We start from the raw sequence: 70,091 nt of genomic DNA on the forward strand, positions 1-70,091 counted from the left end.
GTTACGTTGCTCTTTTCAATTTGTCTAGCCAACTAGATTTGTTCCAAATGATCCTCAAGTGATATCAAACATGCATATAGCTTATCTTAGTGCCAAGTATGAAGAAGCCAAAATTAATTTTTAGAATGTAATTTTGACATGTTTGAATGTTTTTAAATAAGGTTGGTTATATGTAGTTAGAGTTGATTTAAAAAAGAATTTAAAGTTTTTGTCTAGACAATTGATTTTTAGTTTTTTTTTTTGGTTAAAATTGATTTTTAGTTTAATAGAGTATTCTTTGTAACATACATGCAGGATTGGGTTGGAAACCAGCGTATTTGTAGAACTGATGTCGCAGTATTATTGGCATTTTCAAAGTACAGCTTTTTTTTTTTTTTTAAAGATTCAAAGTACAACTTGTGATTTGGAGTTTTCCGCATATGTTAGTATAAACTTGCTTCTTAAAACTGTACTCTCTCCGTTTCAGATTAACGGAACAATTTATCATTTCACACATATTAAGAAAAGAAAAATGTAAAATGCGGCGATAATATTCTTTACGATATGATGTGGCACCTATTAATTGGGCCATTTAACACCAATATCCCATGTTTTCCGCCAAGGTCAAATTGTCAATTTCGGGATTACACGCTCGTGATGATTTCAAGATAAAATCTGTCGCTTTAAATAGCAGTTCTCTTAAGAAAAATGTATAAATGAAGGAGAGAGAAAAATGGTGTTAAGTGTTATTGTCAAGTATTGATGCATTCTCCACTATCATAAATGCAAAGTGAAATATATTGAATTTAGAGTGATGAAAGTAGTATTAATTATAATTATAAAAGAAAAAATAATTAATATTAGTGAAAAGTAAAATGACTCAGTTATTTTAGGACATTTGTTTTACAAATGACTCAGTTATTATGAGACGGAGAGAGTAGTAAACAAAAACAATCAAGAAGAACATAGTCCAAATCAAAAGAAACATGTGTTAGAGCCTCTCCAATGGGGGATCTTTACTTAACAGGGATCATTCCCCGTTAAGGACCCTCCATTGGAAGAAGAAAAAATGAGTCCCTGTTAAGGAACGGACAACTATATAAGGATCTTCTCTCTCTCCTAAGTAATTAACGGGTCCCACGTTTAAAAAAAGGTAATAAAATATGTACTACTTGGTCCCACTTGCATAAAGGAGTAATAAAATGTGTACTACTTGATCCCACTTGTAAAAATAAGTAATATGTAAATTATTTTTGTTTAATGATGTACAGATAGTGGGACATATTTAAATATTTTTCATTGGAGTCCTTATTAGTGTATTGTCATTGGAGTCATTGAGTCCTTAATATGTACTTTTATTAAAATATTATAAATAAGTGATGTGTCACGTGGGGCCCATTTAAAAAGTCCTTGGTATGAAACTACCATTGTAGATGCTCTTAGGGATCAACAATTTTACTGCGTATAAAGAAAAGGGACCCACAATATTTTTTCTTTTTTCATCAGATAGTTTCTTAAACAAATAGGGTGACAAAAAATTTGAATCCCGGCCACAGTATATAATGTAATCTATCAACTTGATTTATATGTACAAATTTTCAATGCTTTTATCTTGAATTTTTTGCGTTTAAAAAAATCATATTGGATTCATTCCATTAAAAAGCTATAATTTCTCTTGTAAATACATTTTTTTTTCGACAAAAATAAAATGATATTCATTCATTCAAATTGAGAGATTACATCATTCAACACCGCTAAAAACGTAAAGGATGAATATGTGAACAAACTCACAGCATCTAAGCTAATAGCATATAACGACATAATGCCTACAAAAATATATGATGAAATTAAAGTGACCGGAATATCCATTGCCTCCGGATCTGCAACATTGACGCTCAAATCTTTGATTGAACAATCGATCTTTCAATATGAATCAAATGAACACCGCACGAAGACGGGAAATCAAACAACGACGAACAACAAATCACCACACTTAGATGATGAAATTACAAAAAAAAACCTAGATCTATGTGAAAATCACTTATTTAGATTGAAATAAAGAGAAAAAGATGAAGAGGGGTGTTTTCAGGTCAAGAATTGACCCAAAACCACCCTTCAATGAAGAAATTGTAAGAGAAAACCTAGAGAGAGAAAACTAGGACCGCCTTGTTGGAGAGGGAGAGATTCTATCAAGAGTTTCTTTTTAAAATATCATTTAAAACATGCCTTGTAAACTTTTTATAATGTTCGAAACATGCATGCAAAATATCATTTAAAAATTTAAAGAAAATTAAAAAAAATCAAATTTAGCTGAAATTTAACTTGGTTGCTAGAAAATTTTACAGGGAGACTATACTCGACCTTGGTTTTGTGTGAGACACGTTTAATAAATTCAAAATCCAACCATAATTTATTGATTTTTTAATACAAAACACATTTTTATTAATCCTTATAAATATGTTTAACCTTACCAACAATGAATTGGTGTAAGTTGTAAGAGATATGGAGCCTTTAAGCACATGGTTAATGATCAGAGATTCGATTTCTGACTTATCGAAAAAATTCGATGGAGAAGACATGTACCACCTTATGTACCCAAAAGTTTATGGAATACGTACCAATGTCATGGAAGAAAAAAAAAATTATATAATATAATTGACTTTAATTTTTTAAATATTAAAAAATCATACATAATTGGAAGGAGCAACCTAGTTATAGAAAACAAAACGTGGGTAGAGCATATGATGCCAACGAAAGTATATGAGTTTGCCAGTTTCATATGTTTGGCTGGATCTTAGCAGAAGCCAAAGTCGGTTTCCTAAAATTAAGGTTTGTTTCAGAATCTCAAGCTGACACACTTCATCACTCTATCATTCTCACACATATATACCACCCATCTTTTCACTCTTTCTTCATATCCATCAAATTCTCTTGTTTTCTTTTTTGTTTTGTTTTTTCAATAGATCAACAATTTCTCACTTCTCAATTTCCTCTAAAGAATAATGGGCCACTCACGTTTTTTGGTGCTTCTTCTTGTTTCATCCATCCTTTTTCTCTCCTTTGGTTATGGTAAGTATAATGTCTTTCATGATTTTAATTTGCAATTGTGTATGCAGTTGTGATTACTCTGCGAACCTTTATATTGTAAAAAAAAATGTTATTGATACAATTGAAATTCTAAAATCCTTCGTGTTGTCGTCATGATTGTAATCGCAGACCGCAATTTAAAATCATGAGTAGCTCACTTCATATCTTTATTTTAATTGTATATATTTTGTTTTATATTATTCTATCCTTTGTAGTAATTTGTTGTTTATGATTGGTGGGATAATACTATGTGTTGTTTATGATCCATCTAAGATGAATTTTTTCTAGATCCCCTTGAGTACATTTTGTACTCTTATTATTATGAAATTTGTTTAACAAAGAAGAAAAAAAAAATTGGTTTGATGTTTGATTTTGTTGCTTAATTTTAAGGATTTGGGAGAGTAGCAATGATGGAGACAATTGAAGATAAAGATGTTTCTATTAAAGGACTCGTGGTAAGTTAATTAGTTATTTCACTTTTCACCCACAAAGTGCTTTTTTTTAGTTTTCATTTTCTAGTTTTGTTTTTTTAGACTTTCATTTATTAGTTGTTCCTATGAAGTGCGGACACAGATACCAACGCTGCTGATAATTTGAAAAAAATCATATAGTTTAGTGTAATTATATGTGTCAGTGTCATGTCGGTTCCAGACACGACACAGAGACACACCTAATCCGAGAAATGTCATGCTTTAAGTTTGAATATTTTGCCTTTGCTTATAATCAGATGGTCAAGATTTTTTTCCCATAGTTTAGTTTGTTTTGGGTTTGATGCTGAAAATTAACTAAACATTTCTGTATTTTTTTTAGGAGCATGATAGGAAAATGAGGGAAGTGTATGAAATTATGGATTATTCACTGCCAGAGCCAAATACCAATCCAAAGAGTGGTTATACTTTAACCCCTCCTACACCAACTGTAACTTCTCCACCACCAAGGGCTTAAATGTAACAACAAAATAAAATTAGAATTCAAAATAAGTGTGGTACTTATTAGGAAGTCTAGTGAGTAACAACAAATTAATGATCATATTTCTATGATACTTTGACAACATGTCTTAGCCTAAAGTTTTAAGATTTTAGGTGTTTGGGATATTGGATAATTTAGTTTGGTGCCTAGTCACATTCAGGTTGACTCCAAGATCCATAGAATTAGGATCATATTAATTTATTGCTGCTAGTTTATTTATTTCAGTTTGTCTTATGCTTTCAAAAATGTAATGATAAATCAATAACAATAAATGTGTTGTTTGTTCTTTTTGCCCATCCAATACTTTACATCATCGGCGTATGCACAGATACTGATATCGGATACGAAATGATGTAATTACTATACATAATTCAAAGATGATTATAAATGAAAGTGATCAGATGTAATCACAAATTGTTTGTGTTAGTGTTTGATACTGACATATGTCGAATACCAAACATATCTTTATTTGAAATATTATGTAACATAAATTTGTGGCTTCAATTTACAAAATTAAATTTTAATTTTTGTAATATTTAAATGCATAGTCGTACATCCAAACACAGCCCTGTTTTCAGTACAGGGTACTAATTAATACTAGGCAACACATAATATTTGAAGTAATTTTTTTTGTCAAGTAGTCTAGTGGATAGAGATCACATAATTAAATGTGGAGAAGTGGGGTGTCTTGGGTTCGAACCCCAACCCCTACATATTACATGCAATATCCCTATCAACTGAGCTAAGTTCACGGAGATATTTGAAGTAATTAAATTGATCTATAAATAGGCCAACTGATCTATAGGAAAAATTAAATTAGAATTAAAATGATCATCAATCAAATATCTGGTTTATATTAAAATCGACCATGTTTAGTTGTGTCTAACCAGGAAGGTTCTGAATGCAGCTTCCTTAATCCTTAATGTGATTATACAATATTAACTATTAAGGGCACATGCATGCATCTCTTTCTTCCACGAATTATCTGAATAATACTATAGATTTACATAAATTAATAGTTGACTTACAAGATAGATTGCCTCTATCTATGCATGATTTAGTCTACAAAAGTGTTGACAAGATTGTCTCACGTGCAATATGGGGTATAGAATTTTTTTATGTGAAACATAATTTGTACTAAGTGTTTATGGTTGAGTTTGGGTTGACTTTAACGTGAAAAAAAATTTGTTTTTTTTCTTGTGTATATATTTATTTGGTACTTCCTCCATCCCGGATTAACTGAGTCATTTGCTCAAATCGTACATATTAAGACAAATGTATAAATGAACGAGAGAGAAAAATAGTTTTAAGTGCTCTTGTTAAGTATTGGTCTATTCTCCACTATCATAAATTCAAAGTGGAATATATTGAATTGGAATTGATGAAAGTAGTATTAATTAGAGTTATAAAAGGAAAAAAGTAATTAATGATGTATTGAAAAGTGAAATGACTCACTTATTTTGGGACACTTTTTTATTGAAAATGACTCAGTTATTATGGGACGGAGGGAGTACAACGTTTGTGAAACGGAGTTAGATAGAAATTACGATAAAAAAAACCACGTTGGCGAAGAAACAAATATTGAGAGCTTCTAAAAATCACGATAAAAACGAATCGAAAAGCTTGCAAATGCGTTTTTGTGTGTTGTGAAAACCAAACACACTCGTAGTTATATTGTGGGAAAAAAATTCAATAGATGGAAATCTCGTATGATTATGAATGGAAAAATTTCTTCGATAATTTGAGCATGGTTGATTACCAAAATATTAGATGTCGAATTCTGCTCTTTACCTAACATGTTTTGCTCATTCCCAACTGAAATTCTAAAAATACCTCTGCGTGAGTTAACTCACGCAGATATTTACATTAGCATGAGTTAACTCACGCAGGGGCATTATAGTCATTTCAGTTGGGAATAAACATTTTTTGTAGGGTAAAGAGCAGAATTCTTAGATGTCTCTAAGATTGGGCCAAAAGCTATATAGGTAACAATGGAACTTGATCTTAAATTGATTAAGAAAATTGCTCTTCACCCATAAAAAATTGCTCTCTCATACAAACTGATAAAAATACCTCTGACTTAACTTACACATGTGTTAAATCTAACGTGACTTATGTCATGTTGCAACCAGCGTGAGTTAACTCTTGCTAATTATAGGTCAACGTGACTTAATTCACGTTGAATTTAACATATGCGCGAATTAAGTCATGTTGGGCATGTGTTGCAGAACAACAGAAATGATATTCTTTTCTAATTTCCTTCATTCATTCATACTTCCATACATCCATTCCATCATTTTCATCCATGCTTTCATCATTCAATCATTCATCCATTAATAATTAACATACGCATGATAAAATCAAAAATTACGCAAAATTAAACCGATAAACTAATCAAAATGTCATAAAAATGCGCAAAGGCACGAGTATAAATATATCACATCAAAATCCCCCGAAATATCACAAAAACATCTAAAAATGTACAAATGTCCTAAAAACGCTAGAACAAGACCATACTCCTCCTGTGGACTATGACTCCTAGTCCCCCTCCGCAGAACCGATACTTCCTACAAAATACTAGACTCGGACCGGATGCCCTCCATTATATCGGCAATGAGAGGATTTGAAAACGCATAAGGAATCTCCATAGCACTATCCACTCTGCGTCTGATGTTGTCGATGATCTAGAGTGGGTCAGGAAGCTGTCTGACCCACTGCTGCTCAACAATAACCTCCTCGTAAGGAGGGACATGAGCTGTGTACTCAACAACGAGTTCGGGGGCGCTTATAATAGGATGAGATACACGGTAGAACCATTTGATGTAAATCCAGATATAAATCAAAGGAGTTTTTTTTTTTCATTAGCAGTTGGATTAAAAATTAGGGATAGTTTTTATATAAATAAATACTTTCAAAAAATATATATAAATGTATTCTTTTTTATTTTTTATACAAAATAAATATATTTTCTTATCCTCTATAAACTTATCTATTTACATAAACTTATATGATCAATAAGTAATAAAAAAAATTCCAGAAGTAAACTAAATGAGATTTTTTTTTATTGGATTGAAAATGCGACAAACTAAGGATAGTATTTATGTAAATATATTCTTTTTTATCTTTTATATAAAATAAATGTATTTAAAAAATTTAAGTAGTAGTTAAATTGAAAGGAAAGCTAATATTGGAACCTTAAATAAACAAAAATTCCAATAAATGTCCTCCTTTCCATATAACTAACAATAAAATATTCATTCATGAACTCACGTGCTTCTTTGTTTATAGCAAGCAAGTGAGGTCAAATAAGTTAATCCAAACATAACCTAAGTATATCTGTTTTTGTTTTTTTTTTTATTGGTCTAGCAAAGAAGTTACTTCTATTTTGAGTTCTAGTAAGGTTGGTTGTTAATATTCATCACAGATCTAAAAATATAATTTACACATCATAAGAAATAAACTTCGATCATAGTTGCATGAACTAGGACACCATTAAAATTAAATAAGAGGATTTAGAACTTAACTCTTGAAGCCATTGATTGTCGACGTGTATACATGTATGCTCTTTGATGATCTTGAATTCCAATTATGCTTTTTAACAACAACACAAATTCAACAACATAATACAACACTATAATACAACAATAATAATTGCAACATCATAATTAAACACAAACAAGATCATGAGTGAACCAAACTAATTTCTTCACTAGATTCATACATGTAAATAATATTTTATTTGGTAAAAAAAAATTTGGAGAAGAAGAAATTATTACTCCCTCCGTTCCATAATAACTTAACCATTTATAAAAAAAATATTCTTCTACGAATCTTGATCCATTTCACTTTTCAATACAACATTAATTACTTTTTTTCAATTATAATTCTAATTAATACTACTTTCACCACTCTCAATTCAATATATTCTACTTTACATTTATGATAAAGAAGAATGCACCAATACTTGACAAAGACACGCAAAACTATTTTTCTCTCTCTTTCATTTATACATTTTTCTTAATATGTGTGAAATGGAAAAGAGTGATATTTGTACAACCAATTTTGTACAATGTGACAACCACTTTTTCTCTCTTCTTATTGGACAAAATCAATAGAGAGAGAAAGAAAAAAAAAGAGAATAAAATCACATGTGAGTCAGAGAGAGAGAGAGTTATTTCAAAAGTTATCAAAAAATAATTGTACAAATATCATTTCTCTTAATACTATGATCATTTTATAATTGTCTCTGGGTATTTGAACCTTCGAAGTTATAAAGCCAAGTTTTTGTCTTTAGGCTGACTTCCAATAAATATATTATACATGTGAAAATACCAACAAAAGAAAAATTATATTATACTAAGGACAAATGTGCTACAAATGTTTTGAGAAAATTATACTCCCTCTGTTTTAAATTGTATGGTGTTTTGGACATTTCATACGTATTAAGAAATGCAATTAATATTGTGTGGAAAAGAGATATTATGAGTTGTTTTACAAAATTATCCTTAATAAATAATATAGGAAAGATAAATAAAAGAATTGAAAGAAGAGAGTAATAAATAATTAAGATTATAATAGAAAAAGTAACATTAATGTTGCATTGGTATTGTAAAGCGACATATAATTTGGGACACATTTTTTTCCCTAAAGCGACATACAATTTAAGATGGAGAGACCAGAGTGTACTATATTAAGTTGTAAGTGGAAAATTTCGTGTGACCATTAATTTTCATAGGAAAACGCCTTGACATATATAAAAAATATGTTGAAGACAAAATCAAAGCAGAAACAGACAAGAAAAAAGCAGGCCAACATACATGACCTTGACCATAGCACAACTAAACAGACATTTCATTTTTTTTTGGGTTAAATATGTTTTTGGTCTTTATAAATATGTCAATTTTTCATTTTAGTTCCTTTAAAATTTTCCTTCAATATTTAGTCCCTATAAAATTTTCAATCACTACTTTTGGTCCTTATTTTTAATTTAATTTTTGTATTTTTTAATGAAATTATACAGAAATGTGTAAAATATTCTAAAAAAATTTACTTTAAAAAATTAGAATTTTTTTAACAAAACACAAATAAAATATGAATTTTTAACCGTAAAAAATACAAAAATTCATATTAAATTCATGTTTTGTTAAAAAAAATTTGAATTTTTTTTGGAGTGATTCTTATAATATTTTGAATTTTTCTGAAAAATTTTATTAAATAATATGAATTCTACATATGAGTTTACTTTAAAAGAGGGACCAAAAGTGAAGATTAAAAATTTTATAGGGACTAAAAATCGAAGGAAAATTTTAGAGGGATTAAAATGAAAAGTTGATATATTTATAGGGACCAAAAATATATTTAACCCTTTTTTTTTTAAGGAGAAACAGACACTTCATATATGCTGGGAGTTTAGAAAACAAGAAATTTTCTTTGATAGTGTCAAGAAATAACCATAGTACTTTTAATACTCCATCCGTCTCTAAATTATAGTCGTTTATGGTTTGTGCATGATTATTAAGGAAATGATTAATTATGTTGATTTCAATGATAAAATTAATATTATTTACTAAAATACCCTCATTAATTATAGTTAGTGTACTCCCTCCGTTTCAAAATATAAGCAAAATTCACTTTTTAGGTTCATTCATTTAGTGATGTATGTGATTCATAATATAGACCACATACATCATTAAATAAATGAACCTAAAAAGTGAATTTTGCTTATATTTTGAAAAGGATGGAGTAGTTAAGTTGAATTAAATTCATTAAATAAGGTATAATAATGGAAAGAAAAAAATTAAATGTTACATTGTTATTGTAAAGTGAAAATTATTTTGAAAAAAAGATAAAATGTTAAAAGACAATTATTGTGATACTGAAGGAATGTGCCACCTTTTTCATTCCACCGTCTCTAAAGAAACGAACTTATCATGCACCTTCCTATACAATTCAAAATTGTGCTTTTTTTTTAATTATATAACTCTTCATCAACCCTTTCAAATCACAATAAAAAACTTATATCTTCATACACTAAAATAAGATCCTAACAAGGGTCATAGAATTCTACATATTCATCTATTTTTTTAAAGAGAAAACATCACAATATCATGATAACAACTCATATTCAAGTTCAACTTTGTTTGGTTTAATAGACTTTTTCATATATTCTACATTATTCATTAGAATCCATAAGTTCTTCTCGAATTTTCAGTTTTTCCTTCTTTGCTATCTTCGTTTTGGTGCCTTAGACGTAATGGGAGAGATGCAAATATCAGAAACCGACGCGAATAGATATTAAGAGGGATGAAGTGAAAACTGTAATGGTGAAAATGGGAAACTTTTGTAGCTCAGAAAGTGATGAACTTGAAGAAAAATATGGTTCAAAGGAGCTTCTTGAATTGTTTGATGAGAATGAACCATGTTTAGAGGAAGTGAAGATGACTTTTGAATTTTTATGGTTTTAATGAGAACAAAGATGGTTATTGATGCAATGGAGTTGCAAAGAGTTATGTGTATTTTGGGATTTAAGGAAGGTTTAGAAGTTGAAAATTATCAAGAATTTCGATGAAAATCATGATGAAAGAATTGACTTAATCGAATTTGTAATGATTATGGAAAACATATTGTGCTTATATTTTAGGAAAAGGTTGAACATCAACAAGAAATTCCTTGAAAAGGAAACAAGTTTTTTTTATGAGTTAAGAACTAAGATGATACAAATGATCATTTTACAACCGTTTCATGAGAATTAATTTAATCTCCGTACTGTGATTAAAAACTACACTCTTACCACCGAGGTAGCATTTCAAGTGTGTTTCCCTCAACACTCTGAGCGGAGGATAAAATGTTGTCACCTCGCTATCGCAACCGGTAACTTCCATAGGGAAGAAGAAATGCAAAAATAAATGAAAGAAACAACTTGGTTACGTTATCACCATGAATATTCTTCTCTTTCCATATGCTTCAATGAAAAAAAAAAATACTTAACCTGCTTAGAAGAGTTGCAGATAGGAGACATGTTCTTGAGTAGAGTCAAATGACAGAAGGATGGAAGTAGAAGAAAGGTGTTGCAAAGTAGTTATGGAGAAAATCAAAATGAAGAGTTTCACAAACAATGCATAACCAATGCACTCAATAATTTGTATAGAAAAAAAAAAGTTCACTCCAAAATTTATTATATTTTAGTCTTTCATGACTTATAAATAAAATAAATAGGTTGATGATTTTTTTTAGGGATAAATAGGCTGGTGATGTTATATTTTTTAAGCATGACATTTATTTCCCATTAATTTTTAAAACTTTTTGATATAAATTGGATCAACAATCGCGCGGTTCAACCAGTAAGCTAGTTTGATGGGTCCCTCAACTGAGTCGATCGTTGATTTAACATTGTTGTTGTTCGGACAAATGAAACTAGGGTTGGATAAGTAAAGAAGAAAGTAAATTGCAAAACTAGATTTTTGACCTGTGCTCCGTTCAAGTTTATTGTAAAGGGATTGACATACGAATAATAAAATGCAATATATAATAGGCAACGGTGAAAAAATAACACGTGATAATCCATAGTAGACAAAATAAAACACTTCATAAAATATATGAAATCTGAAAATATTATAAAAGAAAATTCGGTAATCCTATCAATAATTCGGGTATATATAACCAAGTTTACATGGAAATTAGGGTAGCCGAAAAAAAAGTATAAAATAGAAGGCATCAAACGTGATCATTGATATGCTCATAGTTTCTAGAACAAACGTGCAACATCAAATAAGTGTAGAAAATATTTTCTTCAAAAAAAAAAAAAGGCAGGAGGATAGAAATGAAATTGGTGCGATGCATTTTTTTAGATGAAATTTGTTAGGTTAAATAATTGCAAACCTAATAAAACAAATGAACTGAAAAAAAATTAGGTTAAATTGATACAAATGTAACAAAATTAATAAACAAGGATAAAGATTTCAGATTCTTGAAATTTCATGGCACATGGCGCGCTAGATTAGGCCAATTGATAAGGGGGACCTACAATCTAGTTTATATCAGACATAGGCTATATTTTTTAAAACAAAAAAGTCTATAAAATTTTTAGAAGTGTATTTAGTTAAAATAATTAGACTACACGCCATTAAAAAAAAAAATTAGAGTATGTTTGGATAGAATTTTTTTTATTTTTTTTTTAAATTCCATTGTTTGAATGATTAATTTGGAGAATTTTTAAAATGATGAAAATTTGTGAGTATTTATACTCAAAATTGACAAATTAGCCCCTCAATCTAGCTATGTGCCGTGAATGCCATATACTCCTTTGGTCTTATTTGTAAGAGAAATTTGGATCAACAAAAGTATATGTATCTAGTTAAAAAATTGAACCATATACATCAATTTTTGTTGACCAAACTATCTTTTATAAATAGGGAGGTGGTATAATACAAAAAGTGTAGATAACCACCGACTATGGGGAAAATACAAGATTAATGCAAATTCAAACAAATACAACTATAATCTCCCAAATTGATTATGGCTTATAATTCTACCAAATTTTGCTATCTTTGCTAGCTGAGAGTGAAGCAGATGCCAACTTAAAGACACCTCGCGCTACAGAAACAAAGACTACATACAAGCATGAAAGCTTAAAAAATTGTCAATACTAGGAAGTTTCAGTACTAAGATTTATTTATTTTCATATATACAAATCATAAACTAAAATTTCTTATTCAAAATTTGTTGAAAGATGCAAAGGGTGAGACTTACAATGCAAGAATACAAAAGTACCGTTCACATGCATGGACTTGTAAAACTATTCTAAGTCTTCACAAATTCTTTCTTACCTTTTCAAATAAGTAACTCATTGGGAACTCGTAGTTGTGTGCAGGATTAGTTGCGGTGTGATTTGTTCAGTTTGGAGTATAAAAAACATTATAAAAATGTATGCAGTTCGGTTTAGTATGGTTGATAGTTGACTTTTAAAAAGTCATTTAAACCAAACCAAATCAAAATCAATGCAACATGGATTGGTTTGATTTGTGCGGTTTTTTTCTAGTCAATAATTTTTTTTTTCAATATTAAAATCATGTTAAAAAGGTAAAATACTATATTTTCAACAATATTTTATATTTCATCAAATATTACAATTTCATTATCAACCAATAACATAGACCAAATTAAAAAAAATGAACAAAAAGTAATCTTATTCCGTACCACTTAAATACTTTTTTGAAATAAAAAGCAAAGAAGAAATTTAACAAGAGAAAAATTATATTTGTGGTTTCGATTTGAGTTGATTCGGTTTGTGGTTTTTCTATTAGATTGGTTCGGTTTTGTACATCCTTAATTGTGTGTGCTGATTTAAGATGACGACCGTCACTTCTATCTGTAAAAATTAAATAAACACACCAACTTCATATAAAATTTGAATAGTAATTTTAAAGTTATCTATATATAATTGTATATAATAGGATTTCCTCCAATCTTAAATAAAAAAATCATAAAAAATTGATATATTTGTTTAGAAATTTCAACCAAACACATCAACTTTATTTGATTTTTTTGTTTTATAGTTGAGACCTAAGTGGTATAAGAGAGGTAGTAGAGTAAGTGGAAATATGACGTTGACCTCAAATTTCAGACACAACTTCTAGGAAACAACTGAAAAATATCTGTCCAATTTTCAAATACCACAAATCCTACCCAAAAAATCACAAATATAATAACATATTGAAGACAGAATCAAAGCATAAACAAACAAGAAAAAGCAGGCCAACATTACATGACCATGACCATAGAACAACTAAATAGACACCATTTATGTTGGAATTAAGAAAACAAGAAATTTCCTTTGATATTGTCAAGAAATAACCAACCATACCTTTATTAATATAACCATCATTTTCTTTGCACCGTCCCTAAAAAAATGAACTTGTCATGCACCTTCCTATACAATTCAAAATTCTCCTATTTTTTGTATTATATAACAAGCCCTTCATTCATCTACACTTTCAAATCACAATAACATATTTTCCATCTTCTTAGACTAAAATAACACCTTAACAAAATTTGAACCTTGCATAAAGGGTCATAGAATTCTACATATTCAACTATTTTTTTTGAGTTTTGAGTATATCTGCAAACATGGTTTTTCGCCAACTTGTTTATCTTATTGCAGAGGAAAACACATTACAGAATGATGAAAGCAACTCAACTTTGTTTGGTTTGATAGATTTTTTCATGTATTCAATGTTCTTCATTAGAATACATAAGTTCTTCTCGAGTTTCTGGTTTTTCCTTTTCTGCCAACTTCGTTCCGGTGACTTAGAAGTAAAGGGAAAAAAGCAGTTATCAGAAACTGAATTGAACGTTAGTAGAGACTCGAATGTAAGCGGAGAAAGTGGAGAGATTAAGAGGAATGAAGTTGAAACGGTGATGGCGAATATGGGACTTTTTTGCAGCTCAGAAAGTGATGAACTTGAAGAAAAATATAGTTCGAAGGAGTTTTCTGAATTGTTTGATGAGAATGAGCCAAGTTTGGAGGAAGTGAAGATGGCTTTTGATGTTTTTGATGAGAACAAAGATGGTTTTATTGATGCAATGGAGTTGAAAAGAGTTATGTGTATTTTGGGATTTAAGGAAGGTTCGGAAGTTGAGAATTGTCAGAAGATGATTAAGAATTTTGATGCAAATCAAGATGGAAGAATTGATTTCATTGAATTTGTAAAAATTATGGAAAATAGATTGTGTTGATTAGTTTTTTTCCTTTGTTTAAAGGATTTATATAATGTGAGTTATTTTGACATTTTCTTTTATTTCTTTCAGCTCTTTTCTTCTAGCACATGACCCCAATAAACTGTTTTTTTGAAAATGACCCTAATAAACTTCATAATCAAAACAAAGAAGAGTAAGGTAATGTTTTCATGAGTTGCCCTCCATAATCAAATATAGAATTGCTCGGCGAAGAGCCTACTTGTCATTCGCTAGTGGTTCTTAGCCTTTCGTTTGTCTATTTTTTGCGTGTGTACCTAGATAAGTCCTCGTCGCATTTGTGTCATCGTTATACTTAACGAAGGAGTCACAATAATTGCATTTAGCATTTTTCTCATAAACATGAATGAGAGTGGAAGTGGCTCCACAAAGAAAACTGATCTGTACGCCTATTTGCATTGGAGGTGGAATCTACCTTAAAATGAATTCTACCTTCATTATTGATTATTAACAGCACCAACATATTTTGAATATGCCAAATTTATGCTTCCAAAAAGTTATATTGTTCTAAATTAAGCAATGAAAAATGAGTAAATTTTGTAGAAACGAAGATATAATGCGTTCGTACTGAAGAACTATGAGACATCCAAGTATGATGCTAATTGATTGTATCAAACAAATTTCTATCAAACCCTAGTCAGGTTCAGATCAAGCATGCTATAACAGGTACAAATCAACACAACAGTTACCAGTTCAAATGATAAACTCGTGATAAATGTGTTACATTATGAAACAAAAAGAGACGGAATGAACAACAAAATCAAATCCATCTGAATTTTATTAAACTTTTGGTGCATATTAAAAGCAAAACACAAATAATAGAAATATGAGACATGACACTCTTGCTATGCATCATTTTATTTTATTTTTGATATTCAAACAACTTCATTAAATAACAGAAGCATTACAAGAACATCATCCAATGGAAGGGGATATCCCAACCAAGACTTGCTCTCTACTTGCATAGCATAACCTACAAGTCTATGGGCTAAAACATTCAAATTTCTGCTAATAAAGTTAACAGATACCTTACTAAAAGCATTCATAAAAGCTTTACAATCTGCAACAATGTGTTCAATACTAGCAATGGAGTTAGTGCCCTAATGCATTCCACTACAACCAACGCATTTGACTGCACAATAATTTCTTTAATTCTTTGATCCTTCGCAAGATGCATACCCATATAATAATTTTGTTTAGAAGTCTAGTTCACCAACATATGCTCCATATAAAACAGGGGAACATAAGGCTAAAAAGAACAACACACCACATCTTTCTTAAAGAGAGCACGAATCATTGTTTCATAAGTTACAGAATTAGGGTTTGCAACCTTTGTCTTCATTTTTGACAGCAAAGCCAATGATCATAACATTATATGTCACAATGTTTACATTGTAGCCTTTAATCTAAAGATCCTTAAAAATCTTTTGTGCATCCTTATGTCTTCCATCTCTGCAAAGTCCATCAACAAGTACACTGTACATGTACACATTTGCCTGTATACCGTGATCTTTAATTTTCTTTAGCAATGCAGTTGGCTTACCAATTTGATGGCTTTTGCAGAAAGCATTTATGAAAGAATTGTAAGTGATTACATCGGCTTGTATCCTCTATCATACATCTGTCAACAAGCTTCCATGCATAAGTTAGTATCCTAGATTTACACAAACCATTAACAAAAGAGTTGTAATTTACTGTGTCAGGAATCATACTTTTGAAATGCATTTCCTCAAAGAGATAAACAACTTCATCCAACATTTTAATCATACATAATCTGCTAATCATGATAGTATAGCTACGAATATTAGAATGAACTGAACATTTTCAATGTCATAAGTTTTTTTTTGGAAGGGATTTTCATTTTCATAAATTATGAAGTCTTTATGTGATAAAGAAATAAGTTGATGAAAAAAGACCGATAAAGCCAAACACAAAGTTTTGTTTTGTTCGAATTCGAACTAGAATAATCATTGATCAGACTTTACTGATCCCATTCTAATACATTTTAGCTTGAAATATCAGTCATACATTTACCGAACATATTTCAAAACTGCAGTTGGTACAATTGCGCTCCCGAGTCATGGACATAAATCCCTTTCTGATTGTTTTTGAAATATCAATACATGCTTTATTACACCATTCCAAAGGACAAAAGCTAACTACCAATAGAATTCATGCATAAGATCTCCCAAATATCATGAAGAATTATGTTATATGTACAAAATAAAAGAAAAAACAATTTGTTTCAAGAAATGAAGAGGAACATGAGTTCTGACCTGTCAACCATTTCAGAGAAGATTTCCTTTTCAGTCCAACGTTAAAAGATACAAGCATTCTGTTAGGAACCCAGAGAATTGAATTCAAATGAAGAACTATGTTGTTGAAAGAATAAAAAATAGAGAGAATAGGAAAGAAAACTCCCCTCCAAGGATTTTCTACTTCTACTATAACAGAGTCACTACTCTATTCACAAAAGTTAACAATCCTCAATGATAATCTCTATCCTTGCATTCTCCTATTTATACCAATATTCCTCTAACTAACTGACTAACTTACCTCTCTAATCACTCTTAACTACTTTAATTCCCCTTTATTCTATATCCTAACATGTTATATATGTAATTTAGTTTTAGGTCAAATGAAAATGGAATTGATTTGAATAATCTCAGATCACAAGCAAGAACCTTAAAATTTAAACTGGTGTAATCCATGCTGAATGTACATTCTCAGACTATGCTTGATATTCTTAAGCTGCAGTTCATGCTAATAGGTGTAGAGCCTGTGATATTCACTTCAAACAATCATGATCATATTAAACTTGTGAAAATGCTACCAGTGGTCGGTACAAGTACAGGTCCCATCACGAAAATGATGAAATCGACTAGCATCTCTAACAATTATCAACCTGTTTGTGACCTTTGATATTAGTTTTACAGCTGTGTGACAATCTTCACATATCCGAAGGTTTTTAATTACGCGGATGGGTGCCGGAGAAGGTATTTTCATGAGGCCATATGCTATGGCCAGCTTCTCGCTGTGGTAATTAAGATAGCTTTCCTTCTGTTCATCTTCCACATCATGCAGCACGGCTTCAATATTCGGCACATACCCCAGTTGCTTAATCATTTCCAGCAATAGCTGAACCTTGTTGTAAATTTGAATACACTCTGGATGATTGCTTCCATCTGAAGAAAAGACGTGGACGGCATTTCTTATCTCAATCCAACTCACTCCAGGTTCCTTCTTAACGTTTCTTTCCCTCATCATTTTCCTAATCATTGTAACACTGTCCCAGCTACGTGCCTTTGCATACATATTTGATAGCAATGTATATGTCCCCATGTCACGAGGATCCATCTGTAAAATAGTTTCTGCAATTTTTGTCCCCAAGTTATAATTTCGATGAATATTGCAGGCGTTAAGCAATACTCGCCACGCAACAACATCCCATTTCACTTGTGTTGTCCTCATGAAGTTCTCAGCCTCTTCAAGCATACCAGCTCTGCACAAAACCGCAACCACACAGGTGTAGTGCTCCAATCCTGGCTCAACCTTAAAATGTTTCATTAGCTGATTCAAATAGTAAAACCCTTCGTTTACAAGAGCCAAATGAGCACAAGCAGATAGAACGCCGACAAAGGTTACATGGTTTGGACATTCTCCAGCAGACAGCATGTCTTGAAAGAGTAGTAAAGCTTGTTTACCAAGTCCATGTTGGGAATACCCACATATCATAGCATTCCAAGTGATAATATCCCGATTTCTCATATCAAAGAACACATCATATGAAGAATCAATGCAGCCACACTTGGAATACATATTTATCAAAGCATTCCCGACAATAACACGATTCTTAATACCTAACTTCTCAACTCGAGCATGCAATAGATCGCCATGTCTGAGTGCCGCCATACCTGCAAAAGCATTAAGCAAAACCGCAAAAGTGAACTCGTTGGACATAGTACCTTCTCGATCCATACACGAAAGCAGATTCAAAGTCTCCTCAAATTCTCCATTCTGCAAGTAAGCAGTCATGAGAGATGTCCATACCACCACATTCCGATTTTGCAAACCGTCAAAAACTTTCCTCGCACTCAAAACATCGCCACACTTCCCAAACATATCTACCAACATACTACCAACAAATACATCAAACGTCAAACCGCCTTTCAACAACTGCGCATGAACTTGCAAACCCAATCCCAAATCTCTAATCTGACCACAAAGTCCCATAACACTAACATACGTAACACTGTCCCAAACAACCCCTTCATCCACCATCCTCCCCAAAACTTCCACGGCCTCTCCCAAACGCCCGGATTCCACAAGCGCATTCAACACAGAGTTATAACAAAAAGCATCATTATCATTATCAATATTACCATGCTCACTTTCTAAAACTTGCAATGCTAAATCAACATGAAAACACTTCGAATACATATGAACAAGAGAACTTTTCACAAAATGATGAAAAACCAATCCAAATTTAAACAAAAACCCATGACACTGCATTCCTTCAAAAACTCTCCCACTATGAGCACAAGCAGAAAGAACAGTAGTAAACACATACTCATTCGGTTGATACAACGACGAAACCATATTCTTAAACAATTTAACAACTTCCAAATGTTCACCACTATGCAAATAACCACCCATTAAAACATTATAAGAAACAACGCTTCTAAGAGACATTTCATCGAACAGGTAACGCGCGAGACGGAGTTTTGAACATTTGACATAGAGATTGATGAGGGAGTTAAGTTGAATAATGTTGAATTCACGGTATGAATGATGGGTTGAAGATTGGTTGCGAATGAGTAACTGGGTATGTATGGATTTGCCAAAGTTGAGATTTTTAGTATTTGCAGAGAGTTTTAAGAGGTGTAAAAGTTCTTCAAGTGATGGGAGATATCTTGAATAGAAAGCTACCATAGTGTTAGTTTTAGGTAATTTCTGGTGAAAACAATTGAACTAGGTTATATTTGAAGGAGGGAAGGTAACTTTGAGGGAGGTGTAGAAAGCAAATTACATAAAAATCTTACTTTTTTTTTCCTCTTTTTTTCTTTCAGAATTTTCCATCGCCATTTACTTTGAAGAAGAAAAGAGGCAGTGTATAATAATGAGTGTGTTGGGGAAAGCAAGAGAAGGAGGAATTATTCCATTGATGAAAGTATTGAGGTTAAAAGGAATGTCTATTTTGGATCAATTGCATTTAGAAGAACGATTGCTTCGAACAAGTTCTGATAATTGGTGTCTTATTAATGGTGGTACCACTTCTCCTTCCATTGTTATGGGTTTGTCTGGGTATGTACTTCTTTTTCTACTGATATACACACTTATAACTTGTAAGAATGTTTATAAGTTGTTTTCAGCTTATGAGAATAGTGTATAGCTTACATATAAGCACTTATATGATACGTACATATGCTATAAGGGCTTAACTAAGTTGTTTATCCATTCATGTTTGTAAGTCTTTTGAAATGTTGTTTGTTCATATGCTTTAGAATCACAATGTAGTTTTGCTTTTAGGCTTTGTTTGGATTAACAACTTAATTAAGCACTTGTGGTATAAAAATTTATTATATAAGTGCTTACAAAGAAATAGCTTTAAAATCATAATGTGGTATTTTACTAATATCCTCTTACCACTTGTTTCTCTTTCAATTCATTTGGCATGATTCCATGAAATAGTCCTCTTATAGTTTTGGAAACTAGTTTTAAATGGAGTCTAAGAATCTGGTGTGTACATGTGAAAACTAAAAATAATGAATTGTTTACTTCTGTCCTATTGTCTAATATTTTTTCCTGATTTTCTACCATATTGTTGTTTATTAAACTTAAAAATGGGTGCATAAATCATTAATCAGAACTGAGTTCATGAAATCGTGTTTCATTTTTTATGAATGCCCAAGTGTCTGACTTGCTTAGAAGTTAGAGCCTATAAAACACTACCACACACCCCGGACACAACACCGACATTGGTGTCTTATAATTTGAAAAATGAAAGTGATTGAGTGTAACAACGTGTGTAAGTGTCGTACGGGTGTTATATATTGACACATGTTGGGCACTCATACACACACGCCTTCAACTTGAAGTGTCTATGCTACATTGTAACGGGATTGTCTTGGTACTTCTTTATACCTTTTGGATTGTTGTTGTTCTTCTTTAGAATCACAATCCAGTTTTGTTTTTATTAATATCCACTTTCCACTTGTTGCTCTTCAAATTTGTATGGCCTTATTCCATGAAATCTATGAAGTACTGACATAGACACCAAACACAACACTAACATGTCGGCACAAGTAATAATTTGAAAAATAGAATAGTTGAACGCAACCACATGCGTCGGTGTCAGACAGTGACACATGTCAGACACCAGACAAAACTTCAATCTGGAATGTCGATGCTACATAGCATGAAATAGTTCTCTTAATTATACTTTGGAAACAAGTCTTACATTGAATCTAACAATCTGGTGCCCGTGTGAACACTGAAATCAATGAGGTGTTTACTTCTGTCCTATGGTATAATCTTTTTCCTATTTTTCGTACCATATTGATGTTTATTGAACTTAAAAACAGGTGCTTAAATCACAAATGAGAACTGAGTTCTTGGATGTTTTATTTCGCGGAATGCCGCCCAAGTGTTTGACTTTGCATAGTACCTATAAAACACTTTCACAGACACCCTACATAGCACCTTTTGAAAATGGACGTGATTGAATGTAAGCACATGAGTAGGTGTCATACGAGTGTCGGACCCACTTTTTAACTTGAAGTGTTTGGGCTACATAGCTTAGAACACATTTGTGAGTGTTTTTTTTTTAACTCTTTAGGAACATTTTTAATTTTTTTATATTAATAAGTTCTGTTCTTTGAACTTTAAGTCTTAATTTTCTGGGCCATTTTCCTTAAATCACTTTTGGGTGGAAGGTAAGTCAATGGAGAATGTGAATGTATGATATCATGTTTTCATATGTAAAAATAAGTTCAATATCATGCATTCTTACCTCTTCATGTAAATGGTCTTCAAAAATCTTCTGAGAATGCTGCATTCCCTAATAATTTTATCTAGCAAATGAATGTTATTAAATTCTAGAGACCACTTGTTGATTTGCTTTATTTGTGTGTTGCCTCCTTTATTCCCACCCTCTAAACATGCGAAGCAGAAATTAATGTCAATGTGGAATATTTTACATAGGAAACTTTCAGAACTTGTTGAAACAAAGTCTGTGTTGCGAGATCATATACCTATCATCAGAAGGTTTACTGGGGGAGGAACTGTTATTGTTGACAACGGCACTATATTTGTTACACTGATATGCAATAAAGACGCTGTTCCAAATGTTCAACCCTTTCCCCGTCCCATTATGTCGTGGAGTGGTCAATTGTACAGTAAAGTTTTTGAAGGGCTTGCCGATTTCCATCTCCGTGAAAATGGTATATTGATTGAGTCTCGTATCAAGATCTTTTTTACTATGTTTCTGGGACCATTCATTTTTTGTGTTAAATGAGCACAAAATTTGTAGTGCAGAGTTGTGTTTAATTCAATGGTTCATTTAAAGTCTGTTTTAAAAACTCAATCTGCTTCATGAATTTTATAATGAATTTCTGATCCAATTCTTCGTCTTTTTTTTCTGTGTTCTAAGATTATGCGTTTGGTGATCGAAAGTTTGGTGGAAACGCTCAATCTATAACCAAGAACCGGTGGGTACACCACACGTCTTTTCTATGGGATTATGAAGCCAAGAACATGTCTTATCTCAAGTTACCAACAAAGGCTCCTAAGTATCGATTAGTAAGTTTATATTTCAATATCTCTTTTCTCTACATAGGAGTTATTAAATCGCTAATATACTTTATACAATTTAGAAGTGGGTTATTATATTATCTTCACATATCAAACTCAAATAGTTTAAAGATTACTTGTTTCATTTGTTTATCGATCAATGCTTACATTTGATTGCTATGGTGCAGACAAGAGATCACATGGATTTTATATGTCGAATGAAGGAGTATATGCCAAGATCAGAATTTATAGAGAGAACTATAAAGGCGGTCGGAGACGAGTTTTCTGTGAGTCCCGTTAGCTTGGAGTCTTTAAACAGTGATTCTGTTTCTGAATATGTTCATACTACGAAGCTACTAACAGAGCAGGAAATTCGGGAAGCTTCTATTGTTTAATCTTGAAAATATAGTTACAAAAGGACCGACAATAAATTACGAGTAGCATGCGAGATAAAATTCGTTGATGAGGGAAGGATGCTGCTGCTGAGGATCTTGATTTCCCAAGTTGAGTGCTGATGAAATTTTAACGCTATGTATTGAAATTGTTGTCTAATCAATTTTTTCTGACCAAATTTTGTTGCTTTTTTTCTTTTGGTAAAATATTTCAAATGTTTTTGGCAATAGATATTGTCCTTATTTCATTCTGAGTTTTCAACTACTATATTGTTCTTATTTAGATAACAATTTTTCTGTATAATTTATTTGGTGTAATATCATCATAATCTGTTGCTCTTCAACCAAGAAAGCCCTAATGATCATTTCCCTAACAGCACCTCCAGACAAAATTCCACCATACGCACAGTTCACTGTGCTGCGGTTTCTAGGTAACCTTGATCTCTTGTACTATGCGTGTCTCAAGTTTGGAATTCCTTGAATTCAGTTGCCAGTAACAGGGCACATAGGTTCACTAGCTCTCTTCTTAGTAGTATGATAAACAAGCCTACCACCAGGGGTTTTGACAACCCTGTGTTGGTTGAATTTGGTTGTGTAGGTGTGACGATTGCAATAGGTGAAACGATGCACCATCTTCGATCAAGATTTTGTTGCCTCTGCCTCGCCGCTTAACTTGCTAGGGTTTTCAAGTCCTTACCTATTTGGCTGAGGAATCAATCCCTAAATAGTACGTATCAAAATTATTTATCGAGGAATGTCAACTCCTTAAATGAATTTCAACTATCTCAGACGGATTAGCCTACACAGTTGAGCTCAAAAATTTACCAAAAAAATATTGGACCCTGCATTAAGCCCTAGTCAATTGAGCCACTTGAAGTCCAAGCATTACTGTTTTTTCTCTGTGATAACAACTTTAGCTATACACTTTTTAAAAGCATTTCTATTAGAGAAAAGATGCATGAAAAATATCTAATCTCATTTTTCACTTGGTTAATTAAAAGAACTCGGTTGAGTGGAAGTAACTTGTATTATAAGGAAAAGAATTTAGAGAACAAGAGGTACAATTAGACATAGGTATAAGGATACCCTAATAAAATTCCAAATAAAATTGAATAATGTTAGGTTCAAGAGAAAACAAATAAAATGAATCACTAAGAGTGTGTCCCCTACACTTTTAGGTTTGCAAGTGAAGTTAGGCACCTCTTTTTTATCACACAATTAAAGCATGACCTTTTACATTCATTAACCAATAATTAAAGTACAAGGTTACATTCAACAATCTCTTTAACATTAATCTTTCTCAACATGGCAAGTTTCTCATTTGCTGAGGCATAGCATAAATAAAGCCAGCACATCATCTACAAATGCTTGCCATATAATAAAATCAAAATCAAAATATATATAATAAAAAGGGCTAAACCATTTGCCTCAAAAAAAAAAGGGCTAAACCATCTTCTAAGTAGCCCAACACTAATAAATCCATTTACACTACTCAATTTAAACTTAGTGCTTTTAATTTTTTAAATGAAAACTTGAGAATCAAGATACTATTATTAGCTATTACTAAACATTGTTGAAAAATATTTAATTAAAAGCAACATTTTAAAAACCGAATCGGAAACAAACCAGCAAAACTTCCAAGTCGTGGTTCAACAACTTTAAACCGTTCGAAACAGGACGAAACCATAGTTTAACGATTAAAATAATCAAATCTTCGACAATGTTAGTTTGCGGTTCAACCGGTTAAACCGTTCGATTCGGTTTTAAAAACATTGATTAAAATGTTGCTTAATAGTTGAACTGCCTTCCAGTGTAGGTCTGACCAAAGGACCAACCAGCAGGAGCAGCATTGAATGAAACCACACTGTGACCATTACTTGTGGTGACAACAAAGGAAAGACTTTGTCCATTAAGGTAAGAGTTACTTTGCCAATTTTGCCCCCAATTCCTTGACATGGCTTGCCATCTAGATCTTGAACCTTTGATGGCCACAGAATGTACATCACCAGCACCTCCAACATTAGTGACAAGGACTAAATTGAAGTAAGAATGACCATTGATGGTGAATCTAATTCCTCCTCTTCTCTTGCATCTCACCCTTCAAAATCCAAGAACAAAAAGAAAATTATCAACTTTAAGACTACAATGTGTGTTTAGTTTTTAGGCTAAAAAATATTCGAATTTATTGTGTATGTTGGTCAAAATTGATTTTGCCTTCAAATTTCGTTTTTTACTATAAGTGCTATATAGTAAGTAACTTTTACGTTAGGTTGAAAAATTTACACGAAACTTTTGTTTTTTTTTTTTTGAGAGAATACAAAACTGATTTCTGAACAAAAGACGTCCAAACGTCAATTATTTCAAGTCAAACTAAATTTTAATTGAATTAAGTTTGCATAATTTGGTGACAGGAAGCCAAAATTGACTTTATCTTCAAATCTCATGAAAAGTAACTTTTTAGTTAGCTAGGTTGAAAATTTTACACTTAAATTTTACCAGAAACTTGTTTTCGGTAAAAGATATCCAAACATCAATCATTTTACGTCAAACTAAAGTTTAACCAATTTTATTTAACAAAATCTTGTTTTCCAAATACAAAAATAATAGAGCAGAGAAAGAAAAAATGAAAATGTGAAGTTACCTTCTGTAAGCTACAGGTACAATCCCTGCTCTATATTGAGCAATGTGTTGAAAAATAGGTTGAGAAAGATCAAAATGGTGATTGGGAGGGTCACACCAACCACCAGGTGGACAGAAATTGGTGGCAGTAACTATAATGGATCCAGGATTACACCATTGTGGATCATTCACACATTTAATTTCATAACATGCACCACAACTCAATCCATTGTTGAATAGTGCAGTGCTCAATGCTGCTGTATTTGTTCCATAACCTTGGCTATAAAGGTTTCCATATCCACAAGCCCCACCTATAAAAAAAATGTTATTAAGCTTGTGAAAAACCTTAGAACAAAATTATGACTAACATAAAGTTTAGTTACATTTATGTATGCATTTCAACAATATTTTTGAGGTGTTAACGTAGTTGAGATGAGATTTGGATTTTTTGGGGTCATAAATTTCATGAGGTCATACGGCCAGCACATCAGTAGTCGTTGGATCGAAATAAGACAGTGAAGATTTCAAGCTTGGTATTTTTAAAATTTTAAATAAAATCAAACATTGTTTGCTTTCTGAACAGTCTGATCTCGATCCAACAATGACCAATGTGTTGTCTGCATGAACTTGTGACCGAGGTTATTCCAAGTTCGTTAAGATGTTTGTTAACATAGTTGAGATGTCAATGTGTACGTACCCATTGTCCCAGAAGCATCACTTCCACCATAGAAAGTAGCATGAGCATTAATCCAACTAGCATGACCACCACGGCCATTTACATGAGAAACCATGTAGAAAATAGCAAGAAGAAGACCAAGAAGAGACATTTTTCCTACATAAATGAAGCATAGAGAAGTTAATACAAGTGAAAGAAGAAAGAAAGGAAAGAGTAAAAGAGAAGAAAGTTAGTTAGAAGAAGATGAACCTTGAAAAGAGTTGTTTGTGGAAATGGAAAGGGAATTGGAAAGGAATAAATAGAGATCAGTTATGATCTAGTCTGACATACAAACTGACACACTTGAGCTGTTGGGACCATTCCAATGCTGAAAAATGTTTGGACTCTTGGAGTAAGTTTTGTTAAAAGATCCTTTCAAGTTAAAAAGTTTTTACTGCGAAATCTTCTCAACCATTCATTTATTTCTCCATCATTCGTCAAAGTCTTTATGAAAATATTTAAGAGTTTGAGTTTTCACTAGACATCCTTCGGTGAAAATCCCATCGAAGAGGATTTGTTCTCGTAATTTTTAGATTTGGATTACTTGCGGTTGCGAGTAAAATAATATTTACACGGTCACGCAATCTGGGTTGTTAAATCTTAATTAGACGATTTAAATACTACTAATTTTACAATATAGATCCAAAACACGCGGTTAAAATATAGGTCATGTAGACATCTTAGTCGTCCAATCTTAATCATACGATTTATACATGTGACTACACTTAATCGATAGCCAATTTCTTTTAATGAAATTGAAATCATTGTGATACAATTCAAAGACAACACAAAGACAAAAGGTAGTATAGTAGAAACCATTGAATACATAACTAAGATTGCATAAAGAATTATCTCTAATTTAATATTCTCTTGGATTAAAATATGTACTTAAGTAAATGCATGGTAGAATATTGTTGATAAAAAATGTCAACCTCATGGTATTGATTTAAATACAACTATTTATTGAATAACAACAAAGGTAACGTTCTTGTGAGTGGCATTTATACATTGGATGCGTTAAAAGCCATTTGTCAAGTATAAATTGCAATGTGACAAAGTCATTTAAATAGTATCTTTCACTTTGTTTAACCTACTATCCTTAGTGTACCTATCCTTATTCTGAAATATATATCTATCCTTCAATTTCAACATTTTATTTATATTCAATAATTTTTTTTATGAGAGATTCAATAATTTCATAAATTCAGTACTAGTAGTAGGGCCATATTCCTCCGTACTAGTACTGTTTGTATCTATTTCTAGATCCCTTCATAGAGAGCAAGTTGGTTATTGATGGTTCATATCATATGGTACAATCAATTTCATAAACAATAAATTATTTATTTTAGTAAATTGCATGATGGATGTAATTAGATGATTGGACTCAAATGGTTTAACTTACAATTTGTTTGAGAGAAGTAAGGTTTGAACCATAACTGAAACAATGTTGAAACCTTAGTCAGATGTTACTTATTTTATGGTTGGACTTTGGATTATTAAAATCGTTTCTATTAAAAGTCAATGTTGAAACCATAACTATCTACGATTTAGAATCGTGTAGCCAACAAAAACACAATAGACTATTTTGGTCGTGGATAAAAGTTATCTGTAAGGCTTTTTCCCATCACTTCGTGGATAATCTATCACTAATTCAGTTTACCCACGACTTGAATAAGTTACAAACGGTTTCTATTATGGGGGTAATGACAAAATTTCTTGTAGTAGCATTTAGAAATAGAATCAATTTATTTTTAATCTTGTCATATATATGTGTGCGCGCTTGTGCACGTGTGTCTTGAATTATGCCCAACCAGGTAACTAAAGTACTCATTGTTTTAGGTTCACCGACGAAAATTTTATTTGATATTGGCATTTTTTTTTTGTAAAACTTTTATATTAATCGAACATTTAACGATGTGTTTTTTTTTTTATTGTAAGATCTTGATTGCAATAATTTAATAAATGATTTACATCACGAAAAGTTTATACATAAACTTCAAATAAAAATGTCAAATAAAATATATGTTATTTGCTTTAAAAAAAGTTCACCCCTATTTTTGTTTAGGCTTAAAATTTGTTGCATGTTTGTATTCACATCTATTAAAGTATATGCTTAAGTATAAGACACCTATCTAGTCTTTAATAGAAGTGCACACATATTACCTCATTCATGTAATCACAGGTATTTAAACTAACTTTCGATGTGGATTCAGTGGACCACCTTATAATCAATCAATAGTTAGACAGTTAATAATTTCAAAAGCCACTCAAATTTCTAACAGTTGTCGATAACGATCCTCAAAAGTAGAATGTGATTTTTTTTTAAGTATTTTAGTAGCTAGAAATTCTCCTCTTCGGAAGAATAAGTGGGGTATCTAGAGTTCGAACTTCAACCCATGAACATATTATGCATTGTCCTTACTAACTGAGTTCAGCTCACGTGGATGGTTAAATGCACTCTTCAACCTTAGTTCAATGCAATTTTAGTGGCAATTAAGAGTAGCAAGTAATAATGGTTAAAAATTGAAAGGCTAGTGTGTTTGTTAAGTATAACTCAAGATAGATTATCCTAATTTCCCTTTTTATAGGTTAAATCTCTTTTTATCAATGTAAATATGCTAATTTTTTGTTTTAGTTCCTAAAATTCCTTGACTTTTAATCCATAATTTTTTGTTCACGCTTTTGATCTATGCTCTTAAGTCAGGTAATGTGTATTTTTTGAAGAAAAAAAATTAATGAGTTTTTACATGAATATGTTTAGAATAAATAAACATGAATTAAGTATGAATTTTTAAACGTCAAAAACATACAAATTCATATTTAACTTATGTTTTATTAAAAACTTCTAAAAAATTTAAGAGAGATTCTATAATACCATGATTGCACAAAAATATTCAAAATTTCGAATTATACGCATAAATTAACTCAAAAGTAGAGACCAAAAGCAAAAAGTTATAGAAAATTTTTGTATGATTAAAAGTTAAAAGATATTTTTAGGGGGACTAAAATGAAACATTTGAACATTTATAGGACAAATATATATTTAATGCTTAAATATATTGAATGAGTTTAATTTTCATGCGGTGTTAGTGTAAAAAGTTTTACTACAACAGATCACAACCAAAGATATTTATAGAAAAAAAATACATATTTAACCCTTAAATATATTGAATGAGTTTAATTCTCATGCGGTGTTAGCGTAAAAAGTTTTACTACACCACATCTCAGCCAAAGATATATATGCAACTTTAGAAGTGATTATGATAAGAATTTAATTAGTATACATTGTCAATGTATAGTTTTTTTGTGTAAATCGGATATCCTCTATGTCCAACTTGCAAGGATTAATTCATCGAATTTTGTAGGACCTAAATGAGCGACAAACTCTCTCCAAGAGTTTTAACATTGTTGCATGTCTAAGGATGGATTCAAACCCAGAACCTTGGTTAAGTTAGAAGAAACACTTTTAAACATGAACCCTAGTATAAAAATGAAGACAAGATTTTGGAAGTAAATTATCATATAGAGAAAATTTATTTCTCTTTCACATGTCTTCTATCTGGGTATACTTTTTTTACATTTATATTTAATGATTTATTGTCACATTAATTAGTGAATATAAAAACATATAAGTTGTCATATTTATTCATAAAGATGTCAACACATTATTAAATATATGTGTAAAATAATTTTACATTTCGATATATACTAATTAATTCTAAATTAAATCTATATTGAATTATCAAGTAGAAAAATGATATTCTGCAAAGACATACTATATGTTTGGCTGGCATGCATGCAAGGGTACTTAACCATTAAATACAAACATGTGAAACCTATTCATATCTGCAGACACAAGTACCTACTTTTAATTTAAGCTCACAACACATCACAGAAAAACTAAGCCAACAAACAAATAAAAGGTGTTGTAACTATAGGGAGCTAAGTCATGCTCATGTCATGTATAGGAAATATCCTAGAAGTTTCAAATTGGAAAATAGATTTGATGTTGTAATTGTGTGACACTCTCCATCTCAAATTAATGGTTGTTATTGTTTATAGATATTTTATCGAATGTGTAATCTAAATTGTCAGATCCCAAATCAATAGTCGAAATTAATTATATCGTTTAACTGTATGATACTTGTATCACAAGCAAATCGAATCCTTAAAATATATGATTAAATAATATTATGAGTTCGGCTTTGTTCCATTTACTTTACTTCATTTATTGTTCATTTATGATAAACATAAAATATTTAGCAAATCCAGTTAAACTATCACATATATTTATATATATTTCTTATAAATGTACAATAAATAAAACAATGTTTAACTCATTGCAATGGTTAACTAACTTCAACCTAGTTTGTATGTAGAATAAATAAACTAAGGAAAAATTGAAATTGAACTTGACCATTTAGATTTGTTGATTTCGTCGGCAGAGTTTTCTCAGATCTCTCAAATATGAAGTGGGGTCTAGCTCATGCTCATACACAATCTAGCTACTTTAATTTTTCACATGGGTAGACAAGACACCATCACTATATAGGACCTTTTGGCTTTTATACTTTACTTGTTTATTTATTTATTTAGTAATAAAAGTTAGTCAAAATATTAATAAACATATTAAGAAAGTTACCATATAAAAAAAAAAAAATGTAGATATAGTAGGCCTAGCTACTTGTTTATTTATTTATTTAGAATTATATACATTGTGCTATATTCAAAGTAGTTTTTGGTTGATGACCTCATTATTTTATGAATCAAGTCAAGGCCGTTAATTAAGGAGTTAGAATAAGTGTGACAGTTTCATAATTGTGTTTAAAGAACACAGTTTGTTAGCACTACATGTCATTGAAATTTAGACCAGAGTCACACTCGAAGTTGACCTTAGTGATCGGTCGGAGTAGGCCGTTGACAACAGCGAATCGTTTGTCTCAGATGAGTTGGTGGAAGTACATGTAAGTATTTCAATGCTCAAGTTAGTACATGAACGAGAAAAGTAAGAGGTGGATGAATACAGCATACCTTTATTAGAAACGTAGATCCTTTATATAAATGTACGACAGACCAAAGAATTAGACCTCTGTTTAAGATATTTTAGTTTTGGATTTGGGTCCAATTCAGAACAATAACGATCTTTTTATGAAAATGCGAAATGAACCCTAGAATTAAGCTTCATCTAAGATAGTTCAATTTGAGACTTGTCTCAATTCGAACGACGACGACTCAATAAATCCCTTTGATTGCACTATTGTGTCAAATATGCTATGGTCATATATCTATAAAAGCGTCAAATTAACTATTAGTTTAGTTAAGTGTTCTTTTTAAATTAGCGATGAATTTGACAAAATTATGATAATACCGTAACTTAAAGTTCTAAATTGTTAGAATCACGATGATACACCATTACCATGTCAATCCACACGCTAATCTAAGCATGATGCAAAGTGCTACCAAATTATCATCAGGAATTGAATGAAAATCAAGTATATATCCAATAGAGAAACAACATATTGCATGCCAGAGATAGAGGGATAAAGAAAAGCACAGCATTGAAGTTGGGTGGGGGCTCAGTGTCAATTTATATGTCTTTAAGGTGACAGGTTGTATATATGAAGATTTCTTGTATGTGTGAAAGGACATATGGTAATGATGTGGAAATTTGAAAATCTGATTTAACAACTTAGTGTAAACTTTAAAATGCAACTTAGTAACTTATAGTAAACTTTGTATAGATACATATAGTTAAATATTTTTGGTCCTTATAAATATGTTAACTTTTTGTTTTTTGTTCCTTTAAAAAATTTCTTCAATTTTTAGTCCTTCAAAAAATTTTCATCTTCACTTTTAGTCTCTCCTTTAAAGTAAACTCAAATGTAGAATTCATATTTTTTAATAAAATTTTGCAAAAAAAGTTCATAATATTATAATAATCTCTCAAAAAAACTATAATTTTTTATCAAAACATGAATTTAATATGAATTTTTATATTTTTTAAAGTTAAAAATTCATATTTAATTTTTGTTTTGTTAAAAAATTCTAATTTTTTTTGGGAATTTTTTTTTACAATATTTTGAACATTTCTGCACAATTTCATTAAAAAAATACAAAAATTATTTTAAAAATAAAGACCAAAAGTAATGATTGAAAATTTTATATGAACTAAAAGGTGAAGAAATTTTTTAAAAAATTAAAATAAAAAACTAGTATATTTATAGAAACCAAAAACATATTTAACCCTAAATACTATATTTATTTTCACTCTTGTTATTGTTACATATGTGGTCCCAGAAATAGAAAGATTCAATTCAGCTACAGCAAAAGTATCCAATAGTTGAATCTTGTAAAGTTCTGTTTGTCTTTCATTGTTATCATGGCTTCATCACTTTTGGGTAAGTATAATCTAATCGTTCATATTTCTTAGAGCACCAACAATTGAGCTCCTCCAATTTACATGCTTAAATGTGTTCAAGAATGATGTAATTTCACAATACTTATAGAAATTGTGATGACATTATTTATAATTTTTTAATATAAGTATTTAGAAGAACTCAAATTTTTTTCAAGCCAATTACCTTCAAAAATATTTACTATATAAGTCCTATCAATAATTGTGTACCATTACATTTAAATAACACTAATTTATTTTGATAGTTTATTAAGTGGGACATGTGAAAAACCAAAAAAAGATATCCACAATTACAGATTTAAGTCATTTGATCTTAAATCAATAATCGATATTGTTTGACGTGAATTTAATCTATAATATAAACCGTCTTATCTAAAATTAACATTTGTGGTTTAGGTGGTGGTGTTCTGATTGTGTTGGTTTGAGATCTTGAAATGTGCTTAAGGTTTCAGGTTCAATTCTCCGGTGTCAATTTCAATGAACTATTTTTGCTTCTTAAAAACAAATTAACGTCTACAATGTGTAAATGCGTGAACTTACTAGTGCATGTGATCCGAACTGACTCCTTAATTAACATTCAAATATTTTATACCACAATGCCAAATAGGGAAACACTCCGCTATGGTTGCTCTTAAAGCATGTACATTGAAAGTAAACAGACAACTACTAATGGATTAAAACACATAACATGTTAATTTAGGTCACCTAAAAGGCTGAATCTTCTCTCTCATTTTTTTTTCTCTTTTCTTATTCAGCTTTTTGGTCCATAATGTTCCAATTTAACAAGGTGGAGACTAATATTGGGGATTTCCTATTTAGGTCACCTAAGGTTATTCTTTTATCACATGCATGAAATATTCTATGATGATGTGAGCAATTCTAGTTGATATGTGTAACTGAATCTGTCGGCTAGTTTAGTTTAGTTTCTTTCTAAGAAAACCAAAAAAATAAGAAAACTAAATCTATTAGAGTACAAAAATATTCAAACTCATTTGTAAGATAGAAAAATGGGTTTGTCTAACATATGCAATATTAGATTTAAGAAATTTGCACATGATAGATAAACCCTTAAATATATTAGAGCATCTTCTATGACAAATTTGCAAGTGAATTTGGACTTAATTTTATAACCAATATTAAATGGTTTCCACAATGTCATTTCGCACTTATGCCACTCAAGCATATTTTTCTTCAATGATAAAATAATTAAGCAACTTTTATAAAATTCAAACTTTTAAAGTTTTTTTTATTTGTCCTTCATATCAAACCATTATTTACCACAAAAAACTTATATACCAAACCATTACTTGCCACAAGAGTCTAATGCAAGTAGTTTGTGCACAGTATGTGTGAGAGAGGTAAACTTTGAGATAATGAGTTTGATTTAAACAATTAATTATATGAAAGAATTAAGAATTAAACAATTAATCGAAAAATTCAAAAAAAAATTGACTCCAAAGTTCAAAAATTAATCCATTTATACAGACATTTTTGGCCAAGTCACATTTGCTTGTTTATAACATATTTGGCAACGTGAACGTGATTAGGTTATAGTAAATTTAAGACGAAATGATTAATATATGAATGGATCTCACTAATTTGTAGCATTTGTTTTCAAACATGATTTTTGAGCTTACAATATATTATTAATTTTTATATTATTTTTACCCTGACTATTTAAATTAAATTCCTCTTTCATCTCTTCCTAAATAAAACAAAAGAAACATAATATCTAGAGAATAATTATTTGATTAAAAAAAAATCGATTTCATGAGATAAAGAAAGAAATAAACCTAAGTCCTAATAAAGAACACGCCGATAGGATGAACTACTAAGGTTGAGGAAAGACATGGAGGCGGCTCATGAACCATGATCAAGGTATCCGTAAAATTAGCTCCAAATTTTGCTAGAATACAAGTATTACCCACCCAAAAGCGTGGTTGAGGGTAAAATTATAATCATTCTTTATGAAATCTCTAATAGTCTCCAACATATATTAGTGTAATGATGAAATCGATGTATATCCATAGTTGCTAAGTGCACCACATGAAGCGGATCAAAATAGCAACGACGCTCTGAAATCCAACTTACCAACACAACCATTGATTTAATGTTGTTTCATATTTATTTGATGTTATTTTCAATCATTAATTTCACCAAACACTTTGATAACTTTATAAGCTAATTTTTACTGAACTAGAAATATGTTGATATTATGCTATAGTTATATATTTTTGGATCTAACATAATAACATATTGTTACCATTACTGTTTTTTTCAGCGGTGTCAACGCTTAAGACTACAAAGTACACATACCTATGTGAAAAGAACGTGAGGAAACAGCAAAAGTAATTAAGTGTTTTGCTTTGTTGCTTGCACTTAGGATTAGCCCTAAACCACTGTTTAAAGACAATGACAGTACATCATCATGATCATACTTGAATATGTGACCCATAAAAAAGAACATGGGTTTGTGTTTGTGGATAACAACCTAACATATAGTTTCTTCAATATAAGTGCGCACATGCATTTGTGTTTGAGTGTGGCAAAGTCAAAAAGGTTGTGTGATTTAAAGTTTAATTCTTTACTTGCAACTTTCACTTCCACATCTTGTTTCGTACTCTAAAAGTGTTACATTTCTTGAAAATTATGGACTAAAATCGGTGTTTTATTTCTTGAAATTATAAAGATTGGTTAATTAGTCCCTCAAATTTGTAAAATAGCAGCATAATCACTTAACTTGACCAATATCAATCAATTTAGTCATTTTTTTCAAATTTAACAACTATGATTTAAAAAATTTATTTTTTGAAGGAAGATTTTATGCTTGAATTGATTCAGTAAGAGATTATTTAAATCAATATGTAAGTTTTTTTTTTATTTTGATGTGTGTTTATAAAAGAATTATTTTGGTAGAATGAATAAATTGATTAACTTTCTTTATTTAAAGGACTAATTTGTTTTTTTTTTTACTCAAAATTAGAACTAAGGGTGCGTTCCGAACCAAGGTTGAATCTAGTGGAAGGAGATGGGTCTAACGGAAGGAGTTTGACTCCAATATTATAAATCAAAGTTTAAATCTTGATCGAGAGAGACGCTGACATTTAGCATCGGAACGCCTCAAATAGAATTGTTTCCAGTGAAGGAAGCCTGCCTATAGGAACTAAAAAAAACTAAGGGGCATATATTCAACCACATTCATTCATTATCCTACACGCAAATATACACATGCATATGTCATAGTGATAATACTTACTTAAAACTTCAAATTAATCAATGAATGCAGCTTGAAAAATGCATCAACTGAATAGCTTAAAGGGGTTCTATTATTGTTGTTGATATTCTAAGATACTTGAAAGATGATATGTTTACTCACCCAAAAAAATAAAAAAATAATAGCATGTGTTAATTGCGTATTAGTGCATGTTCAGTTTCAGCCAACTTTAGGTTATCTTTCACATCATTACCTTCATTAGCATATCATAACATGTCTAGAATAAAGCAGAGGTAAGTGCTAATAAACAGTACTAAAAGAAGTGTCATTCAATTGTATCCACAAATAAGGCTCTCTTTTGATTTTATTTTATTCTATTTTACTTTTCCAGAAAATAAGTTGCTAGGTTTAGTCCTTCATCTAATTTAATCAATGTGACCCTCTAAATATCATCTTTCTCTCTTTCATGTGTCCCCAAGTGAAGGGACGTGCATATGTGACCCTCTAATATCAACATTATTTCTCAAATTTTATTGCCTAAGCTGGATTTAATACAGGATCCTGCAGACAACATCCATATGGTTGAAATTTCACACCGTCGTCGCAATTAGTCTAAGTAGCTGGCTAGAGATCAAGCAAAACGGTTCACACTGTGACCTTTAACGAATCAGATAGTCAAATTCTTAGTTGTTCAATCTTGAACAATAGAGATCATTTTCAAACCATGACTTTAACAAATCAGAAAGTCAAAATCTTAGCTGTTTGATCATAATCAACAATAAAGATCATTGGCTGTCTTGACTGCCAGAAATCCGTTCATACAATACAAGTTATAACGTATGATCTGATGACAACATAAAATTGAAAGAGTATTGTCCAAAATTTCATATGATAACCATGTAGCTGCTGTGGTATTTGATTCTTTTAATTTTGGTAGATTTGGATAAACAAATAGCCTCGAGAAAAAAAAAAATGTTTAACATCGTTAAAATGCAACATTTTCAAAATGAAAAAAGAAATAGTAAAGGAACATAATGAAGAAGAGAGAAAGAGATTATAGTTTATGCAATTCCAAAGCTTGCAAATTAAATTTCATTATTAAAATTACTAATAAATATTGATGATGTACTTTCCAACTGAACAACAACTTAAGTCATATTATCACTCTTCCATCATTAAAGCCGGTCTCCTTTGATTGAGTTGACACTTAAAAGTAAAACTATAAGTTCCTAACCATAATAATGTTGGCCTGAAGGTGAAGCACCACCAGGTCTCACATTTGGCGGCGCCCCAGGCCGAACCATTCCTTGAGCACCAAGGTTTTGTTGCATGTGTGGCGAGGAACCAGGACCAGAAGTTGAACCACCACTAGGCTGTAAGTTTACATTGTGAGGAGCCCCAGGATGGCTGCTTTGAGCAAGAGGTGAAGAAGCGGTAGGCATAGCTGCGGACCCATAGGAGGGCATTGTAGGAAACGCACCAGTTTGACCAGGATAAGCACCAGGAACAGGTACATAGCCCGGTCTAACTGCATGCTGAGTTAGATCCCATGATGGCACTTGTCCTCCAGGAACTTGAGTCTGATAGGCAGGGGAACCTCCAGGAACTTGAGTCTGATAGGCAGGGGAATTAGTAGGGTACATAGGTGCAGCCTGAGGATTTTGCCATACCGGTGCAGGAACTAGTGGTACTGTATAGTCTCTACTTTTGTCACTGAAAGCCTGAAACCGAACCATTACACTCAAATTAGACTCAGATTCATTTGATTGTCAAAAACAAATTACCATAAAAGGTAAATCAAGTGTCAAGAAGCATACATTTAAGTATCAAATCTGTTTCCGATCAAGAAAGTGTCCACATTGCTTCTAAGGATATCTCTTAATTTTTTTTATGTTAACTCAAAAACACATTTTTATACCTTTACATTGAGATCAGTATGACGAGAGTATGATAGATGAAGCTTACAATAGCCACCATCATATATGCAATGCCCCTCTAATGCTTCTCTAGCAGCTGCTGCCGTGGTAACATCTGCAAAACAACAAACACCAATTGATCTCAAAATCACAGAGGTGCCATAATTACTTCTATCCATTTAGACAAAACAATGCACATTCTAACATGAAGCGGAAGGAAAGCATTTGGTCAATGAAATAATAAACAAAAGCAAGAATGAAATATGGAAAAGAACTGATATGATACGGTCAAAACAACTGAAACAGCCCATGGTTTATCAATAATTAAATCCAAACACTGGTGCACAAACACTATAATCCTCAGCATTAAGTACACCAAACCGAAAGACAAGAAAACTAATGAAAGAGAGTTGCCATATTACATTAGAAATCATATATAAAACTGGAATATAGTTCACACAAGCTCAAGAAACAACAGACGAATAGGATTGATACCTGGGTACTGAATTAGTGCCTGAGTTTGACCATTCTTTTCAAACATAGCAATTTTCTGGACAGTACCAAATGCAGAGAACACCTGTAAAGATACACCATCATTGTAGAGTATAATTCAAACATAGGTTCAGAAGTTTTATGGAAATATATAAATTCTCACCGTGTTGATGACGTCAACAGTAACAGCATACTGCATATTCTCAATGGAAGCCAAAAGCACATTGCTCTCCGTTTCTATCCTCTTCCCATCAGGACCTATAGCAGGCTGAAGAGTACATATTGTGAGCACATAGTAACATATAGAAAATGCTAAAAATTATTGAAGAATAAAACAATAAAACACCTGTGCTGCCCCCTCAATAGCACTATGATTGACAGGAAGCATAGGATTTGTATAGTCCCTGAAAAGTCATGGAAAAAATAATTATTATTAAATGTTGACAGAATAACGTCCATAAGAGAAAAATAGAAATATAGGTGTGCACATTTAAAAAAAATAATGTAATCCCTGAGGCAAAGCTTCAAAATAAATTGATTACATTAAACATATTTAGCAAAGTGGACTGTTGGCCGTTTGGCACACCAATTAAAGTTATCATGTGACTACAAAGATGAGGATTCAAGTTATGGAATAAGACTCTTGCAAATGCAAGATAAGACTGTCTATAATAGATCCAAAATGGGTCCGACCCTTCCCCTGTACCCTACCATGGTGGGAAATTATAGCACTACATTCCTCTTTCCCATTAAACAGATATGAAGATCTTGCTAGAGGATAAAGTCATTGAACCAAAATGGTTGAGAAGCAATATAAACGATAAATCATAAGACAGACATATTTGATTTATGTAATTTTAAAAATATAATGATAGAAGAGAAGCTAGTTCACAATACAAGCTTATTAATACGATTTATGGTTCACAGACAAATTCTTTGAGTTCACCACAACCACAACAAATTTTTGTAACGCAATGTTATCCAAGAAGCAAGTAAAATAAAGAAAATTCTACAATGACATTCTAGAAAACAAGTCTTCAAGGGTGGAAGTCCATACAAAAGAAAGAAAAAACTAATCAGATAAGATATTTTTCATATAAAAACGATGTACATATTCTAGGTCACAAGACTGCAAGTTTGGAACCTCTATATAAAAGAAGAAAAAATCAAATTAAGATACCTGTCATATAAAAGATTGTTTAAAAAAGTAATACTTGATCATCGCCAGGACAGATGGAAAGACTATTTTTTCAACAGAAAAAACTGAATAAAAAAACTATTAACTCTTTCTACAACAATGATTTGATTTATAGCAAGACGGATATAGGTAGTTGTGTAATGACAATATCAGAGTTGCTTCCAAAGACAAAGATGGAAGCCATATTACATCGACAACGACTACAGATAATTAGTATTGAATCCCAATATTATTTTTTTTAAAATAACTTTAAAGTGTTTAAAGCTAATTCAATGCATTTCAACAACATATGAAAAATAACAAAGTTGATTGAAAACGTGTCAAACAACTGGAAAATGATCAAGGAATTTACCAAGCTTCAGTAACCCCTAGACGATAAAAAAGTAATACCTGATCATCGCCAGGACAGATGGAAAGACTATTTTTTCATCAGAAAAAACTGAATAAAAAAACTATTAACTCTTTCTACAACAATGATTTGATTTATAGCAAGACAGATATAGGTAGTTGTGTAATGACAATATCAGAGTTGCTTCCAAAGACAAAGATGGAAGCCATATTACATCGACAACGACTACAGATAATTAGTATTGAATCCCAATAATTTTTTTTTAAAATGACTTTAAAGTGTTTAAAGCTAATTCAATGCCTTGATGAAAAAAAAAAAGCTAATTCAATGCATGTCAACAACATATGAAAAATAACAAAGTTGATTGAAAACGTGTCAAACAACTAAAAAATGATCAAGGAATTTACCAAGCTTCAGTAACCCCTAGATGATAAAAGCACATATATCAATTAGCAGATAAAAGAACCCCAAGAAAAATTACATACAAAAGCTTTCACAATTTTCTTAAGTTTCTGAGAAAATGAACCATAAAGATTCAAGAAGCATTATAAAGAATAATCAATGATAGTTGTCTTGCCTGCTTCCACCATTACCTGCTGCGATTTGATTGAAATTTGATATTCAGATCTCTGTGTGCTGAGTATGAAATACGCAAGTTACAAGAACCAACATGCTCTGGAAGCAGGTATCTGGATGCAAAGTACAAGTTAATCAGCTACAATTATGACTATCAAGCTATGAAAAGAATAAAAGACAGGGTAAGATAAGTAAACGGGAAATACAAAAATAATTTTGCCTTGGTATGCTTCTTCCATCCAGGGCATCCCTAGCTGAAGCAGCAGTCTCAGCATCAGTGAACTGAATCAGAGCCTGACATGGCATAAAACATATTTAATTAATATACACAGTGAGTAAGGGACATTGGAAGAAGTGCAACTGACAACAATTCACTAACCTGGAAACCTGCGGTCTTTTCGAATGTAGCAATTTTGTGAACAAAGCCAAAAGCAGAAAACACCTGAACAGAAAATTAAAAGACTAGTTCATACACCGCATTGCTTCTCCCTAAATAAAAGATCAGAAGATAATACGACGGCACATGATCGGGAACCATCACAAGTGTAAAGTTCATAAGGTAATGTCAAGAAGGAAAAGGTAGTTCCAAACAGATGAGATTTAAGTGCAGAATGACACCTGTAGTCATATGTGAAAGGAGTGCGAGGCACATGATAATAATTCCAAACTGTCTCCAACAAAAGTATCTAAATATGAGAGAACACCATCTGTGATTCAATGGATTTCAGTAAAAAGTTGCACATGGTTTAATCAGGTTTCTCTAAATAGAAGGGTAAAAAATAAATGTTCACATGATTAAATGAAAATAAACTGGCATTCATATGAAGAAAGAGTACTAAAGGAAGGTTCCTGGCCAGTTACTCGAGAAAAAGATGTAACATGAATGAAAGATCTTTGCATGAGACTTCAAGCTTCCCATGAAAACATCAACAACAACCACCAAGCCTTTTCTCACTAAGTGAGGTCAGCTAAATAGATCAAATTACGCCATAATGTTCTATCATAAACCATGTTTCGATCCAACTCATTAATTTCCAAAGGTTTCCTAATAGTTTATCTAGTATTAAGCAGAATGATAGAAACAGTACTGCACAACTTCAAGGGTTTGCAAACCATCGCAAACCCAAAAGCCCCAGCCCCCAAATCTCTGTAAATGGCAAGATAACTTCCCTCCTTTGCACCTTGGAGTGTGCTCCTCCTCAAGGTCTCAGGTTCAATTCTCTCTGGTGGCAATTTAGGTGGGCTACTTAGCTTCTTCAAAAAAAAAAAAAACTTCCCTCTCCTGCCTTCTTATGTGCAAGACAGTCTAACCCCCTCCAACTAACTCAGTCTAATTATTTCCAACTACGTAACCACTGATTGGGTGGGATTACCAACCAACCAATACTCCCCACAAAAAAGTAACCAGATTTCATAACCATTGATGTCCCAACCCAACTCTCATGTTTAACACAGTTGAGTCTAGATGTCCTGTGGTGAATAGTGGATTCACTAGATTGCACGAAACCCATCCCCTCCACAACTGTTGATGGCAATTTTGTACCGTTTTTGTATCCTTGTTTAACAAATTTCTAGTTCATTTCCTTCAGATTCTATGGCTTCTTTAATATTGCTATCTGATTTCATGGGGTTTTCTTGAAAGCTTGGAGTTAGAACATTATAAAAAATGTATTTTCCATTACAATATATTTCTAATGATATGCCACTCTGTCCCAAGTATTAATTTTTACAAATTGTTGTACCCCGCAAAAAAGTTTAATTTGGCCCCCCTATCCTTGCAACCTAATACAAGGTTAAAAAGTTTAATTTGTTATTTTGGCCCCACTCCAATGGAAACTGCTATTAATACACAAAAAGAGTTTGAAACAGCAATTAATTTTGTAGGTATGTTGCTATTAACACACAAAAATAGTCCGAACACAAGATGAGTCCGAAATAAACCTCAGAAATAAAAGGAGGACAAAGCCAAGTAGCACACTCCAACTCAGATCCCACATAAACAACACCAGGCAAACCAAAACCAAAGAGAAAATATCCAACCTAAGAAACCTCCCTGTAACTAAAAAGCCTGCCATCACAGTAGAAAAGGCTACACCAGAAAAATCTTGCCAAGCTAACAACACAAGCTAAGGCAACAAAAAAAAAAACAAGGAAAACAAATGATACAAAGAGAGGCCAAAGTTACCACTCTAAGGGTCATGAGTTCAAAAGAAAAGAACACAGTAGCACCCAAACCAATCCTATTTGAATTTTGGACAAAGAGCCCAAAACATTTTAAAGCACGCTTTGAAACAAACTGTGTTTTTGAATTATCTATCTCAGTCCGCAATACTGATACGTTCAATCATAACTAAAAAAAATGCTTAGATAATCCAAAAGAAGAGGTATTTCTGGGAGCCACTTATGTGTATAATCATACCCTAGTTTCACTGTCAAATTCTTAGATTAGGAGTTTTCATTGCATTCCATTTAAGATCTACCTCTATAATGTTGGGATCATGACATTTTTGTTTTCAAATATTCACTTCACGTATAAGTCCTAATGGTTCAAACATGTAGATCTTAAAAATAAGCATATCAAAAACATTATAGTAGTACAAAGTGTTTCTACCTAAACAAGCCCCAGGATCTTACAAAATTACAAACACAAGAAAACCAAATCAGCTATGTGGCACTTACCAGGTGGATAACATCAATGCTCACATCCCCAGCTTCAACGCCTTCAATAGTTACCAGCAAGACATTTCCAGGAATATCTCCAGGGCTTTTGTTGTTGACAATTTCGTGTCTATTGGAATATTGTATGTAAACAGTTTTACCACGAACCTGAGCAGGCTCTGAAGATGAAGCGTAATATGAAACCATTGAAATTGCTTGATTTTGATCCACCTGATAAAGCATGTATACTTGAGTTCAGATGGCTGACTTGGAAAATCAGAAAAACAAGGTCTTGTATGATCAAATATAAGAAAAATACATTCTTAGACACTTGGCAGTTTTTAACTTATACTACTAATCAAGCTAATCAAGAGAAATAAAATAAGCTAAACTTGCAAACAGCAGCAGAGACAAATGTTTATGATTTAAACATCTTAAATTATATGGAGGGTTCAATATTCGCAACATATAAAATAGTCAATCTAAACATAGGTAGGCTCCTTCACAAAGCTGTCTCAAAATGAACAGCCAGAGTAGAACATGAAGTAAACTCTAGCAAGTGTTGATAGGACTTAGGGTTTCGGGCTGGCTGGACGTGCTATGGGTTCTGAGATTTAGAGGCTAAAAAGTCAAAATTTAGTGCACTACCTAACCAAGTCGAAACCTGAAACCCTAATAGCAGTTTTAAGGCCACCACTGATGACATGAAAGGCTGCAATCTCTATGCTAAAACTATGTGATGAGAATGGAAGAGTGCAAAAACAGAATTCAACTTATATGGGGTGCTATTATTGAGAAGATTCATATTCATCACAAAATCATGGTGACTTGAGGGTTCCCTCACCTCCCTCCAAAACTATGTTTTGATGTTCATTATATACATGTATCTAATTGTTAAGTGACACATTCGTTAAGATTACAGGCCTTCTTTTCTTAAGACCAAAACTAGTAAATAGGAGAAAATGGATATGAAAACAAATTCAATATCCATGGAATCCCTAATTTAGAAGCTCAAAGTCAAAGATTAGAACCAAATCATATTAATAACAACCAACATTCCAATAGCCTAAAGGAGAGTGACGCAAACTATATCACACCGACAATTCATATTGAAGGCGCGCCTGGTATCAATTTTAGCCAAAGTTTTATCATGACAAAGATGAACCTAGGAGCTGGATATATTATTACAAAAGCACAAATATAATATAAACTGAAGCTTCTTTTCTTAAGAGCAAAACCAGTGAATATGAGAATACAACAACAACAACCAAGCCTTATCCCACTAAGTGGGGTCGGCTACATGGATCAAATTACACCATAGTGTTCTATCATAAACCATATTTGGGTCCAACTCATTGACCACTAAATCATTTCTAATGGTTTCTCTTATAGTTTTCCTAGGTCTTCTTCTACCTCTTTTGACCTGACTCTCCTCCATCTGATCTACTCTTCGTACAACGGCATCTACGGATCTTCTCTCTACATGCCCAAACCATCTAAGCCTATTTTCTACCAACTTTTCTACTATAGGTGCTACCCCCACTCTCTCCCTAACAGTGCCAAAACCAGTGAATATGAGAATATTGATATAAAATCAAATTCAATATCTCATGAAAGATGAAACCCCTAATTTGGATGCCTTAATTCAAAGAGTAGAACCCAACAACAAACAACATTCCAGTACACTTCAAATTGAAGGCATGTCCCATGGCTGAGACATATGCCTCTGCCAGACATGGATACAACACCTACACATTCAATCACTTCACTCTATCAAATTATTGAATAAACCATCAATATAGTCCTTAAACTATCACTCTCCCTTCAATTTATCCCCTAAACTATAAAAATATAATAAATAGTCCCTAAACTAGATGAATTCTGTCAACTTAATCACTACCGTATAAGAAAATCCATCAATTTAATCTCTAAACATCTGAAAAGCAGAGACTCAATTGACAGATTTTAAATAATTAAGGACTACATATTATATTTACATAATTTTGGGACTAAATTGTTGACAGAATAATAGTTTAAGGATTAAATTGACGATTTATTCTCAAATTATTATCAGTGTCTACCTGTCAGAGTGTCTGTGTCGTGTGTGTACTTAGTTCCATAGGATGCAAATTATATATAAAATAAAAAAATAAATAAAAAATAAATAAAAAATTCTCTAATTTAGGATTAGATCAAAAAAATAAATGGGTAATGAGTAAGAAACCCTAATAATTTATACATAAGTTGAAAATAAGCTGATTATCCAAACAGGCGTACTAAGATAATATCATTATGAACAAATTAATAATTAAAAAACCCTAATAAAATTTCAAACCAAAAAAAGCGAAAGGAAAAGGAGGTGAATTACGAATTCAACGAAGGCTTGATTACGATTAGCGCCAACATTACATTTGGTGTTAACGATTCTACCGAAAGGACTACAAAGCTCAACGAGTTCCTCTTCAGAACATTCCCATGGAAGATTGCGAAGGTGAAGAACTTTGGATGGAGTTTGTGTGTATCGGAATTGATGATTGTTGCTTGATGACGTTGACATCTTTCTCTCTCAGATCTTCTTCTTTGATGGAATCTCGTGATATCAGCGAAAGGAAAGGGTAGAGTTGAGCTGAGATTGTATTGTTCAAGATTGTAAAGAGGCGTTTTTTTTGTTGTTGTCTAGTAGTGCAACTTCCTATTTATTTGTATTTGGGTGACCATAATTTTTTTAGTTGCGTAACCACATTTTTCAGCTTCTAAATAGTGGTCTATGGTCACACAAACCATATACTTCCTCCGTCCCAAATTGTATATCGCTTTAGGAAGAAAAAAAATTGTCTCAAATTATATGTCGCTTTAAAATATCAATGCAACATTGATGTTACTTTTCCTATTATAACCTTAATTATTTATTACTCTCTCTTCTTTCAATTCTTTCATTTATCTTTCCCGTATTATTTATTAAGGACAAATTTGTAAAACGACTTATAATATCTCTTTTCCATACAATATTAATTGCATTTCTTAATATATGTGAAATGCCCAAAATGTCATACAATTTGGGACGGAGGGAGTATTTAGTTAACTAAAAAATTTCATAGTGGTACAAAGAGGTGGACACATCAAAGGTGTCTACCAAACAAATCAGAACAAAATTAATTGTTCTAACTTATAAAAAATAAAAAATAAAAATTAATTGTTCTAACTTCATAATTTGGTTGTCGGTCTTTGTTCTCATCTACTACCTCCATCGCTCATTATAGAGTCCTTTTAAAAAAAATAACTAGAATCAAGAAAATTGATAATGATAATAAATTTATTTGTAATTGCTATTGTTTTTACAATTTTACACTTTAAGAGAGAGATATTTAATGTTGATTGAAGAAAAGGAAAAAAATAAATAGAGGTCATTGATAAAAACATTATTTAATGTACTTCGAAATATCAAAGGGGTCTTATAAAATAAGACAAAAATAATCTCAAAAGGGTCTTATATTATGGGATGGATGTAGTAATTCTCTAAATTTTAGGATGAAGTCTTATATGTAGACCATATCTAATATCGGGTCTCAAAATTTATAGACTTGGTACTTTTAGTATCTTGATTGGAAGAGAAAAAAATTTGGGGTCATATAAGGTCTTAAATAAACACCTCAATCTTAAGTGGGATTCACGCATTTTTAATATTAAAAAATTGAAATATAATGATATAAAGTTAGGTGGATTTTAGGGTGAGAGAGCTATTAAGTCCTTCACCGGTGGACCACTATTAAGAGACGTCAGATTAATCAAATTATACACATCTTATTGTACATTATCTACAATGAATCACAAATATAATTTTTGTCTCATTGGTAAAACCATGGCTCTAAGGTGAGGTTATTTCCACAACTGTTGTCTGGGTTAGAAACACAATCCATGGCTTTGCAGGCAATAGATTAAAAGGAAATTCAGTCACGTATCAACTTAAAAACTTCAATTCTTTTGTCTAATTTTTTTTTATTATGTTGGTTGAAATCATCATCTTCAACCTCCATTACAATTTAGGAGCAGCAACACTGAAAAAGCGAATCTACAATAAAAGTTGAGTTGAGTACCATTTTCAAAAGTTCATAGGTTTTATTAAGAATATAATGTTTGGGTGCAATTAGAGATGGTGACCTTTTAATAAACATGAGTTATTTGAATTCTACACACCGAAAGAAACACATTGAAGAAGAAATTAACCAATTTAATTTATTTTACAAGTGAAGTTAAGAAGAATAAAAGGGTATAAGTTTCCTGTCAAATAAAAGAAAAGGTATGACATATGACTAAGATCTTTATGTGATATTTGAGGGAGAACGATGTATTTAATTTCTTTAAGATAATTCATAAATTCAAAAGACATGTATTATTGAAAAATGAACGGCATCGCTATATCAAGCGTGAGCTCACAAAATCCACTATAAGAAGGGTCTGTATGATGAAAAGAAGGAAAAAATATTAGGAATACTCCTTGTCATCCAATTAAACCATGTTTTATCTACTGAATTATGGATATTAGAAAGAAAACAAAAGTATACATGACAACCGACCATATAGTCATCCTTAATCTCATCAGCTGACAACTTAAAATGAAGATAAGGGATGATGATTTATAATGATTGACAATAATAATAATAATCGATAACGAGAGAATAAAACCCTAAAATGAAATGAAGTTTTAGTGAGAAAAGTTGTTGATGTCAAAAATAATGATAAGTCGAGATAATTAGAATGAAGTTAAGATTTATGGGAATGGATGATGTTATAAGTGATGATAAATGTGAGATGAAGTGTTGGTTTTTATTAAGATTATGATTGAGAGTAAAACGTTGTTAGTGGTGAGACAATTTAGTGCATTATAAAATTACATATGAGATGAAATAAGGTGGTTAAATGTTGAGTTTAAGGAGATGAATAAAATGTGATATGGATAGTTAACTGATGAGTTAGATGTTACGATGATGTTGTGATGAGTTAAACCTTGTTTATTTATGACGGTGTTTTGATGAGTTAAAACTTGTTCGTTTATGATGATGTTTACATTAGTTATACCTTGTTTATAACGTTGAATAATGATGAGATGATATATTTATATACATGATGTGTTAATATGTAGTATTTAGTGAGCCATCTTTCATGCATCATAATATATTTAGGATCATGACGAATATGTATGCATGTTCAGTAAAACAACTCCAACATACAAATGACGATTAGAAACCGGTTCGGCATGCATATAGGTCATCGTACGTAGGAATGAATTGCATCTTCTAATATACACGTTGACGTTTTGAACTTGATGTTGTTGTGAATGATATGTGCTTTATTGATGTATTTGAAATGAATGATGTTGTGATTGATGTAAAACGAATTAATCGTTGTTTTGTATTGATATTTTATTTGATGCTCAATTGATGATGTGTTTTGATGTGATAATGACGTAGTGTATTTGAGTAATTATTTTTATTTTTTTGAGAGGATATTAGAGTAATTATTGAATGATGTTAATGTGGAACCAAAAATCTTTTTGATGAATGTTTTAATGATAACAAACCTTATAGAATAAACACCAAGTATTATATAAATCTCTTACAAGTGCATATATATATATATATATATATATATATATATATATATATATATATATATATATTCAATGAAAGAATACCAAAACAGTAGCATCAAAAGCTCAAAGAAGATATGGAAAGAATATTGTTTGAATTAGATAAATGTTAATTGAAGATTCAACAAGATGTATTTTATGATCAATTGACTCATCCTCGTCACCACATGGTTTTCAATAAAGCCTTACAAGATTCGAGGAATAAAGGATTAATATTTGAAAGACACTCAGTGAACAAGAAACATTGTGTGGAATCATTGAGAGGAATTATGAGAAGAATTGTATCAACAAACAATTCAAGGTTAATTGACCAAGAAGATATTGTCTTCTTATATAGAAGAGAACGTTATCAACAACTTTGATGAAAATAATGTTCTCGTGATAAAGATTATTGTTACACTCGAAATTATTCTCATTACTTCATCAAAATAATTAGAATCAACTCTGAAGAAAAATCAATCCATGAATGAATTATTCATTAAGTCATTAATTAATTGGAGAATGATCATATGGAAGAAAATTCATGATCATATGTACGAAGATTCTATCATAAAAGACTTAGGAAGATCCAAAAATCTTCCATCATTATTCAAGATATGATTTAGGAGAATAGAAATCAATCAAATGAATTTTTACTTTGAGAAAGGTTTCTCATGTTCTTACAAAGAACATTCTGGTCATACAAAGTGAAGAGAACATCCTCACTTTATGTTTCTAAAGATAACACATATTTACATTTATTATCTTGTTATCTACTAATGTGTTTTGTAAGAATGTTTCAGTGAGAATGTTCTCGAGAACGTTCTGACCTCGCAAAGATAACAAATTTCTAACGAAATTTCTAACGGATTATATAGTAAAAACCAATATTTTATTTCTAACGAAAAGAGAGTTAATCACATTAAGCAAAAACAAATTTCTTTGATTCAAGACAAACATAAATTGGTTATAAAAAAACATAATTAAAGTTCATCACATTTAACAAAACAAAGTTCATTAATTCAACAAAGCATAAATAAAGTTTATAATATATTAAAAAAAAAAAAGTTTTGATTCAACAAATCCGCATGTGGTAAGGTTATTTATGTAGTTTACTTATTTTAATAGCGGGTATGGATATCCGCAGATGTGGATATCATCAAATATGCATTCATATCCATTAAATAATAGGTAATTGAAATATCTGTTTATTTTATCCATGTATAGATTTTTTTTGTCATCCATACTTTTAAGTCATACAACTATTAAAGCAACAATTACAATATACAACCACAAGATCAATGCATTGTTTAAAAATTCATGTTATTAGATTTTACTTTTATGCTGCACCTTGCAAAAAAAAAACTAGTAGAAGATACACAACAGGTTATCAGGCCTTGATCTTTGGTGCTTTGAGAAATTCCAAGCTCTAGTAGAAGATTATGAAAGATGATGAAGTGGCTATTATAGTTGTAATTGTATGTGTCACTTGCATTTTTTCTGGTAAATGAGCAAAGGGTAATTAAGATAAAATATTTTCTCACATGATTTATGTATTGAATTATTCATGTAAGATATTTAAGTGGCCTAGGAGAAAAAAAATAATAGTCATTGTACCTTGCTATTAAGACAATTTCCAGATTCATGGAGCATATTAGAACAACCTAACATGGAAAGTAGCAAAGTATACATACTGATCACATGCACAAACATCAGAATTCAATAACATCGATAATAATTGAAGAAATAAGTTACGCATATATGTCGTATGCCAGCACATACCAGACATCACATAAATTTTCCAAAAATACCGTTGGTTTGAACCAGATTGTTAGGTCTTTTCAGATTCTAAAATTCGAAACTTTACGAACTGCATTTTTTATGTTGTATTTGATCTCAAAGGTCTCTGTTGGCCATCGTATAATTCCCGCATAAACTGCAAAACAATTGCAAGAATTCTATGAACGTGTCAGCAATGACCATGACACCGTAAACACTTCTACAAAACTAAAGAATGTTTAAGAAAAAGTAAGAAAAGATGGTAAGTGAAGAATGAATAAAAGTGTTGAAGATGCAAACCTATTTATAGCCATAAATCAATCCTAGACCATAACTACAGTCAAATGAAACGTGGTTCACTTGGGGTTAGGGTGTTACATTCCGCGTCTTATTTTGGTCTCACATGCTCCGCAAGACTAATCAAGTTGTTGATAGTTTAACAAAATTCAATCTATCTTTAAATAGTATTTCTTGTAGTTTGTTACCATGTTTCTAATTTCCTAGTAAATCCTATTTTAGTCCACATTTCAACAATTAGTTTCTTCCTAGTTAACAAATGTCGTTTCCATTCGCTCACTCCGCAGTCCAAGACTATTTTGCATTCGAACAAGATTCACCACATCTTCTCTTAATCTCACATACACAATGAGATTAATTAGGTTTTAAATAACATTTCTCGTATTTCATTATTATGATTCTGATTTCCTGTCAAATCCTATTGTAACCAACATTTCAACGATTAGTTTTCCTCATGAATTCTAAACTCTAGTTTCTTTTGTAGCAGGCATTTCAATGATTTGTTTCTTTCTCATTAATCAACGTCCTTCATTCCATTCATGCTCTCCTCCGTTTAAGACTATCTTACATCCGAACAAGATTCACTGCATCTAATCTCAATCTCACATACACATTATGAGACTAATTAAGTTGTCGATAACCTGACAAAATTTAATCCATCTTTAAATAGTATTTCTCGTATTTCATTATTATGATTCTGACTTCCTGTCAAATCCTATTGTAACCAACATTTCAACGATTAGTTTTCCTCATGAATTCTAAACTCTAGTTTCTTTTGTAGCAGACATTTCAACGATTTGTTTCTTTCTCATTAATAAACGTTTTTCATTCCATTCATGCTCTCCTCCGTTTAAGACTATCTTACATCCGAACAAGATTTACTGCATCTAATCTCAATCTCACATACACATTATGAGACTAATTAAATTGTCGACAACCTTACAAAATTTAATCCATCTTTAAATAGTATTTCTCGTATTTCATTATCATGTTTCTGATTCCCTGCCGAATCCTATTGTAGCCGACATTTCAACGATTAGTTTTCCTGATCAACTCTAGTTTCTTTTGGGCTTTATACCTAACAAACAAGACAGTTGACTTGGACAAGAACAAGAAAGCAAAAAACTAAGTCGGCAAAGTGTATGTTAGATAGATAAAACCCTAAACTCACAATTCACAAACACAATTCTCACACAAAATAATGGCTGGTCAAAGAACATCCTACGGCAACAAACGTTCACACTCACACAACAGCGTTGATGACAACAGAACCAACAACAAACGCCGTAACCCTAACACCGACGAAACCACTCCAAGAGACACATTTCACATAACCCAAGACGACACCGTTTACCGTTACCTTTGTCCTGTGCGCAAAATCGGCAGCATCATTGGCCGCGGCGGCGAGATCGTGAAACAACTCCGTCTTGATACAAAGGCGAAGATCCGAATTGGTGAAACTGTTCCTGGTTGTGATGAGCGTGTTGTTACGGTTTATAGTGTTTCTGATGAATCAAATGATTTTGAAGATTCTGGTGAGTTTATGTGTCCTGCTATGGATGCGCTTGTCAGGATTCATCAGAAGGTCATTGCTGAGGATTTGCGTGGTGTTGAGGATGAAGATGTTGATATGGAGAAGGTAAAAAATTTAATTTTTGGTATTATATTATTGAATTATTGAATCAGTGCTGACGTGTTCGGTGCCCGTGTTTGTGAATCATAAGTAGTAATTTTAGTTTTGCTATAACTTATGCTATTGAGATTGTTGAATCAATGTTTGTGTCATGTTTGGTGTCTGTGTCTGTGAATTATAAGCAGTAATATTAGTTTTCTTTAAGTTATGCTATTGAGATTGTTGAATCTGGTGTCGGTGTCTGTGACGGTGATTCATACACCCTATGACCACTATTATAAGCAAAAAAACCATTTTCGCTTATAATAGTGGCCGTGTATGAATCATAAGTAGTAATTTTAATTTTTTCTTTCTACAAGCTATGCTATTGAGATTATTGAATCAGTGTTTATGTCGTGTTTGGTGTTCGTGTCTGTGTGATGGTGATTCATACACCATTTTTTTGGATTCATTGAATAACTGATGAATCTGTTCTATAATATACTTTAGATACATTAGTTGTTTAATGAACCTACAAATGATTTTTTATGCTATTGAGATTATTGAAACCCTAATCTCTTTCTGATATTTTGTGATCTCTAATGTTATCAGGTGGATGGAGGGGATTTGGTTACCGCGAAATTGCTCGTGGCTTCTGATCAGATTGGGTGTGTGATTGGGAAAGGTGGGCAGATTGTTCAGAATATAAGAAGTGAGACTGGTGCACAGATTAGGATTCTTAAGGATGATCGGTTGCCGCTTTGTGCTTTGAATTCTGATGAGCTTGTTCAGGTTAATTTTTTAATTTGCGCCGAACCTTTTTGATTGGTTTGTGGATTTTTTTGATGCATATGAGTTTAGTTGTAATTTTTTTTTTTACAAATTCAGAGTAAATTGATTATTGTGAAAGCATGTTGATTATGAACCACTTTGGATAAACAACTTCATTGCGAGTATAAATGCTTATAAATAAGTGTTCATGTATAAGCTATTTCTATAACAAAAGATAAATTAAAGTTGAACTGTTTTCAAGTAAGTTATAAGCTATTTTCCATGTCAGGTATAAGTTATTTTCATCAGCTATCCTGGATCAATGTTGTCAAATAGCCGCTATTGTCGCATTGTAAGTGTAGCCTAGCGGAATTTGAACAAACCGCTATTGTTCCACGAGACACCGTTTAATCTAATGTTTTCGAATAGCGGTTGAAAAGCCGCCATTTTCCTCGATGTGGATTGACAACATTTTCCTGGAGAGTTTATGGAAGTAAGTGGAAAACAGTTTATTGTCATAAGTTGTTTTCATAAGCTGTCCTGGAGCTTATTTTTGTCAAGATGCGCTATAGCAAAGTAGAATTTGAACGAACCTCTATTGTCCCATGTGGACGCTATTTAATACAAAGTGTTGTCAAACAGTGGTTGAACAAACCACCATTTTCCGCGAGTGGTTGAACAAACTGCCATCCGCGAGACTGACAACATTTTCCTGTAGAGTTATGAAGTAAGTTGAAAACAGTTTATTGCTGTAAGTCATTTTCATAAGTTTTCCCGAACAGTTTCACAAATAAAGTGTTTATGCTAGTAGATAATCTCAAATGAACCGATTCAAATAGAGGTTCTATAGTCACAATTAATGTAAAACTGAATATATTTAAATAATAATACTGTATTTAATGAAATTAATTTTTGTATTGTTTTTTATTTTTTTTATTTTATATTTTTTGTGTTTATATTCTGTATGCACCAACATTACTTGTATATTCATCTGCTATTGTCTCATCCGAATGAGAAATTGTTGTATGTCTTTGTTGACAATGCTGAATCTGCAGATTTCTGGTGAGATTGCTGTTGTGAAGAAGGCTTTGATTCAGGTTGCGGCTCGGCTTCATGACAACCCTTCACGTACTCAACATTTGCTTACTTCTGCAGTTCCTGGGGTGTATGCGGCTAGTGGTTCAATGGTGGGTTCTCATGGTGGGGCTCCAATTATGGGAATGGCTCCGATTGGTGGTGGTTATGGGGGGTATAAAGGTGATGTTGTAGACTATCCGCGGTCCATGTATCCGGGTTCAAGGGATGAAGGTTCTGTGAAGGAGTTTTCAGTCCGATTTGTTTGTCCAACTGCTAACATTGGAGGTGTTATTGGTAAGGGCGGTGGTATAATAAATCAAATTAGGCAAGATTCTGGAGCGAATATCAAGGTTGATAGTTCGGCAACTGAAGGAGATGACTGCTTAATAGCCATTTCGGCGAGAGAGGTAAAATTATGATTATTAATCAACCTTCTTATTTAATCAATTTATTTTGTCGTATGGGCATAAGAAATGATTGAATGGCTTTTTTAGCTGTCATGATGATTTTTGACTGTTTTTATGCAGCTCTTTGAGGATCCATTCTCTGCAACAATAGAAGCAGCTGTGCTTTTGCAACCCCGGTGCAGTGAGAAAGTTGAAAGAGATTCTGGTATTCTCTCTTTCACTAGCCGGTTACTTGTGTCAAGCTCTCGAATTGGTTGCCTTATTGGTAAAGGAGGATCAATCATTACTGAAATGAGAAGGCTTACAAAAGCTAACATCCGCATCCTATCTAAGGAGGATCTCCCTAAAATTGCAACTGAAGATGATGAAATGGTGCAGGTGAGGTTATTCTCATAGATTGCTTGAGTGATGTCTTTTTTGGGAAATCGGAAGTTGCAATGCCCGATGATTCTGAACTACTATTTTTTCTTCTTTCTCAATGCTTTTAGATTTCGGGGGAACTAGATATTGCCAAGGACGCTCTTCTGCAAGTACTTACCCGGCTGAGAGCAAATCTTTTTGATAAGGAGCGTTCTGTCTCATCATTACTTCCACCAGTACTTGCATATCTTCCTGCTTCGCCAGAAGGACCAGATAGTTTCAGCTATGAAGGTAGAGATGGAAGACGACATGGACGTGGTGGCTATTCTTATTCTGATGGCTATGGAGGCTCAAGTGATTTTGTATCTGGCGACGGTTATGGAAACTATGGAAGTTCACAGGTTCTTCTTTACAACCATTAATTTTTGCAGGATTTTAAGTGTGTATGAGTTCTGCTAGCTAAACTATTATTTCGCAATTCATTGTTTTAATTATTGTTTCATATGCGGCAGCTTGGTCGAGGTGGTCCTTATGGAGCTTATGGAAGTTATGCTGCGGAACGGACTAGTACTTCTGGGTAACCAATCCATCTATTTTACGTATAACGTATAATTTTTTTTTTTTTTTTAAGTTCCCATATTCTTCTCTATACATGTTGCGAACCCGCTGCTTTCACTGATATTTTATTTCAAGTGTTCGAAAACTAGCCAATACTGACTTTTGTTATCTATTACCAGATTGTCTGATAGATTGTCCGACAGATTGTCTGGTCAGCATGGTGTTTCTCGGAGGAGAAACCATGGTTACTAAAACCTTGGTGGGTCCCTGCAGGTAGATTTTAGCTTCCTTGATTTGTTTTGTAGTTTATCTGTTACCTTCCTATGTTAAAACCATTCACATTAGCAATAACAGATTGATATCTTAACCTGACCAGTGTACCATGTAGAATTTTGATGCTCATGTTTTCCCTTTGTTGCCTTTCCCTTCCCCATCCAAACAGCTGAGTTATGTGAAGCCCTGAAGCCTACTGCCTAAACTGGAAGACGAGATGAACCACGGTTTGACAAACTCACTACTGCCCACCTTGCTAGTGACTGACAAATTCATGGCCAACCTTGATGCCTCTATCTAGGGGACCAAACATGTGGAGACTATTGAATTTTACCATGTCCATTTTACCTTACTTCCTAAGCTTGCGAACATGTGCTCCCAAGAACCTATAAAAATAGCTTTCCTTGATGGCTGTTTTTTTTTATTCCGGTTGTCTTTAGATCTAAAACACCATGTGGCTATGTTCCTTTGCCAGTTGTATACCTGTACTATCTTTGTTTTGTTGTGTTTTCCTGGTAGTTCATGGTTACTTGCAGTTTGAACTTCTTTATTTCTTTGAATAATATAATGATATTGGTATCTAATAAGTTGACCTGTTTTATGCGTTAAATTTGGAAGACCTTGTGTGGTCTGTATTGCAGGTGTGAAATCACTTCATATATCTTGAGCTAGTAATTGCTGCATCTGACCACTATTTTATATTGGTTTTGCTTGTTTCATTCTAGTTTAGTTGAACTTTTTCCAGTTGGCTCCTCTGGTTATATGAGCTGAATGGACCGAATAAAAGTTTGGTTCGTTGGTTTTTAGTTTGAATGGGCTAGTCTGGTTTTTAAAATGACGGTTAAAACCATAGTAGTCAATAGCGGCTGATAGCAACACTATAGCGGTCGCGCGTAGTGGTGACGAACTGCTACGGTAATCGCGGTAGCGGCGCGAAACCAAATAGCGGCCGCTATTTGATTTTAGTAGCAAATTTCTAAATTGACCCTATTTGTAAAACCTTTTTGAGGGCATTTTGGGGATTCTGTAAACCCTAACATTGTTTGATGGTTTTTTTTCTTCATCTGTTGTATGGTTTCTCTGTTCTTTTTTTCTTCCTTTGTTTTCTTTTGTTTTATGGTTTCTCTTGTTTTATGATTTTTTTTGTTTGTTCTTCTGTCTTGTTTTTTGTTGTTTGATTTATTATGAATGTTTCATGAGATTTGAGTCTTATATTTAATTTTATATTACATATAAGTTTTTTTTTTCCTTCAAAAAAGTTTTTTTAGAAATATACAAGTTTGTTTATACTTTATAGTTTATTCATGTATTTGTCCAAAAAATAATCAAATTTCGGTGACCGCTATTTGTCATACCGTGCTATTTGTCATACCGCTATATGCTATCCTGCTATCTTACTTTCGTGGTCGGCCGCTATGCACTGCTATCCGGTATTGACTACTATGGTTAAAACAACAATTCATTATGAGTTATTCACTTTTAATAAACCCGCACAGCTTTGAAAGCAATTCAATAGTTCAATTAGTTCAGTTACAAATTTAGTCAAACAACCCAAACAATTTTTGTTAGAATCTATAGATAGTGGAATTGTGCTTGATGTATAAATCCAAAGCAGTTGTGTTAAATAGAGGTAATATTGGCGCTATAGCGCTATTATTGCCTAGCGGAATTTCGACAAATCACTATTGTTCCGTGATACGCTATTTAATGCAAAATATTGTGAAATAGTGGCTATAGCGGCCCTACAGCATTGTTATGTAGCGGTATTTGAACATACCACTATTTTCCGCTATCCGCAATTGACAGCATTGATCCAGAGTGAAAGCCGTATAACCATACTGGACGGCTATTATGTTTGGATTGAAACTGAATACCAAACTGATCTTGTGTGTAGTTATCTAGTATATATCTAATGGGTTATCCGCCTTCCAACCCATGCTTTGTTTGTTTTCGAGTCCAGCACGGCTTAGCCACATCTAGTTAAGGGTTGCATCTGTTGTCGATCTAGTGTAGGTAGTTGATCTATTGTAGGTAGTCATACCTTGCATATCTAAGAGATTGATTTTAAGATTTGAACTTGTGACATGTCACACAACATCAACTCAAACCATTTATCTAGCATTGCCATTTTACTTCCCATATAGAATGTGTGCATATTGGATTGCCCTCTAGGGCCAGTTCATTGAATTTAATTTTTTGGGTACCATTTTAACAGTCACTATTCTGTAACTTGATATTTCATCATTTGATCACCGGGAAATGGTAGGTTATTTATCATTGATCAATGTGAAAGGCTAGGTTATATTTATAAACATACTTCTACTTTGTTTAAGTGTATTGTGTATGTTTGTAGGCACTTAGTCCACTTAAATGTCATGTAATTATTTTGTGTTACTTTGCATTAAACAGCACCATTTTGTGATCAATTAATTATTTCCTTATCTGTCTTCTGAATGCGTTACTCGTATAATGTTCCTATAAGTACAAGAGGATCTGAGGACCCAACTGTTGGATGTTAGTCTTGCTCTTTGTTTAGGTTGTTGGATACTCTTCAATCAAATGTTAACATGCCACTTTGAGATTCTTTGGATTATGGAAGTTGTTCAAGTATTTGAAGATATGGTGGATATGTTATTTGTTTTTGTCCTCTCCCCTTGGTATGTAATGTTCATTGAATGCAGTTGGATTTCTTCAAGAATGAAACAGGTAATCTATTGGATTAGACCTTTTAAGGTCATTTGGTGTTTCAATTGTAACAGCAAATATACTTTGTATATGACTTGTGACATTGTGTATGTATGAGTGTATAGTAAAAAATTTCAAAATTTAATGAAGGTTGAAAATTTTATTCTCTTGTTTAAAGCATGGGTTCTTGTGATTTTAAGAAAGAAGTTTGGAGTGTATTTGATGTTTGCAATAGTGCCAACCTGCCAAGAATATTACAAGGTGGTTTACAATTTTGACCTTAAATGATAGTCACTGATGTTTGTTTATAATGTTCCTATAAGTAAATGTCTGGAAATTTTGACCTTAAATGAACTAAGAACAAGAGGCTCTGAGGATTCAACTGTTGGATGCTAGTCTTGCTCTTTGTTTAGGTTGTTGGATACTCTTCAAAACTAAATATCATAATAGTCACTGATGTTTGTTTATCAGTGAATCAAACATGACACTGGAAAAACAGCGGGGTGTGTGGTCTATTTGTATCGAATCCGATCCTAGTGAATTCTAATAGAATACACCCTCCTTAATTTAGATAAAATGATAATTAAATTCAAGAACTATAATGAGAACAAATATGGATAAACGTGATCACAATGACGGCAATGATAATTGGCAATATAAATCAAGATCAAATGGGAAATCAACTGAAACACAAAAAATAGAAAACAAAATCAGAAATAGAAAAAAAAAATAAAAAAAAAGTAAAGGTCCGCTTGAGGAATCGAGGGATTAGTAGACATCTTTGAAGAAGAACAAGAAGAAGTGCGAAGGAGTGATGGAGGAACTCGGTTTGAAAAGGAGTAATGGATTAGAGAGCTTTGGCAGTATTTGCGAAGGGTTTTGGTTTTTACTGCAAAGAAAAGGTGGAAGGAAGAAGGATTGTATTTCAAAACGTTCGCCTGAGAGATGATAAATCTTGCTTCAATAAAACTGCTTTGGTACTAAATATTTAGTTATTTGTGCTTTCGAGTATCCCTCGCTGAACATTTTAAACGCTTTCTCTGCTTTAATGGAAGACAATCGTAATCGCTTTTATGGATGATGGGTTATCTACCATTCAATCTTTGTGTTAATAATTATGATATCAGAGAAAATGAGAGAAAAACTTGAAAGATTTTTTTGAATTGATAATGGAAAAATATACAACTGAACATAGTTACAATTAAGGACAATTAAAAATGGAGGAATCTCATTTTTGAAATGCAGAGATATGTGATTCTAAGTTTAGGTAATGAAAGAAGACACTTAGAGGAGCCCAAATTTGGTCTCAAATTTCACAATATGTGTATAAGGTGGGTGGAATTTCGATTTCAAGGCGACAATGTGACTTTTTTATTAAGAGAAGCATGACTTTCAAGTTGTGATTGAGATAAAAAATGATAGAGGAGGAAGACACAAGGAACACAAATATGGTGGTGGTGTCGTGCCATACTCATTTTGGTCATAAAAAAAGTATTTCGACGATGGTAAACCAGTAATGGTGAACTGACTAATTTGAGAGGTTCAATTCCACTGTCCACTTGTGAGAGATCTCGTTTAAAGTCAAAGCAAAACTGTATACAGACTAACCCATTGAAATTGACTTTAGGGGAATCGAACATGAAATATTTAGAGGAGTACCCTCCAAGCATTTGAGTTTGGCTAAAGCCAAAACTACGTCGTTTTGGTTCATACTAAAAAAATGCAAAAAAATGAGGCTCAAAACAATGTCACTTTAATCTTTATTTTATTATTTTATTTTAATTAAAAAAGCATAGGAGAACAAGGAAAACCAGATAAACCGTCATTTTTTTTCTTCCGACTTTTAATAATTTCAATCAAACCATGGGCACCAAATTAACATATCGATTATTTTATAGTTCAAACCGTCTAAAACGTCACCTCAAACTGAAGAATGATAAATCATGTTTCAATAAAAAATGCATCAAAACTAGATAAAAAGTACACTTAATATTTGTCTAACATCATATAAGACGTTTTATATTATAAGAGTTACGGAAGAAACCGGTAGCAAGACAAAGATTAAAAAAATGGATGATGTGACTTAATATCATTTAGAGTGTGATAGAGTGTCTGATCCTAATATACTTTTAGTGGGACAACAAAATTGTGAAGTGCACTGTTTTATGACATGAACATGTGACCTGCCACAAATCATCAACTCGAACCATTTAGCCAATGTTGCCATGTTCATTATGTGTGCATTTTGCATTGCCTTCTTATAAGAAAACGTTAGAACAAATAGAGAAAAACGTGATTACAATGAAGCAACAAATGGCAACAAATTAATGAAGAACAAATGGGAAAACCAGATAAAAACTAAATTAAATTTTGGTCAAACTTTACTTACCTCTAAGACGAGCTTTAGATTTTCAGTCACTTTTTCCTAAGAATCGAAAAGTTAACACCAAAAAAACTAAATTAAATTTTCTTTGATGAAAGTTAACACAATTGATAAGAAGTTAATTAACCGTAAGGTTATGAGTTAAACTTTCACTACCATCCTACGTGAGGACCCATAAATACCTTTGTAAGTTCGTTGGATTGACCCGGATGAACCACTTGAACCATACTCAAAACAAATAGTTATATTCAAATTTTTTCCGCCTAATTTCAGTTTATGATACATTTGAGACATGGAATAATTTTAGAAGATTTATTTTACACTAACTTTAAAATTTAGATATTTCGTTAAACTTTTGAATAAATATAAAGGATTTTGCATGATGTGAGCTAAGTTTGAAGAATGGGTAAACTAGGATTCTTTAATTTGAACTAAAATTGAGTACTTCGATTGGTGAATTTTGAGTAGTTATAAATTTAGTTTAAAATAATCCAATGAAGGATAAATTTAGGTTCATTTTTCTATATACTGTGTATGTGTTATGCTTCACTTTTTTTTTGTCAGGTGTTATGCTTCACTTTTTTTTTTGGTCAGGTGTTATGCTTCACTTTTCTTTTAAGGATAATAAACTTTTAGTTATTTATGCATTTTAGTAAATTAAAGATACTTAAGTGCATAAATATGCATTTCAAGAAAAATGGCAATAACTAATAAATAAATGCATTTTTACCCTTAAATAATTTAATGACTTAATACATGCTTTGGTACCTTAACTTATTTTCGGATTTCATTTTGATTTCCTAACTATAAAGTGTCTCAATTTGGTCCCTTATGTCTTTTTCCATTACCTTTTTTGGTCCTATCCGTTACATTTTAACTGTTTGATCTATTTTTCAAATAGAAACCGTTGGATCATGTAGGTTTATTGTAGCCTACGATGAATGATTAAAACCCGATTTTTTTGAAGCCAAAAATATGTAAAAAAATATGAAGAAAAAAATATTCCAGATTTTTTTTCAGAATTTTTATAAAATCATTTTCAAAATTAAAAAAATTAATTTTTTACAAATTTTTTAAAAAAGATCAGATTTTTTTTTGAGAAAAATTTAATTTTTAAAAATCTGGAAAAATATATAAAAAAAATTCAGATTTTAAAATAAGAAAAAAAAATATTCCAGAATTTTTATAAAATCTTTTCCATGATTTAAAAATTTGATTTTTTTACGAAATTTCAAAAAAAGGTCAGATTTTTTTTTTCTACAAAATTATGGAAAATATTTTAATTTAAAAAATCCAGAATTCTGAATTTTAAAAAGATTATAAAAAAGGTCATATTTTTAATTTTTTTTACAAAATTCTGGAACATATTTTAATTTTGAAAAATATATTAAAAAAATTAAGATTTTTATAAAATATGAAAATAAAATTATTCCTGAATTTTATAAAATCTTTTTCAAAATTTGAAAAAAAAAAAATTAAAAAAAAAGGTCAGATTTGTTTTTAAATTTTTTTTCTACAAAATTCTGAAAAATATTTTAATTTTTAAAAATCTGGATACAAATTATTTTAAAAATATATAAAAAGATGAAGATTGATGGTGATGTTAAATTTATATTTTTAGAAAAATCAAGAAAAATATAAATGATTATATGTTGTGAGCCCATTGTATACTTGTGTAATTTTCAAATTTAGTCATTGATCACCAATCTTAAATGACATGCGGACAAGGGTTAACTATTTTTGAAAACAAACTAACGGAGAGGACCAAAAGAGGTAACGGCAGAAGACATAACAAACTAAATTGAGACATTTTATAGTTAGGGGACCAAAATGAAATTTGAAAATAAATTAAGGGACCAAAGCATGTATTAAGCCTAATTTAATTTGTAACGATTTTGTATAAAATATGATAATTTGAGACTTAAAATATTTTTTTTAGATATCAATGATTAATTACACATGAATAGAAGACATACAGACAACAAGCTACGCCACTAACCTTTTTGGATAGCAAAACCAATTATCGTAAACACAACATTCATAGACCTAGGAGTCATGACCCTTTAAACTTTACGTAGAAGGTCAACAACCTCTAGTGCTAGGAAGCCAAACATGTCACAAACAAATGATATAAAATCATGTTGATTGTCGGAACATGCTTTCTCATGTTTGACTATTTTGCTTGACGTAACTTTTAGGACTGTCTATCCTACCGTAAATGCCTCATCCCCTAACCTCACAAGTGGTGAAACCCCGATGAAATCCACACATACATATTTTCCTCCTAAAGAGATTTATGTAGAAAGACCTTAGAGACTAACAAAAAAAGATACGATTGGCCATTTTATTAATATTTTTTACAATCACAAATGTTAACAAATGTTAATGTTATGCTGCAGGTAATAACAAATCTTTAACCTCGTTATTATATGACTCCTTAATTCTTAATAACTTTACTCCCTTAATCATCAAACCAATTTTGTATGTCCTTGTCACTCCTTTATTCCATTTAATTATAATGATATGGTTGTATACTGAAACAAATAATAAATCAATATCTGTTTTGACCATGTCCCATCACATGTGAATGAAGTCCAATTCTGTCCTATGACCCTTTTTAGGAAAGAAAGAATATTTCTGATTATGGACATCTTAGTGGAGTTGGATGAACACCATTAAAATATCAATTTTAGAACATAGAGCTAGTACGGCAGGTGTAATCTCTTAACAAAAGATAATATATATTAACAAAGCTTTTCGTAATAAAAGAACAATATTTTTTGTGTTTTCAAGGAAAGGTAAATTATTTCAAACAAATGGATTTGTTTGTTTTGATTAGGTATAAAATTATAGTTTATGGATGTGGGTCTTTTAATTAATTTATGCACCACACTATATGTAGCATATGGATGAATCATGCTATAAATAGCCATTATTCTTCTATTCAAAGTACACCATCAATTCTATTCTATCCCTTTAAACTCCTTTCAAGTATTAAGGTTCAAACTAATATTTTCTCTTAGGAAAAATGACAAAGTCAACTTATGTTGAACTTGGTGAAGAAAAAACATCCAACCAAAAGGGAAACATGAAAAGAGGAGTGTCTATACTTGATTTTATATTAAGGTTGATAGCAATTGTAGCTACCTTAGCAAGTGCAATTGCAATGGGAACTACAGATGAGTCACTTCCATTCTTTACTCAGTTTGTTAGGTTTAGGGCCAATTATGATGATCTTCCAACATTGAGGTATATATGTATTTAATTAATTTGTTAATTTTTATTATTCATTTTGTAGTTTAAATATGGGTTACTACCTTAACCTTTTTTTTGTTGACAATATAGACAATGAAGTTTGAATACTGGACCTCATGAATACTATCCAAATTCTTCACTAAACCAATTTTAGTAGCTATTAACCTTGATTTCTTATAATAAGGTTATCTTATCTTTAGTAGCTGTCAATATCAATATTGGTTTTGTCTAAATATATCAATTTTAGTAAATGATTTGTTTTTTTTTTTTTTTTTTTTTTTTTTTATTTTTTTTATAAATCTTCCTCATAAAATTTATCTTAAACCTCAATATGTGTTGGGCCATAAAATATAGATAGATATCTAGGTGTTACATTTTCATGAAAAAAGATTTAGCGGCACAACTTGTTGCTCGTCTGCCTTTCACTTATGTGTAATTTTTTCTATATATAAATAACAAAAAAATATATATGTAGAAAAATAATGAATTTGACTCATAAAAGAAAGTAAAGTAGAACAATAAAAAAAAGAGTAAAGTATAAAATGAAAAAAAATAAAATTAAGAGTTGTTATTTTAATACATTTTATGATTTATCATGATGTACTTCTAATATTCACCTTTTGATTTTTTTTTTTAAAGGATATTCACCTTTTGATAGTGTGTGCTGCTAACCAAATTGAGATAGACTTGCAAATAGTGATACCCTTTACACTATTTTTGCTTAAAAACATTTCCACCCTTGATTGATTTATTTTTTTAATGATAAATATTAGTATGTTAATATTATTATGTTACTAATATAATTATTTTAATCTCTTAGTTCAACCAAGTAAGTTACACATCCCCTCTCGACTAACCATGGTTGACAATGCTTAGAGTAGAGGAATAAGATATAAATTAATATGCTAAACTAATCTCTTTTTCTTGGTCTTTGAAATTAAATACAGGTTTTTTGTAGTTGCTAGTGCTATTGTGAGTGGCTACCTGATTCTTTCTCTGCCTCTATCCATCTTGCATATCATAAGGAGCAGTGCTGGAATGACTAGGGTTATATTCATAATCTTGGACACGGTATTAATCTGTTAATGACAATTTATTTTTATATTAATATGTGAATAAAAAAATCATAGTTAATTAACTCGATACATTTTTTACGAGTAAAAATCATCCTAATATCCGATTTTTACTACATTTGTTCACATTACGCACCAACCACTTGTACTGGACCCATGATTATTGAACTTTATACCATATATGCTGATAAGTTACATAGTCAAAATAAAGATTTTTTTTTTAATGAGAATTGAAGTTGTACACATAGTTAACTAACTGGATACATTTTTTACGAGTAAAAATCATCGTAATATTCGATTTTTATGACATTTGTTCACATTGCGCACCAACCACTTGCACTGGACCGTGATTAATAAACTTTATACCATATATATGCAGGTAATGCTAGGTTTATTGACAGCTGGTTCTTCAGCTGCAGCTTCTATTGTTTATTTGGCACACAAAGGGAATAGGAAAGCAAATTGGTTTGCTTTTTGTCAGCAATATAACTCTTTCTGTGAGAGAATTTCTGGTTCATTGATTGGATCCTTCATTGCAATTCCTCTCTTCATAATGCTAATCCTTTTGTCTGCTCTTGTTCTATCAAGACGTTAAACCATTCTATACTCTTTGTACCATCAATGTAACTTCATTTTAATTTGTACTCATTGAAGAAAAATGTGTGAGTGTGAGTGTGTTATGTTTATCTCTATGTTTGATATTCAATGTTTGTATCATTGTATTGACTTTTTATTCACAAGCTCCTTATCTTAATTTTCCATGCTAGTTTTTATACAATTACTTATATTTCATTGAATTGGAAAAGACAAGTGAATATTTGTGGCATTGTTATTATAGAAGTAAATATTTTTCTTTAATTGGGAAGGTTCTATGGTAGATCATCTTGACAGGTGGGTCCACAATAGACTAACACTTAGAAATCACCTGAAATTCTAACGATAGTCAACGATACTTCTAAGCTATGAAGCCTGGATACATGATACGATACGACATCAATACGAAAAAAATTCAAAATTCAAGATACGATACGGCCAGGATACTTTAATATAAAATTAAATTTAAACTATAAATTAAAACTCAAAATATAAACTATCTATTAAAACTCAAAAGCAACAAAAAAGAGACGTAAAACCTAGTCCCACATGGTGACCAAACAAACATAAAACAACAACGAGACACAACAATGAATTTGCATTCACATGACAATTAACAACAATAACGTTCTCAAAACAACAAAAAGAGACAACATTCCGTGGACAATAACAAAATATAAATACAAGTAATATTGATAATAAAAAAGTGACAATTACATCCTTCAAAAAAAAAAAAAAGTGACAATTACTCAATATATGATATATCTGAAAATGAGTATGTTATTGCTTAGTCAATTATATATATCCCAAAAATAGAACATTTTTACCGTCATACTATGTCCCAAAAAGAACTGATATTCGGTACTTAAGTGTTATTTGAGTTAACACTATTCTTTGCTCTTTTCCTTTTAAGAAACAACATTAAAAAAAAAAATAGAAAAATCATGTACCCTGTGCATATCGTTTTTCCACCACTATATCCCTCATATATATTCGAAGTATCAGACAATTGTTTTTTTTTAAAAAATAAAACTTAATTGTCGGGTACTCTCCAGATACGTATCGGGGTGTATCAGGCAGATATCGCTGCATGATATGTATCTGATACAGTATGTCATCAATTTTGAAATATATGTGCTTCACAGCTTCTAAGAGATAGAAGTTCATGATCTTTCTCATCCTTATGACTAAAGTTGTGACTCGTCTGGTGTCATTTCGACAAAAAAAACAAACAAACATATGAGTTGAGTTTTGAGATACACATTTTCCGTATTTTTGTCAAACTGACACCAATCAAGTTACCGTTTTAACCAAGAGAAAAAAGACAACCATGAACTTCAATTTCCGAAAGACAACATCCATTTTATTAGAGTTTCAGACGATTTTTAAATACCGATCAACATTGAACAGCCTATCAAAGTGATCCATGGTTGAATTTGCCTTTTCTTTGGAGCCGATTTAATATTAGATTTAAATCATTGTGATAATTGGTTACTCCCAAGATATACATACAGTTTTAAACAATTCAGCTATTTTTCATTCCAATTATATAACCTTCAAGAACTCCAATTGATGAGTAAAATTGAATAAAATACTATGAACGAGTAGCTTATTTTATCTTGTGGAACACTTTAATGAATTCAGTAAGGACAGTTAAAAACAGTTCTCCAATTTGAGTTTCTAGCTATATGAATGCAGTTAGGCAATATTGACTGCAATTGGCTACCATCTACACACTATAGTTTTGGCTAATGTTTTAAATCACAATTCAAAAAATCACAATTGAAACTACACTACAATATCAAGGTTACAGAGATCTCTGATGTTACAATGTGGCTGCAATTACATCAGAATTATCTGTATGTAATTATTTGCAATGTTTGTGATTTTTCTGCAACTTCAAAATTGTGACATTGTAATTGCCACTACAACCACAATTAAAAAAACATGGTTGCAATGCAACAGCAACCGATATTCATCAGTTACACGCTTCAACAAAGCTAGAGCCGCGAATTTTCGTCACACCGCTATCATCCATTAACTTCCTTACCTTCTCAGCCCCATCCCACTCACCTCGCGAAGCATATAAGTTTGACATTAGAACATAGTCACCACTGTGGTCTTTTCTCATACTAAACAGCTTCTCATTAGCCACTTTTGCCAACTCCACATCTCCATGAACCTTACAAGCTGCAAGCAGAGTCCTCCAAATAATTGCATTAGGTTCAATTTTCATAGAATCGATGAATTTAGCCGCTTCTTTTAAAAGTCCGGCGCGTCCTAGCATGTCTACCATACACCCACAATGCCTAATGTTTGGCTCAATCTTATACTCACTACTCATAAGATCAAAATATTTATAACCCTCGTCAATTTCCCCCGCATGACTACAAGCTACCAAAACACCAACAAATGTGATTTCATTTGGACAAATCTTAGTCCTCTGCATCATCTTAAAAAGACTAAGCGATTCCTTACCATGTCCATGTAATGCCATCCCAACAATGACCGAGTTCCACGAGATCACATCTTTATCTGTTATCGACCAAAACACATCAAGTGATTCTTTAATGTTACCACATTTGGCATACATATCAATAAGAGCATTCCCTAACAATGTACTCAACTTTCCCATACTAATCTCCATGACCTTAGCATGTACTTTTTTCCCATTTTCTAAATCCCCTAAATCAGCACAAGCAGACAACAAACTCAACAGCGTCACCTCATCTGGGAAAACCCCGGCTCTACACATCTCATTAAACAACTCCAACGCCTGTTTGCTCAATCCACAAACAACATAACCCGCAATCATCGCGTTCCAACTAACAACATCCTTAACTGGGGCCTCGTCAAAAAGCATCCTTGCACTCTCCATTTCCCCTTGCTTAACATACCCAGTAATCATCACATTCCACGAAACCAAATCTCTCTCAGGCATTTCATTAAACAGTTTCCGCGCAACTTTCAAATCCCCACGTCTCGCGTAACCAGCAATGAGTGAAGACCAAGCAACCACATCACCCTTACAGGAATCATCAAAAAGTGAAGTTGCAACGTTCAAGTCACCACATTTAGCATGAAAAACCAAAAGGGTATTCCTCACAACCGCATTTGAACCAAACCCAAGTCTCAAAACCATTCCATGAACCGCCGAACCAGTGTTAACCCAAAAAAGCCTAGTACACGCCTTAAGAACAAACGGAAAAGTGTAGCTATCACCCTTAACAAAATGTCGATGCATTTCCGTATACAACGAAATAGCTCGTAAAGGATTAGGGCTCTGAGATGAACCTCGAATCATGACATTATACATAAATGTGTCTGGTTGGGGAATTTGAGCAAACAGTTGGTGTGCATAGTTTGTGACGGTTGGAGTTGCAGTGGGACCCACAAGTGAGGTTGAGATTGTTAAGACGAGATCTCCGAGGAAGTTAACGTTGTTGTTGAAACCGTTGATGATCATCAAAGCATGGATTTGTTTGAGGGTTTTAAGGTTGGGAAGTGTGGGTTTGAAGCCTATTCTTTTTCTGAACATATTGCTGCCAAACTTTGATTCACATTAGTGTTATTTAAATGTAGTATTCTACACTTTTTAAGAATGGTATATTTGAAATTTATATGCTTCTTTCTCTTAAAAATATACTCCCTCCGTTTCAAAATACATGTCTATTTTAAAGAAATTTTTTGTTTCAAAATACATGTCCATTTCATAGTTTAAGGATACATTTTGTCTATTTTACCCTTGTCTACCAATTAATTGGATTCTAGATTTTCTCCACAATAATTATTTTCCACTAATAAATGTTGACCCAATTTTAAGTAGATTTACTCATGCACTCTTCCAAAAAATTATTTTCCAATGACTACTGCACTTTAATTCATCGTAACTAACTACTCCTAATTAATTGGACTCTCTAATTTGTTTATAAAAATTGAGTTTTTATAATTAAAACTACCGAAAAAAAATGAAAAACAAATTTTAATTTAACTTTGGTGGGAAACATTTTAAGATTAGAGTATAAATTTTGGAGGAAAGTTTTTCAATTGAGTTTAAAAAAAAATTGATAACCGAAGCATGATAAGAGAAGTTGAAAAAAAATTATATTGGCATGCTATTTTCAATACATAACCGCAGCAAAAACAATGTGATTTACTAGATGAACCATATGTATTGGTATTGCCAGTATGTATTGGTATTGAAGGATGATTGAATTTA

At 31.8% G+C, this 70,091-nt stretch overlaps 9 protein-coding genes and 2 pseudogenes across 15 annotated transcripts; 6 read left to right on the forward strand and 5 right to left on the reverse strand.

The window, feature by feature from the left end:
* The first annotated feature begins 2,684 nt into the window (after positions 1-2,684).
* LOC11410543 (uncharacterized) lies at positions 2,685-4,331 on the forward strand. 2 transcript variants are annotated; one of them, XM_003621201.4, is made up of 4 exons: positions 2,685-2,808; positions 2,943-3,048; positions 3,457-3,521; positions 3,877-4,331. In XM_003621201.4, exons 2-4 carry the CDS (start codon positions 2,982-2,984, stop codon positions 4,009-4,011), a joined length of 267 nt encoding a protein of 88 aa, XP_003621249.1. In that variant the 5' UTR covers positions 2,685-2,808; positions 2,943-2,981; the 3' UTR covers positions 4,012-4,331. The 2 variants fall into 2 exon arrangements, with proteins under 2 accessions (XP_003621249.1, XP_039683279.1); XM_039827345.1 differs by lacking the exon at positions 2,685-2,808 and having other exon boundaries at positions 2,817-3,048.
* Positions 4,332-8,701: 4,370 nt separating this feature from the next.
* On the forward strand, positions 8,702-10,787 carry LOC112416466 (probable calcium-binding protein CML45; annotated as a pseudogene).
* A 3,125-nt stretch (positions 10,788-13,912) lies between these two features.
* Positions 13,913-14,831, forward strand: LOC11422994 (probable calcium-binding protein CML46). Its single transcript, XM_003621204.3, has one exon. The coding sequence runs from the start codon at positions 14,161-14,163 to the stop codon at positions 14,767-14,769; it is 609 nt and encodes a 202-aa protein (XP_003621252.1). The 5' UTR covers positions 13,913-14,160; the 3' UTR covers positions 14,770-14,831.
* Positions 14,832-15,995: 1,164 nt separating this feature from the next.
* On the reverse strand, positions 15,996-19,868 carry LOC11422995 (pentatricopeptide repeat-containing protein At5g39680). Of its 2 annotated transcripts, XM_003621206.3 has the most exons (3): positions 17,472-19,868; positions 17,064-17,122; positions 15,996-16,408 (listed from the first exon to the last, which is right to left on the reverse strand). In XM_003621206.3, the coding sequence occupies exon 1, from the start codon at positions 19,717-19,719 to the stop codon at positions 17,617-17,619; it is 2,103 nt and encodes a 700-aa protein (XP_003621254.1). In that variant the 5' UTR covers positions 19,720-19,868; the 3' UTR covers positions 15,996-16,408; positions 17,064-17,122; positions 17,472-17,616. The 2 variants fall into 2 exon arrangements, with proteins under 2 accessions (XP_003621254.1, XP_024626327.1); XM_024770559.2 differs by having other exon boundaries at positions 17,064-19,868.
* Positions 19,869-19,873: 5 nt separating this feature from the next.
* On the forward strand, positions 19,874-23,235 carry LOC11420323 (uncharacterized). Of its 2 annotated transcripts, none has more exons than XM_003621207.4 (4): positions 19,874-20,091; positions 21,991-22,229; positions 22,439-22,587; positions 22,767-23,235. In XM_003621207.4, the coding sequence occupies exons 1-4, from the start codon at positions 19,907-19,909 to the stop codon at positions 22,971-22,973; spliced, it is 780 nt and encodes a 259-aa protein (XP_003621255.2). In that variant the 5' UTR covers positions 19,874-19,906; the 3' UTR covers positions 22,974-23,235. The 2 variants fall into 2 exon arrangements, with proteins under 2 accessions (XP_003621255.2, XP_024626328.1); XM_024770560.2 differs by having other exon boundaries at positions 19,955-20,091; positions 22,002-22,229.
* Positions 23,236-23,246: 11 nt separating this feature from the next.
* On the reverse strand, positions 23,247-23,993 carry LOC11420324 (60S ribosomal protein L34-like; annotated as a pseudogene).
* Positions 23,994-24,188: 195 nt separating this feature from the next.
* LOC11409145 (expansin-A10) lies at positions 24,189-26,659 on the reverse strand. Its single transcript, XM_003621209.4, has 4 exons — positions 26,515-26,659; positions 26,287-26,421; positions 25,612-25,900; positions 24,189-25,068 (listed from the first exon to the last, which is right to left on the reverse strand). The coding sequence occupies exons 2-4, from the start codon at positions 26,414-26,416 to the stop codon at positions 24,759-24,761; spliced, it is 729 nt and encodes a 242-aa protein (XP_003621257.1). The 5' UTR covers positions 26,417-26,421; positions 26,515-26,659; the 3' UTR covers positions 24,189-24,758.
* A 10,334-nt stretch (positions 26,660-36,993) lies between these two features.
* Positions 36,994-45,801, reverse strand: LOC11420325 (polypyrimidine tract-binding protein homolog 1). 3 transcript variants are annotated; one of them, XM_003621211.4, is made up of 10 exons: positions 45,491-45,800; positions 43,144-43,353; positions 40,844-40,906; positions 40,685-40,758; positions 40,482-40,577; positions 38,688-38,745; positions 38,505-38,609; positions 38,345-38,426; positions 37,852-37,964; positions 36,994-37,654 (listed from the first exon to the last, which is right to left on the reverse strand). In XM_003621211.4, the coding sequence occupies exons 1-10, from the start codon at positions 45,677-45,679 to the stop codon at positions 37,163-37,165; spliced, it is 1,482 nt and encodes a 493-aa protein (XP_003621259.2). In that variant the 5' UTR covers positions 45,680-45,800; the 3' UTR covers positions 36,994-37,162. The 3 variants fall into 3 exon arrangements, 2 of the variants coding, with proteins under 2 accessions (XP_003621259.2, XP_024626271.1); XR_003007054.2 differs by having other exon boundaries at positions 37,405-37,654; positions 37,751-37,964; positions 45,491-45,801; XM_024770503.2 differs by having other exon boundaries at positions 37,512-37,654; positions 37,899-37,964.
* Positions 45,802-51,934: 6,133 nt separating this feature from the next.
* LOC11422996 (RNA-binding KH domain-containing protein RCF3) lies at positions 51,935-58,716 on the forward strand. Of its 2 annotated transcripts, none has more exons than XM_024769488.2 (8): positions 51,935-52,463; positions 53,049-53,228; positions 54,263-54,691; positions 54,812-55,069; positions 55,180-55,452; positions 55,564-55,628; positions 55,789-55,882; positions 58,365-58,716. In XM_024769488.2, the coding sequence occupies exons 1-7, from the start codon at positions 52,026-52,028 to the stop codon at positions 55,859-55,861; spliced, it is 1,716 nt and encodes a 571-aa protein (XP_024625256.1). In that variant the 5' UTR covers positions 51,935-52,025; the 3' UTR covers positions 55,862-55,882; positions 58,365-58,716. The 2 variants fall into 2 exon arrangements, with proteins under 2 accessions (XP_024625256.1, XP_003621262.1); XM_003621214.4 differs by lacking the exon at positions 58,365-58,716 and adding an exon at positions 56,052-56,483 and having other exon boundaries at positions 51,936-52,463.
* A 5,205-nt stretch (positions 58,717-63,921) lies between these two features.
* Positions 63,922-66,005, forward strand: LOC11415242 (casparian strip membrane protein 3). Its single transcript, XM_003621215.4, has 3 exons — positions 63,922-64,199; positions 65,153-65,276; positions 65,658-66,005. Exons 1-3 carry the CDS (start codon positions 63,979-63,981, stop codon positions 65,871-65,873), a joined length of 561 nt encoding a protein of 186 aa, XP_003621263.1. The 5' UTR covers positions 63,922-63,978; the 3' UTR covers positions 65,874-66,005.
* Positions 66,006-67,484: 1,479 nt separating this feature from the next.
* LOC11422415 (pentatricopeptide repeat-containing protein At5g15300) lies at positions 67,485-69,465 on the reverse strand. Its single transcript, XM_003621216.4, has one exon. It carries the CDS (start codon positions 69,408-69,410, stop codon positions 67,851-67,853), a length of 1,560 nt encoding a protein of 519 aa, XP_003621264.1. The 5' UTR covers positions 69,411-69,465; the 3' UTR covers positions 67,485-67,850.
* Between the last annotated feature and the right edge of the window lie 626 nt (positions 69,466-70,091).

This window comes from Medicago truncatula, chromosome 7 (assembly GCF_003473485.1).
Source record: "Medicago truncatula cultivar Jemalong A17 chromosome 7, MtrunA17r5.0-ANR, whole genome shotgun sequence".
NCBI lineage: Eukaryota > Viridiplantae > Streptophyta > Magnoliopsida > Fabales > Fabaceae > Medicago > Medicago truncatula.

What these genes read in the sequence shown, in the direction of transcription:
- LOC11422996 (XM_024769488.2), top strand. Translation starts at nt 52,026, where the DNA reads ATGGCTGGTCAAAGAACATCCTACGGCAACAAACGTTCACACTCACAC. An exon ending in TAGCCATTTCGGCGAGAGAG is followed by an intron (nt 54,692 to 54,811) that starts GTAAAATTATGA and finishes GTTTTTATGCAG; the next exon opens with CTCTTTGAGGATCCATTCTC. An exon ending in GAACGGACTAGTACTTCTGG is followed by an intron (nt 55,629 to 55,788) that starts GTAACCAATCCA and finishes ATCTATTACCAG; the next exon opens with ATTGTCTGATAGATTGTCCG.
- LOC11422995 (XM_003621206.3), bottom strand. Translation starts at nt 19,719, where the DNA reads ATGGTAGCTTTCTATTCAAGATATCTCCCATCACTTGAAGAACTTTTA.
- LOC11409145 (XM_003621209.4), bottom strand. Translation starts at nt 26,416, where the DNA reads ATGTCTCTTCTTGGTCTTCTTCTTGCTATTTTCTACATGGTTTCTCAT. An exon ending in TGATGCTTCTGGGACAATGG is followed by an intron (nt 25,901 to 26,286) that starts GTACGTACACAT and finishes TTTTTTTTATAG; the next exon opens with GTGGGGCTTGTGGATATGGA. An exon ending in GTACCTGTAGCTTACAGAAG is followed by an intron (nt 25,069 to 25,611) that starts GTAACTTCACAT and finishes TGGATTTTGAAG; the next exon opens with GGTGAGATGCAAGAGAAGAG.
- LOC11415242 (XM_003621215.4), top strand. Translation starts at nt 63,979, where the DNA reads ATGACAAAGTCAACTTATGTTGAACTTGGTGAAGAAAAAACATCCAAC. An exon ending in GATGATCTTCCAACATTGAG is followed by an intron (nt 64,200 to 65,152) that starts GTATATATGTAT and finishes AATTAAATACAG; the next exon opens with GTTTTTTGTAGTTGCTAGTG. An exon ending in TATTCATAATCTTGGACACG is followed by an intron (nt 65,277 to 65,657) that starts GTATTAATCTGT and finishes ATATATATGCAG; the next exon opens with GTAATGCTAGGTTTATTGAC.
- LOC11422415 (XM_003621216.4), bottom strand. Translation starts at nt 69,410, where the DNA reads ATGTTCAGAAAAAGAATAGGCTTCAAACCCACACTTCCCAACCTTAAA.
- LOC11420323 (XM_003621207.4), top strand. Translation starts at nt 19,907, where the DNA reads ATGAGTGTGTTGGGGAAAGCAAGAGAAGGAGGAATTATTCCATTGATG. An exon ending in ATTGTTATGGGTTTGTCTGG is followed by an intron (nt 20,092 to 21,990) that starts GTATGTACTTCT and finishes TATTTTACATAG; the next exon opens with GAAACTTTCAGAACTTGTTG. An exon ending in TTTCCATCTCCGTGAAAATG is followed by an intron (nt 22,230 to 22,438) that starts GTATATTGATTG and finishes CTGTGTTCTAAG; the next exon opens with ATTATGCGTTTGGTGATCGA.
- LOC11422994 (XM_003621204.3), top strand. Translation starts at nt 14,161, where the DNA reads ATGGTTTTTCGCCAACTTGTTTATCTTATTGCAGAGGAAAACACATTA.
- LOC11420325 (XM_003621211.4), bottom strand. Translation starts at nt 45,679, where the DNA reads ATGTCAACGTCATCAAGCAACAATCATCAATTCCGATACACACAAACT. An exon ending in GCATTGATGTTATCCACCTG is followed by an intron (nt 40,907 to 43,143) that starts GTAAGTGCCACA and finishes TTTTCTGTTCAG; the next exon opens with GTGTTTTCTGCTTTTGGCTT. An exon ending in CTGTTGACGTCATCAACACG is followed by an intron (nt 38,427 to 38,504) that starts GTGAGAATTTAT and finishes GTATCTTTACAG; the next exon opens with GTGTTCTCTGCATTTGGTAC.
- LOC11410543 (XM_003621201.4), top strand. Translation starts at nt 2,982, where the DNA reads ATGGGCCACTCACGTTTTTTGGTGCTTCTTCTTGTTTCATCCATCCTT. An exon ending in TTTTCTCTCCTTTGGTTATG is followed by an intron (nt 3,049 to 3,456) that starts GTAAGTATAATG and finishes CTTAATTTTAAG; the next exon opens with GATTTGGGAGAGTAGCAATG. An exon ending in TTTCTATTAAAGGACTCGTG is followed by an intron (nt 3,522 to 3,876) that starts GTAAGTTAATTA and finishes TATTTTTTTTAG; the next exon opens with GAGCATGATAGGAAAATGAG.